The sequence below is a fragment of the Oryctolagus cuniculus genome, chromosome 7 (genome assembly GCF_051225735.1).
Source record: "Oryctolagus cuniculus isolate XC-2025 breed Fujian yellow rabbit chromosome 7, ASM5122573v1, whole genome shotgun sequence".
In the NCBI taxonomy this organism is placed as follows: domain Eukaryota; kingdom Metazoa; phylum Chordata; class Mammalia; order Lagomorpha; family Leporidae; genus Oryctolagus; species Oryctolagus cuniculus.
The window spans coordinates 15654453-15726541 of NC_142873.1; the positions used below are offsets into that span (position 1 = coordinate 15654453).

The following is a 72089-nucleotide window of genomic DNA, read 5'->3' on the forward strand; positions in this document are numbered from 1 at the left end:
CCACACTTTCCATCCCTCTTTCTGCTCCTGAATCTGGGAAGATGCATATAATAGTCCATGTACTAGATTTCTGCCTACCATGTGGGAAGCCCAGATGGAGTTTCTGGCTTCTGACTTCAGTCTGGTCTAGCAGCGGCTATTGTAGGCATTTGCAGAGTGAACCTGCAGATGAAAGATCTCCCTCTCCTTCTCCCTCTCCTTCCATCACTTCCTCTCTGCCACTCTACCTTCAAAATAAATAAATCCTAGGGGAAAAATAACTAATGGTAAAATTTTCCAAATTTAATGAAAACTATAAATCCACAAAGCCTAAACTGAGCAAACCACTAACACTGAAAACATGAAGAATACTGTGCAAGGCTACACCAAACAAACACTTGTATATAGCCAATAAATTGGAGGATGGCTCAGTTTTCAGCAATGCAAAACTGCAGTGACATCCTAGTATTTTTTTTAATGATCAGTTCCTAAAAGTATTTTAAAAAGTGAAGATGTGTGTGAATGTTCAGGTTATTCTTAATTAGTTAGTCCGAATTGTCCATTAAGAATTCTGTGACAATTTACCTTCCTTCTAATTGTGGAAAAATATGTTAATTTTGTTACTCTGTTATCTACTTTATTTCTCCTTGAGAGCCATTATTATTCGTGATTAAGAGTGCAGCTGTGTGTTAGATTGATCAGATTCAACTTCAAACTTGTATGTCCTTGCGAGAATTAAACAACTTCTCTGTACCCATTTCTCATTCATTCAGTGTGTTTATTACTCTAAATATCTCATTGAGTGATTTTTTGAGGCATGAAATTTCAAATATAAAATACCTGGCACATAGAAAGCACTAAATAATGTGAGTTATGATCAAATGCACAATTTGTAATCTACTATGGACTCCCTTTCTGTTATTTTTGTAATTGTTATTTCATTCTTTATTTATTTCACTACTATTATTTTAACAGAATCATGGAAACAGAGGTAATACATATTCTAAAACCAGTAAGGCTTTATTTTCAGGGTCGGATTTACAGACCTCAGGGCAAGGCAATACAGGGCTCCTCTTTCAGAAGGTCTTATACTTGGAGTTAAATGCTCTGAATTCATTACCTAGCAATTCATAACAATGCACACTTAAAGTTTATAAGTCTTGCATATGTGAAGTCCAGCTGGACAATGAGACAAGTCCTGGGAACCTAGAGCCTCAACCCACACCTGATCTACATCCCACCATATCCCAACATCCTGGTGAAGTATTAATTGCCTCCTCACTCCCTTGCTTCCTGGTACCCATTCTGCCCAACCTCTCCATCAATGCCCTCACTTACTGTTTTTACCCCCCACCACTGATGGTGGCTGGCTCAGGCACTGAAAGTATCAGAGGGGCCAGCACCGTGGCTCACTCGGTTAATCCTCCACCTGTGGCACTGGCATCTCATATGGGTGCCCGTTCTTGTCCCAGTAGCTCCTCTTCCAGTCCAGCTCTCTGCTGTGGCCTGGGAAGGCAGTGGAGGATGGCCCAGGTGCTTGGGCCCCTGAACCCACATGGGAGACCAGGAGGAAGCACTTGGCTCCTGGCTTTGGAATGGTACAGCATGGGCCCTGGTGGCCATTTGGGGAGTGAACCAATGGAAGGAAGACTTTTCTCTCTGTCTCTCTCTCTCTCAATGTCTATAACTCTACTTGTCAGATATATAAATAAAATAAAATAAAAAAAGAAAGTGTCAGAGTCTGAAGTGCATATCTCACATCACTTTATGGCAAGACATGTGATGGCAATTCTTACCCAGGACTAGGCTTCCCTGTGACATATTCAGCAGGCAACTCAGTGGGAGAAAATCAGCAAATTGTCTACTACCCATAAGTCAAGTACAGAAGTTGCAATACACTTGAAGTTTGCCTGGTCATCATGGATTGATAGTGGCATTGGGCTGTGAGTTTATGGAAGGGAAAATACTTTGCTCTTATCAAAACATCACCCATTTGACTGGTAGGTTAATAGGGGTGTTAGAGTGGGCAGACATGAGGTCTTCCTTGTGTACCCATGTGCTTAAGAAAACGTTGTATGCCTCAACATTCATTGTTTTCCCCTCCCATTGTTTCTGAGTCTGGTTTATGTTTGTCTCTCCTGGCCAGTTTCGGGTACTCTCTATGGTTGAGCCAAAAAAATAAAGTAAAATATAAACTGTTAAACACTGGTTATTTCACATTCCAGTTACATGCTTTGATAATTTTACTTTAGACTATAGTTTTAGGATATAAAGATGAATTGTAGATAACTTGATAATTAAAATTTAATTTCCTTTTTACCTTGAACAGCAATAAATAGTAAATAAATATCATGACAGAAAGATCATGGAAGAGAAATCTTTATATGTTAATATTTTAGTGGTACTTTTCCCACAGATAATCCTGGATAATCTCCCTATCCCAAGATCTGTAACATGAATTCCATTTTCAAAGTACATTTTCCTCTGTTTATTAATCTATCTATAAACATGACATGAAGAGATAAATTTCATTTAGGCCAGAAATCTAACATAAATATCATACCCTAACTCAGAGCACCTATGCTTATAGTAAAACAACTGAACACCTACAGGAAATTAAGTCAAATCCTGTGATCAAATTTATGCTAAGATTGGGCACAATATGGAAGAGGAAATAAATAACACCTTTTTTTTCAGGTTGTTTTCTTTAGGCATTGAGCACAGAGGTAGCAAAATGTTAAAGCTAAACTTACCTGCAAAAAATGTAGCTCTCAGTTATTCTTAAAGTGATCCATATATTTTGTATATCTAGTGTACAAGTGGAAAGGTCAGTATCCTATGGTGAATTAGGATATATTGATCTATGTTCACACAGGGATCATCCAGGCCATACAGTGAAGTGGGAAAACAATTAAATGCCCCCAGGTTTCAAATTCTGTCAAATACAGAATATTCAAACATTTTAGCAATATTTTCACATTTAATGAGCTAAGCAAAAAAAAATTCAATAACATTCCTGCATATATCATTGCTTCTTTGAGGTAATTTTGAACTTTGGAAATTGTCATGAATGTATATTCAGCTTTGATGAATTTGTCTCTTAACTAAATTTTAATAAGAAGAACAATTTAAAAAATGTTCCAGATTTCTGAGTGTTGTCTCTTTCTCCTAAATACTGTTTTATAATTTAACCTTAATCATGTCTTCTTATTTTTATTATCCATTTCAAGTTTTAAAAGTGTTGCATGTTCAATTTCAGAAAAGGCTTAAAATTATAAAATGATTTATTAAAAGTTGTATACATCTGCATGTGTGTGGGGGAAACATTCTCATCTCTCCACTCAAAGGATGGACTCAGACTCAGGAAGTGTAGCAAAAATGAGACTTTGTTGCAAGATCGGGAGTCTGGTAGGCAGGTGCACCCGGTTACAGCAAGCTCTTTATTCCCTAGCATGCAGATCTCTCCCCTGGTTCCTCACCGGCTGAGTACTACTGGGCCACAACCTTCCTGGACACCATCTAAGTTTTATTATCTCCATTTATTTTAGTTTTGCTAAGTTAACCACCTCTGACATTCTATGTGAAAACACTGTTTGCTCTGGGACTTTTCAGGTGTTATGTACCTTGCCATTTGTAACCTACATGTTATGCTAGCCAGCTACATGCAATTTTCCACATATCTGCAACCTATTATGCTAACTGGCTGTTCATAATTTTCTATTCACAGATGAACACCTTACTTTGAAAATGGACCAAATGTCTTTACTTCCCACAATATATATATCTGTTTTCCTTGTCTTTGACCCCCAGAGGGATAAGTATTCTTAATATTTCATTCTTTATTTTTGATGTATGTTTTGCAGAGGCAATTTCAAATTTCCCATGAAATTTTATATTTTGCTTATTTTTAACATTACAAAATAAATAAATGTCCTTCATTTAATATTTTAAAAGAAAATATCAGAGCAATGTCTGCTTATTCCTAACTAGTATTATTTCCATTCTATGACAATATTCATAATCTATGCACAAAAAAGAAAAGAAAGCTGTTTTCTTTTCACTCTCATGTCCAACCCATTGATCAATCATATTATAAGCAGGATTGCACTGTATGTTCTTCAAAGCTGAATCCATGCAACCATGCCCTAAAAACACCTTCTTCCCCAAAAGTGTAGTTCCAGTTACCAAGAATTTCTGACTCCCCACTGCTCTGATTTGCTGCTCTTATGGATGTTCTTTTCTTCAGTTTCCTTGTCTGACTCCAATCAATAGCCTGGCATCAGGAATCATCACCTTCTATCCTCAGGAGCTCTTTTTTCAACAGCCATTCTAGTTCAGTCTGACAGGTATCTTACCATCTTTCGCACATGTGTCCCTATTAAAACTAAGCCACAGAACAGCATCTATGAAAAACTTTTGCACTAACAAGTGATTAACTACCTGTTATCTTAAGGCAACAACCTATGTATAACCTACTGTTTTCTATTACTTTGCTCACATTTGCTGGACTCTAAGCTATTTTGCTGCTTATTATATTGTCCAGACTGGAATTCCTGTTCAGGTGCTCATTTTACCTTGACGCTTTATATTCTTATTTCTTCTGTACCTGTTTTAACATATATTATTTATCTCATTCTACCTACAATTGTTTTTCTCCTTAGTGGTTAACTTCTGCTCATACTTCAGATCTGTCATTTCCTCACATGATCTCTATTGATCTTACAATGCTGTCCCAATTGTAGCTTTGTCTTTATTTGGGTGATTATTTGATCCATAGCCCTTTCTCCTCACTTATTATTTTCATGAGAGTGTAATCTCCTTATGTTTTTGCTTACTTGTTTTTGTGCTGAATGTTCTTTGATCAGGGTTCAGGATTGTTGATTGAATTTAGAATTAAATGAGTATGGACTGCAGAGCTAACACAGCTGAGAGTTGTTTTTGTAAGAGTAATATCTATATTGTTCTAAATAGCATCCTATCCTCTTGCACAATTTTAAGAGAAATATTATTAATCACTGTGTACACAACTAGGTGTTGCTTTACCACTTCTCATATCAGAAAAACAAACACATAAATCTGATGTAAGAACTCTTCCAAGATCAAAAATTTCATTAATAATAGATGTGAACCTAACTGTATCTGGAACCAGAATTGATACTTTGTACATGCTCTATACCATTCCTTAACTAGCAAGCAAAAATACATTTACTAAAAGTGTATATCAAAGTAACCTGAGCTAACTCAAAAGTAACTCCTTTAGACTTCAGATTATCCAGTTAAAATGTAAACTCCTTTTAGAATTCCCTCACATGTGAAAAAAGTCGTCTTTCACTTTCCACAGGTCTGTGCTTTACAGAATGCTGAAGCCCAGTGGTAAGGTGACTTAAGTTCCACAGTCTGGAGAGAGAGGACTCCTGGAGTTGCCCTCCATTACTTTAAATGGAAAATTAGGTTGTTTGATAATTAAAGATTTTAAGTAGGAAATTTATTGGTGGTGGGGCGATGGGGGAATCATATTTTACTACCAAATAAGCAAACACCACACAGCTTTATGTGGGGAGCAACCCGGACTTAGACTAAGTTACTGGAATTAAGACTTATTCTATGCATCTGCTCTCCCACAATATGGCGCTGGGAGAGAAGAAAACAGCTTCTGCATAGCTGCCTCCAGTTCAACCAATAAACTGTAGGACTTGCTCCTGATTGGAGGAGAGCAGCGTACTCGGCGTGTGGGCAGCCGAGTTGGGATTGGCAGAGGAGGACTATAAAGGAGGAGAGAGACGGCATGCACGAGGAACATCTAAGGGGAACATCTGAGGGAACACCTGTGCAGCCCCCGAGAAAGCCGGCCGGCGGTGTGCCGCTCCCCTGCGGAAGTGGGGAATGTGGCCAGGGGGAACTGCCCTTCCACGGAGGTGGAAGGGATAGTAGCCAACCCGGGAAGAACCAGCAGCAAACCCGGGGAGGGCCGAGCAGACGAAAGAACAGCGCAGGGTCCTGTGTCGTTCCTCCATGAAGAGGGGGGGCGACATAATGGTGCCGTGACTCGGATGTGAAGCCTAGGCAGGGTCCTGTGTCGTTCCTCCGCGAAGAGGGGGAGTGACATAATGGTGCCGTGACTCGGATATGAAGCCTAGGCAGAGCTTAGTGTCGTTCCTCCATGAAGAGGGAGAGCGACACTTTAAAAGTTTGAAAGCCAATAAATTACACCAATAAAACTGAGAATAGATTTCCAGTTCAGTGAGCATTCCTCTTAATAGAACTCATCCACAGCTGAAATCAGGGAGAAACAGCATCCTCTTCAACCGTGTGGGGTCCCCTTCTCTAAAGAAAGGCACTCACTGAACAGAAGGCTCCTCAGGCTGCAGGAAGACTCCCAGAAAAGACTCACCAAAAGGAGCCCTTATTCCATGGGGAACTCCACATTTAAGATTCCGTTGTCTCAAGGAGCAGCTGCGGAGTGAAGCTGAAAGGCTCTGTTCCTTTCTATTAGAAGCCTTGCAATCTAGGACAATTAGGTTCCCTCACTGTCTAATTTTTGATAAATATAAAAGTGAAAAACTAGCTCACATGATCTACTAAAGATAAAATTGTTTAATGGGGGCCGGCGTTGTGGCGTAGTGGGTAAGGCCATCGCTTGCAGTGCCGGCATCCCATATGGGTGCCAGTTCAAGTCCCGGCTGCTCCACTTCTGATCCTGCTCTCTGCTATGGCCTGGGGAAGCAGTAGAAGAAGTCCTTGGGCTCCTGCACCCATGTGGGAGACCCGGAAGGAGCTCCTGGCTTCTGGCTTTGGATTGGCGCAGCTCTGGCCATTGCAGCCAATTGGGGATGAACCAGCTGATGGAAGACCTCTCTCTGCCTCTCCTTCTCTCTGTATAACTCTGCCTCTCAAATAAATAAAATCTTAAAAATAAATAAATAAATAAAATGTTTACTGTACATACAAAGTGATATATATTTTGTTGATTTTCACTTACTGCAAGGTAGGCAATCCATTACCCATATTAACAAAAAATGATATTTTAAGCATTTAATCTCAAATAAGCTATTTTGATAGATTCAATGGGGATTAGAAGCCGCCTGAGGCATATCCCAGCTGTGCAGGTGCATACGATCTACTTGCCCAAAGAAACCAGTATCAGACTGGAGACCTCCAGAAGCAAACAGAAAATGTTCTCACACTGAAATATTTAATAATGACCATAGCAGCATCCATCAAGGAAGGAGAAAAAAAAAAGCAGTCCTGCTGATAAATGAGAGGAAAACAACTCAACTAAAATCAAAAAATGTGACAGAGTACTGGGTCTGCCCACAAAGTTGATTTAATTTATTTTTAGGCTAGAGAAGAAAATAATAGTGCTATTTTTTCTCTGTATTAACTCTGTGTATAATGATTACTGTTATTTTCCCTGTCATAATACACAATATTGTATTTTAACTTTTTTAGATTTTGAGATTTTTTAAAGACGTTCTTATAGTAGTCTCACAAATATCCTGGGAAACAACAGCAAGTCTGAAGTACAGAAAATGATGTCCTTGAGAAGGATCACACAATGTAAGGTAGAACAATTCAGATGTTCCAAATTGAATCTCTTGCTCATTAGGTGAATATGTGGTGTTCCTTCCCATGAGTTCTTGGTTATTGCAGCAGGTTTGTGATCCTAAACGCTTCAGCTTTTTCTGAAATACCCAGTTAACTTCCAAATGCTCACACTTGCAACAAAATGACACCTTTCCTCAAAATAGCATTTTCTTGATTCAACATTGGTAATATGTAACTCAGAAACATGTATGACAATGTCTAGCACATTGTTTGATACCCTGTAGTAGTTCAACTGCCTACACACAAAGTCTAATATAATGAAGGTTCCGAGTTTAATTGACACAGAAACACAAATGAATGGCATAGCTGAAACTTACTTTAAGGTCCCAGATACTCAGTCTAAGCTTTTTCTGTTCCTTTCCACTCTGCCCTGTTCTGGATAGTCGAGTTCTTAGATGAATTCTTATGGCTGGTTGATTTCAAACAGGATGGAGGGAACACACTTGAAGCATCTTTGAATGTTTTAGATTGTGCCAAGGGTATGCTACAGAGTAGCATGGGAGCCAGACCTGATGAGAATGTAAATTTGAATGGAAATTCTGGAAGTAGCAGGAGGAGATACACTTGGATATTCAGGTTGCTGTAGCTGGATAATACAGAGGGGACAAAGTTCATTGGTCAGTGCATTACTCCCTCATTGATTTTCCCTGCCAGTTCCTTTCAGCCCATTGATTTCCATTGCTGATTGAGCCATGTTCATCGGCTGCTAAGAGGTCACTTCATTTACTTTTTGCTTATTTTGTCTGCCTACTGGGCACTCCTCCACATATGCATGTCACTTCCACTAATCTCAATTGTCTCCTGTCAACAGACTGATATGCTTGATGCACAATGTGCCGTGAGATTCAGGGTGGGTGGTTCAGGCCATCACTGCATAAAACTCCAACAGAATACACAGATTTCACTGTACTCTGCAGTCATTTCAGATCTAAAGCTATACAATCTGGGTAAGACAATAGCCTCTAAGGTTGGCAAGAAGGATTAATGCCCTGATCTCTCTGAATACAGATGATACCACAGTGCAGAGAATCACAAAACAGCCACCACCTTAAAGACCCAAAGCTCTTTTTCCTGTCACACTCTCTAGAGGCCCTTTCATTTAGCAGGCATGTGAAGTCGTTTATGAAGACAGTACAGCATGTGGAGGAAATAGCTGTTTTTTTCTAGGATGAGAACCTTTTGAATAATTTGTTTCAACAACCATTCCCTCTACTAGTGGATGCATTTCAAAATATACTTAAATACATCTTTTTAAAGAAGATTTTTGTGGGGAGCAAACCGGACTAGACTGTTACTGGAATTAAGACTTATTCTATGCATCTGCTCTCCCACAATATGGCGCTGGGAGAGAAGTAAACAGCTTCCGCACAGCTGCCTCCAGTTCAACCAATTAACTGTAGGACTTGCTCCTGATTGGAGAGCAGCGTACTCAGCCGAGTTGGGATTGGCGGAGGAGGACTATAAAGGAGGAGAGAGACGGCATGCACCAGGAACATCTATGGGGAACATCTAAGGGAACCCGTGCAGCCCCCCAGAGAGCCGGCCGGCGGTGTGCCGCTCCCCTGCGGAAGTGGGGAATGCGGCCAGGGGGAACTGCCCTTCCACGGAGGTGGAAGGGATAGTAGCCAACCCGGGAAGAACCAGCAGCAAACCCGGGGAGGGCCGAGCAGACGAAAGAACAGCGCAGGGTCCTGTGTTGCTCCTCCACGAAGAGGGGGAGCGACATAATGGTGCCGTGACTCGGATAGGAAACCTAGTTCGGATAGGAAACCTGACTCGGATAGAAAACCTAGGACGGATAGGAAACCTAGGACGGATAGCAAACTTAGGAGGGAAGAAACGGGAAGAAACGGGAAGAATTGGGAAATTACCGGAGAGAGAGACTAGCAAACAGCCTAGGGAAAAGCCGGACGAAAAGGGTGCCGGAAGAAGCTATTGAAAGCCTAGGCATAGACTCGGATACGGACTACGGGGGGAAGCTGGGAGAAATCTCTAAGGTCGAAAGCGAAAGTGAAAGCTAGAACAAACAGACTCGGACGCGGACTGTGGGGAGAGGCCAGGAGAAATGAGGGAGGAATATTGTTGGAAGAAAGCTTGGGGAAACATACCGGGTAGAGAAAAACGTTAGGGAAATTGAAGCCGCGGGGGGCAGGCCGAGGCGGAAACGAAAGCCACTTTGGGATTCTCAAGTTAGCCCGGGAATAGGGGGCGAAAAGTTGAAACCAGAAGCTGAGACGTAAGCCAGATTGGGATCCGTCTGATTAGCCCGGGGAGCAAAGGACGGGAAGCCAAATCGTGGGGCGGAGACGTACGCGGGGTTGAATTCGCCAGGCTAGCCCGGGGAACTTAGATTGAATCCTAGTGGCGGAGACGCAAGCTACGCTGTGTTACTCGCGGAAGCCGCCGCGTGCAGAGAGAGCACGGGGCGTGAATAGATAGGGAACGCTGGCGTAGGCCGTGGTTCAGACGCGAAAGGGTTAAGCGTGGAGACCGCGGACCGCGCAAAGCCGGGAAGCCGCGCAGAGAGGCGCGCGGGCTGAAGCGGCGCAGAGCCGGGAACCCGCCGGCGGGGCGAGGTGCCGGAAAGCCGCAGGGATAAGAGAAACAGAAGTTTGGAAGTGAAGTAAAAGAGAAATGGGAATGCTGGAAGATAGAAGTGAAATGGGAGAGGTAGGAATGCCCGGAGATAGAGAAATAGAGAAAAATAAGGCCTCCCCTCAACATGCCAATTAGGAGGCTTGGATTCGGTCTGCCTGATTTAAGGCGGTAAGCGCCAGCAAAGCTCGACCAGAGTATGAGCTGCAGGTCACCGAAGATAGGCACAAACCAACACTAATAAGTCTCCCCCACAATACGGCAATGAGAAGGCTTGGATTCGGTTTGCCTGATAGGTTTTGTATACCTGCAGGCAGTTCTAGCAGAGCAGAGCATGCGCTGCAGGGCACCGAACACAGGCACGCATCAGCGCCTAAAAACCTCCTCACAATGGCGAAGAGAGGACCCGGATTCGGTTTTCCTGATTGATAGGACTTGTAAGAGCCTGTGGCAACTCTAGCAAGTACAGCAGAGTGTGTGCTGCGGGACACCGAAGACAGGCGCGTATCAACGCCAAAAAATAAAAAGAAAGGGGGATCTGTGGGGAGCAAACCGGACTAGACTGTTACTGGAATTAAGACTTATTCTATGCATCTGCTCTCCCACAATATGGCGCTGGGAGAGAAGTAAACAGCTTCCGCACAGCTGCCTCCAGTTCAACCAATTAACTGTAGGACTTGCTCCTGATTGGAGAGCAGCGTACTCAGCCGAGTTGGGATTGGCGGAGGAGGACTATAAAGGAGGAGAGAGACGGCATGCACCAGGAACATCTATGGGGAACATCTAAGGGAACCCGTGCAGCCCCCCAGAGAGCCGGCCGGCGGTGTGCCGCTCCCCTGCGGAAGTGGGGAATGCGGCCAGGGGGAACTGCCCTTCCACGGAGGTGGAAGGGATAGTAGCCAACCCGGGAAGAACCAGCAGCAAACCCGGGGAGGGCCGAGCAGACGAAAGAACAGCGCAGGGTCCTGTGTTGCTCCTCCACGAAGAGGGGGAGCGACAGATTTTATTTATTTATTTGAAAGAACAACAGAGAATGAGGGGGCAGAGAGAGAGAGAGAGAGAGAGAGATGGTCTTCCAACTACTGGTTCACTTCTCAAATGCCTATAAGAGCTGGAAGTAGGCCAGGCTGAAGCCAGGCACCAGGAACTCCATCCAACTCTCCCATGTGAGTGGCAGGAATCCAAGTACTTAGTCCACCATGTGCTGCCTCCCAAGTGCATTAGCAAGAAACTAGAGGTGAAGCAGAGTAACCAGAATTCCCAACTAGGCACTCTGGTATGGGAGGAGGGTGTCATGAGGACCTTAACCCACAGTGCCACAATGCCTGTCCCAATATTTCTGTCAAGTCATCACATGGGTATAGGCATGAAGACTAGATCTGTTCATAAGAAGCATGCACACATTAATTGAAGGTGTTCTTTAATCACAGTCTCAATCATTAGGAACATGAAACTAGTTGGTTAATTGTACAGGAAGACTTATTTGAAAGGCAGAGAGACAGACCAAAGGAGATCTCTTATCTGCTAAGTCATTCCCCCAAATGACTGTGATAGCCAAGACTGGGAATTCAATCTGGGTTTCCTATGTGGGTGGCAGGGACCCCAGCTGCTTGAGCCACCACCAGCTGCCTGCCAGTGGCTACATGAAGTTGGAATCAGGAACAGGCAATGGGAATTCAAAGCCAGTCTCTCCTGTAAGTGATATGGGCATCCCAAACAGCACCTTAACCCACAGAGCCCAATGGCTACCACTCAAACTGGCATGCAGATTCTAAATGCATTAGTGACAGGCGGACTATTTTTATTCTCTATTCAAAATCATAAACATGTCTACAAAGAAGACAATAAAACATTTTTAAGACCACAGATATAAGTCTTTAATGGGATTTTTTCAGGTTTGTTTTAACATTGAAGATTATCCCTTTGAATTTTTTATATCACTTGGAAATATGATTTACTTTGTATTTATATTTAGTAATTGGCCACACAGGTTTTGGCTTTAAATTTTATTATGCAACATTCAACAAGATTAACAGTATCAAATACTAATCAACTTTTAATAAGAATTACAAATGCTACCTCCTTGCTCAAGACAAGAAAAGCATTCACTGCAATCAATCAGGCAGTATAATCAATTTTCAAAATGAAATTAACCGTGCATCTTGTCAGAAAAAAAGAAACCCTTGAAGAATAGTACACTAGGACTTTGCTACAGAAGGAGATAAACTCAGTTTTATGAAATATTTTAATAGAGTATCTAGTTTCTGTGTAATTTAGTCACTCTGATGGGTTTTAAAAAGGCAACTGGTATTTATTCTTATCAGTGTTTTAATGACTTGATGGAGATTACAAAGTGTGTGCAATTTTTCTCTACTTTATTCCATACACAAATGATATCAAGAAGTGAATTTCAGTTACCCTAGCATTTATCCAGGTCCTAAAACAATATAAACCTTGCAGAAATTTCAAAAACAAATATATTTTGTGAAAACAAAGATTATTTCAAATAAGAAAATTGTTTAAATTTCTGTCCTAAGAAGTACTTTATTCACAGTGTTTTAAAATAAGTCTTCTAAGATAGTAGCATGCTATGTAAAAATGAGTCATTCAATTTACTCAACCAATATAGAATGCAGCAATATGCTGGGCACTAGACACATCAGTAAGAATCAGATTCCCTGGAAGTCAAGAACCATAAAGGAGACAGTCATGTGAACACAATAACAACCAATTTTTTGAATGTGATGACTGCTGGGGAGTTACATACAACTGACTGTTTGAAGAGTTGGTTACGTATGTTACAAGGAGAGGTAATCTGAGTTATTAATAACAGTAATACAGTTTTTGCCACTTTGCTTTATTTTAGAAGTTCTAATAGATATCTAATGATGTCCCAACTTGATCTTAAGCTACATTTTTCAATGTTAGGTCAATTGAATATCTTTGCACATGCTTTTTTGCCACTCATATGATAGAACTTTAACATTAACTTCTATTAAATATTTATTAAGTGCTAACTCATCTACATCCTTTATGTATACCAAATCCTTTTATCTTCACACAAAATGGGTGGACTTTTTTTAAGGATGAGGAAATCAGAGATACAGTGGGTTTGAATAGTCCATTCAAAGTCGTGCAGTCACTAACTAGTAACTTGGTTTGGTAAGCCAAGCATTTGGCCCTAAAGTCACTCAGATGCCTAACTGCTTTGCTGAGATATACTTCAACTGAAAGCTCAAAAAACCCCATTTAATTGGACCTTTAATATGAATTGCAAGCCCCAAGAAATACCCCAAGGTACTGTTTACGATCATTTGCTAAGTATTAAACCAGTACTAATATTTTAAATGAGCTACTTTATTACCAGAAAGAAAAAATAGACATTTGAATTTGCCATTGGCATTAATGCTGCAACTCTACCTGCATAACAAATATGCCTTGCAGAAGCTATGTGCTTTATATAGAACTCTATGAAAAAGGGAGATTTAAATGAGAGAGCAAGCATACCTGACAGCAAATGCAGTATTATCTATGAAGTATACACACTTGACATGACAACACTTGAACAAGAACACAAAATGATCGTGATTGCATGACATGGAGCTACCTTTTCAAAATAGTATCTAGTCTTGTTATTGAAAAGACTACTCAAAATCATTTGGACACACATACATAAAGCCCTCAAAATCCTTTAAAACCACTTTCAAATGTTTTCTGATGCCACCATGTTACACACACAAAATTATTTTGCAGTAATAATATCATTCAGAATATGAAACCATATCTATTAAAAGAAATCTGAGGTAAAACACTATTAAGGAATAGAGAGAATTGACATTTGCATGTATCATCTCAGTCAAACTCAGAATCAACCTTTACATCATTGTCGCCACATATTCAGCTGTGGAGCATTGACAGGTAGAGGTAAATGGCTCAAGTACTGTAGCTACAAGAACTGTAGATCAGTGTTACAAGGGAAAATAATGGACAGTCTGCTGGGGATTTGTTTCTGAAATGATACCTTGTTACTGTACTGATTTTATTTATTACCTTTCAGCTATTTTTAATAATTTCTCTAACTCACTGGGAAAGGATTGGTTTGCTTTCCCATTTGCTTCTACTAATAAGGATATTGTGTCTGCTTTCATAGGGAAAATCAGACATTTTAGTAACAATATAGATTTTGCAATATTACTCTACACTGTCTAGCACTTAAAAGATATTTTTAAATCACTTTTTCATTTTTCTAATGTTCACTCCTGAAACTATCATATAAAACTTAGATATAGATCTAGTTGTCTTTCTCACTGGGATGCAATTAGTAGGAACTACCACCCTAAACACTGCAAGAATTAGGCAGCAGATGCAGTTACTGGTTTCTTTAAATACTCTTCAACCCTCCCACAGTAGCTCTAACAATTTCTTTCCTGACTCTTTCTCAGTAATTCTTATAAATACTTTGTACTGGTTGGCGCTGCGGCTCAGTAGGCTAATTCTCTGCCTTGCGGCGCTGGTACACCGGGTTCTAGTCCCGGTCGGGGTGCCGGATTCTGTCCCGGTTGCCCCTCTTGCAGGCCAGCTCTCTGCTGTGGCCAGGGAGTGCAGTGGAGGATGGCCCAAGTGCTTGGGCCCTGCACCCCATGGGAGACCAGGATAAGCACTTGGCTCCTGCCATCAGATCAGCATGGTGTGCAGGCTGCAGCACGCTGGCCGCGTTGGCCATTGGAGGGTGAACCAACGGCAAAGGAAGACCTTTCTCTGTCTCTCTCTCAGTGTCCACTCTGCCTGTCAAAAAAAAAAAAAAGAAAGAAAGAAAGAAAGAAAGAAATACTTTGTACTCCAGGGCTCAGAGTCATGGAGCAATGGGTTAAATCACCATATCCCATATCAGAATGCTGATTCAAGTCACAGCGTCTCTGCCTCCAGTCCAGCTCCCTGCTAACATGTCATGAAATGCAGCAGACAATGGCCCAGGAACTTGTGACCTGACACCATGTAGGAGACTAGGATGGAGTTCCTGGATCCTGGCTTTGGTTGACCCAGCTCTGGATGTTGGAGCCATTTCGGGAATAATACAGTGGATGGAAAATCAATTTCTCTCTTTCTCTCTCTCTGCCCCCCTCTCTCTCTTACTTTCACTCTGTCTTTCAAATACATAAACACACACACGTACATACATACATTTTTTTAGAGGAGGAAATAGTCTGTATTCCTTGCATCCTGTTCTTGTTAATCAAAACATGGAGGAATATCTTTGCATTTTACATGTGGCTCTCAAGAGAGGGCTCCTTTTGGAGGCTGGCACTGTGGCATAATGGCATCCTAGTTCGCATCCAATATAGACGCCACTTCAAGTCCAGGCTACTACACTTCTGATCCAGCCACCTGCTAATGTGCCTGGGAAAGCATCAGAGGATGGCCCAAGTGCTTGGGCCCCTGCCACCCATGTGGGAGACCCAGAAGAAACTACTGGTTCCTGACTTCAGTCTGGCCCTGGTGGCCATTGTGGCAATTTGGGGAGTGAATCAGCAGATCGAAGATTCTCTTTCTCTGTGTTTTTGTGTGTGTTGTCTTTCCCTCTCTCTGTAACTCTGCATTTCAAATAAAATAAATAATTATTTAAAAATATTCTTATCAGGGCCATTGCCATTGTAGAATATAGTTTGGTAAAGGATGACAAGTATTGTAAGTATTGTAAATGTAAATGTGTAGGACATAGAATATTATTTTTGGTGCTTGTATTAGAAAACCTGGTAAACCAAACTGCCCAAGGTAGAAAGTGTGGAAAATAAAAGAGGAAGACAAATCCAAGATATCGCAAAGTATAATTGACTTAAGACAAAAGCATAGTTTCAGGTAGCTGGGAGACAATGGATTTCCATGACATGAAACAGCAGAAAAAATGGTTTTATAGACAAAGGTGGCATGTCTAACCTGAGCATACTCTAATCTTAAAAGAAATACTAACATTCAAGGCATTTGATAAATGACACTCCAGGGCTGGTTTGGGAGGAAGAGCTTGGACTCAGCGGCTATTCGGATTTTGTGTCAAGGCTTTGTATAATGGATGAATACATTGTGGAATTGTACACTAGTCAATTCTTCCTTGCTTCAGAACTGACTTTTTGCTTGGTGCATTGTTTTAGTGAACTTGTCCCCACCCTGTGTCAGAGTTAGCCCTTGGCAGGGATGAAGTGGTGGCAGTGGGGAGCTAAAGGAAGCAGCAGCACTGTGAGCTTGAGCTTCTTTTCATCATTTGGTTCTTTGTGCGACATAGTGTTGTATCTACAAGAAGGCAAATGTAGAATTTATTGACTATTTTTCACCCTCATAACTGCTAAGTATAGAAGTCTGCACAGAGGAGTTGGTTTTTTTGGATTGACCATCACTGACAGTTACAGGATTTCTTTAGGAAAAGAAGTATTACTCACAATCATAGCTTGTATGCTTACCAAAGAGAAGAATAAATTATTTTCTATTAGAAATTATTTTCTTCAATGCATTCTTTATGCTTAGTCCTTCAGGATGGCTTCACTCATTTTTTTAAAAGTTGTTTTGAGTAACCACAATGTTCAAGCACTAGTTTTACCACCTTATATGCTACAAATGAGTAAGAGTTAAATTTTATGTTCAAGAAGCTTCATATTAATAAGGAAAGAAGAACAGAATAAGAACGAAAGTACCTAATTCCTTGAAAAGAGTACAACTGATGCACTCACACCATTCAGATAGAAGAAATTTTCTTCATTTGTAGTGTTCAAAGAAGTTTTGTGGGGGAAGAAGGTATTGATTTGTCATTGAAGGAGCCTAAATATGTATGAGTGGGATATTAATTTCATATTCATATAGTGGGATGCAGACTGATGTGAGCATAGGCAAAGATACAGGAAAGGCCAACGTGAAACAACATATGAGTAGACAATGACTTCAGGAGAGGAGTCATCCTGGGGAAGAGTGGAAAATAAGGATGTTAGCTCATGGTATTAATAAAGTGAGAAGGATATCAATGGACTGTCAAAGACCTTGCATGATTTATGCTCAAATAAACAGGGAAAGGTATATAATGCATTTTTATCTTATTGTCTTGAGTGTTTAATGTGAGAGTTATCTTTTTAACATTTTTAAGTACACAGTACATTAACTATCTGTACATCTTGTGCAGCGGATCTCTAGAGCCTGTTCATCTTACATAGCTTACACTTTATATTCCTCAGTTGGAAAGTCCACTTCTCCCATCCCTAGCCCTCGACAACCACCACTCTCCTCTGTTTCCACGAGTCTGCCTATTTTAGATGTCTCACAGAAACACAATCATGTAGTATCTTTTTTGTGACTGGCTTGTTTCACTTGGCACAATGCCCTTTAGGATCATCCATGTTGTTTCAAAAGACAGAATTTCTTTCTTTTTTAAGGGCTGGATAATATCCCATGGTATGTATTCACCATACCTTTTAAAATCCATTTATCTATCTGTGGACATTTAAGATGTTTCTACTTCTTGACAATTGGGACTAGTCCTGAGTGAACATGGAAGTGCTGATATATTTGAGATTTCATTTATTGATAAACACTCAGAAGTGAAATTTCTGGGTCTTATGGTCATTTTGTTTTTAATATTTTGAGGAACCACTATACTGTTATCCATTGGTGGCTATACCAATGCTGTAGAAGTGCGCCAGTGTCTCCTAATCCTTGCCAATTCCCATTGTCTTTCTTTTTTTATAGCCATCTTGATGGGTAGGAAATGTACCTCATTTTGGTTTTGATTTACATTTCACCCATTAGTGGTGATGAGCATCTTTTCATCTATCTGTTGGCCGTATGTATATCTGCTTTTGAGAAATGTAGATTGAAGTCCTAAACCCATTTTAAACTGGATAGGTTGTTTTTACTAATGAATTGTAAGGATTCCTTACATATTTTAGAAATTAATCCCTTATCAGGCATATGGCTTGAAAATATTTTTCCCATTTCATAGGTTGTATTTCACACTATTGATTATTTCCTTTGCTGTAAAAATATTTAATAATATCATACGAGAAAATTTTCCCAATTTAGAGAAAGATATGGACATCCAAATACAGTAAGCACAGAGAAACCCAAATAAAGATGATCAGAAAATATCTTTACCAGAAAACATTACAGTCCAATTTTTGAAAGCAAAACATAAAGAAAATATATCAAAATTTTCAAGAAAGAAATTCCAGGTTGCCTTTAAAGGATCTCCAAATAGAATGACAGCAGAGTTTTCATCAGAAATCCTACAGACTAGCAGAGAAGGGAAAACCAGTCCAAATTGTAAACAAACAAACAAACAAAACCACCAAAACAACAACAAAAATCCTCTTTCAACCTAGAATATTTTACCCAGTGGACTCCCATCTATAAATGAAGATGAAATAAATAACTTTCAAGAGTAGTAAAAATTGAATGAATTTGTTACCTGGCCAGCCTTCAAAATGATACTTAAGGATGTACTACACTTAGAAACAAAGAATCATGAAAGAATGTGAAGGCAGGAAAACATCCTAGCAAAAGAACAAAGGAAATTGAAGACAAACAATAGGAATATTTATGGAAAAATGGCAGGACCAAGTCATTATTTATCCATAATATCCTTGAATGTAAATGGATTAAATTTTCCAATTAAAAGATATGGACAGGCTAAATGGATTAGAAAATAAAATCCATCTATACACTTTCGACATGAAATACACTTCAACTTTAAAGATACACAAAGACAGAAAGTGAAAGGATGGAAAAAGATATTCCAAGCAAACAAATAAAAAATGAGCAGGAGTATGAATATTCATATCAGACAAAATAGATGTTAAGGCCAAAACTATAAAAAAGACAAGGTAATTATGTAATGATTAAGGGATTAACTCAATAGGAAGATGTGACTATAGTAAATCTATATGCACCAAATGCTAGGGAACCCAGATATTTAAAACACATGTTAATTGATCTAATGGGAGACATAAGACAATAATGAAGGACTTCAACACTCCATTTTTATCAGTGGACAGATCAACAGAACAAAAATCAACAGATCTAATCTACATTATCTACCAAATAGATCTAATTGATATCTACAGAACATTTTATCCCAGTTTCAGCATACACATTCTTTTCATCAGAGTATGGAACATTCTCTAGGATAGACCATATACTAAGCCATAAAAAAATTCTCAACAAATTCAAAACAAAAAAATAAAATCATACCATGTATCTTTTCTGATCACAATGGAATGAAGCTGGAAATTAACAACATAAGGAACCCTAAACATTTTGAGATTTGATTATTGTTTATGGCCTATGTCTATACTCCTGAAGGATAGTGGTTTTTCTACCGACTACTTGTTGAATTCTGTGTTTAGTGGAGGGGTAAGCATTTGATTATGAAGAAAATTGGAAGTATGTCATTGGAACACTTAAAAATAAGAAAAGGAGGGAAAGAAAAAATAAAAAAAGAAAGAAAAGGAGGGAGATAGGATTGAGGGAGGAAAAATGGGGTGGGGTGGGAAATGTTATGCTTTTAAACCATATATATGAAATACATGAAATTTGTCCCTTTTTAAAAACAAAGAAGTAAAACAAAAGAAACCATATAAAATACACAAACACACACAGGCAGAACAATGAGCTCCTAAATGAAAAGTGGCTCATAGGAGAAATCAAAATATAAATAAAAAATTCCTTGGAATTAATGAAAATGACAACACAACATATCAAAACTTACATGATATAGCAAAAACAATGTGAAGAGAAAAATTTATGACAATTAGTGCCTGCATCAAAAAAATTGTAAAGATATCAAATAAGTGATCTAATGGTGCAGCTCAGGGACCTAGAAAAACAAGTATAAACCAAACCCAAAACTAGTAGGAGGAAAGAAATAATAAAAATTAGAGAAGAAAAAAGAAAGAGAACTAGAAAACTATACAACAGATAAGTGAAATGAAGAGCTTTTTAAAAAAAAATCAATAAACCACTGGCCCAACTAAACCAAGGAGAAGATCAAAATTAACAAAATCAGAGTTGAAAAAGGAGATGTTATACTGATAACACAGAAATAATGAGAATCATCAGGTATCATTAAAACAATTATATGCCAACAAATTGGAAAATCTAGAAGAAATGTGCATATTTCTGGACATACACAGATGACCAAAATTGGAGGAAGAATAGATAGAAAATTTGAATAGACCAATAACCAAGGCTGAGATTGGATCAGTAATAAAGTGCCTCCCAATAAAGTAAAGCCCAGGACTGGATGGCTTCACTGCTGAATTCTACAAACTTTTAAAGAAGAAGTAATAACAATTCTTCTTAAACTATTGAAAACAATGAAATGGGAGGGAATCCTCCCAAACTCTTTGATCACAGCATTACCTTAATTCCAAACCAAAAAGTGGAAACTATACACCAATATCCCTAATGAATATAGATGCAAAAATCCTCAACACAATACTAACTAATCAAACCTGGTAACACATCAAAAGATTACCCATCCAGATTAAGTGGGATTTATCCAAGAGAATTAAGGACGGGTTAACATATGCAAGTCAATAAACATGATGCATATTAACAAAAAGCAGAAATAAAAAAATCTCAGTAGATGCAGAGAAAGCTTTGATAAAATACACCATTCTTTCATATATATAAAAAACTTGTTAAAATTGGGTATAGAAGGAACATACCTCAACATAATCAAGGCAATGTATCACAAACCCATAGTCAACATCATATTGAAAGGGGAAAAGCTGAAAGTATTTCCACTAAGACCTAGAATTACATAAGGATGCCCACTCTCACCATTACTTTCAATATAGTTCTGGAAGTTTTAACCAGAGCCATTAGACAAGAAAAAGAAATCAAAGGTGGAAGTCAAACTATCCCTGTTTGCAGAGGACATGATCTTAATATAGGGGAACTCAAAGACTCCACTAATAGACTATTGGAACTCATAAAAGAATCTGACAGAGTTCCAAGTTACAAAATCAACACACAAAAATCAATGACATTCATATATGCTAACATTGCTATGGCTAAGCAAGAGCTTGGAAGATTAGTCCAATTCACAATAGATAAAAAATGTAAATATTTTGGGATAAATTTAACCAAGGATGTGAAAGTCCTCTGCAATGAAAATTACAAATAACTAAGGAAAGAACTAGAAGATACCACACACACACACACACACGGAAAATTCTTCCATGCTTGTGGATTGGAATGCTTAATATAATCAGAATATTCATTATACCCAAAGCAATTTATAGATTCAATGTACTCCCAATCAAAATACCAAGGACATTTTTTTCAGCTCTGAAAGAAATCCTAAAATTCATATGGAAACACAAGAAACTCTAAATAGCCAAAGCAATCTTAAATAAGAAAACTCAAGTCAGAGGCATCACAATATCACTCCATCCCACTAGCCAGCCCTGTCTGTAAGGAAGCTATGGTGTTCCCAGGGCTGCTGTCAGTGTGTTCCTCCCAGCCAAATTCAATGTTGGTGGGGAAGGTGGGTTTTTCTCTCTGGTTAGGTCTGTGGGAGATGGGACAGCAGCTACCTGCCTGTGTCCAAAAATGGCCTGAGTCTTTCCCCCCACTTGACTGCAGGTTTCTGCTATAGCAGGGAAGGGGGGAGGAAGAGAGATGCACTGCCTTTTTTTTTCCTGCCTCTGGGTGCTTGGTTGCCTGTTGTCTTAAGAGTGTCCCTGTGGCACTCTAAAAGCAGTTCACCAAGCTCTCCCTCCTACTGCATCAGCAGTGCCATGGGCCCATGGATTCCTCTCTCACCTGGCTCGTCAGGGTCCACATCTTCCTCCCTGGATCCACGCTTTTGTTATTTTCTATTGTGTATTTGCTCTTTTGATGCAGGTCTGGAACATTCCTATTTCTTTCACAGGGTCTTCTTCTGTGGTTCTCCCACAGCCTTATCCTAACGTGCACCTTCTCCCTCTTTTTAAATATTAACTTCAAGCCGGCGCCGCGGCTCACTAGGCTAATCCTCTGCCTAGCGGTGCCGGCACACCGGGTTCTAGTCCCGGTTGGGGCGCCGGATTCTGTCCCAGTTGCCCCTCTTCCAGGCCAGCCCTCTGCTGTGGCCAGGGAGTGCAGTGGAGGATGGCCCAGGTGCTTGGGCCCTGCACCCCATGGGAGACCAGGAAAAGCACCTGGCTCCTGGCTCCTGCCATCGGATCAGCGCGGTGCGCCGGCCACGGCGGCCACTGGAGGGTGAACCAACGGCAAAAGGAAGACCTTTCTCTCTGTCTCTCTCTCTCTCACTGTCCACTCTGCCTGTAAAAAAAAAAAAAATATTAACTTCATTCCACATAAATCAGACCTTTCTGTTGCTATTCCACCATCTTGAAACTCCTCAATTTCCTTTATAATCACAGGTTTAACGCACCACTAACCATAGTGTTCAACGAGTGAAAAGTAGAAAGACTTCTGGGTTGAACTCTATTTAGAGGAGCATTAAGTTTTTGACTATAGAGTAAATTAAAAGTATGTTATCTCCAAAATTAAAAAAAAAAACAAAACTTTTAATCTATGAATATGGGATATCTTTCCAACTTTCAGCTTTAATTTCTTCTAGCTACATTTTTAAGTTTCTAGTGTAGAAGCTTTTCATCCCCTCAGTTGAATTCAATCCTTAAATATTTTATTAGTTTTTATGCTATTGTAAAGGAAATTACTTTCTTAAGTGCCTTTTTAAATAGTGATGTTTGAATGTTGACTGGAAGTCCTCTAACTTTATTGAATTTATTTATTAGGTATTTTTTCAGGCTTTAATCAAGTATAATTGAGAAATAAAATTGTATATATTTATATTGTATTATATATAGCTTGCATTATATGTGCATGTATAAATGCACATATTATAAATCAATATAAATGTAATTAGCATATTAATCACTTTAAATACCTTTTTGTGTGTTGTAAGAAGTTAAAAAACCTTTCCTATGCTGAATATTTTCTCCCATTTTATAAAAAAGTTTATTTATTTGAAAAGCAATGTGACACATTCCCTCAGACTTACCCTAAGGGTAAAGCTAAAAACTTGCTATGGGACACCAAAATTGCATTAAGTTGGCAGGTACCAATGCTATCTTACTATTTAAAGTGATCAGTTTAAGTTCATAACTGATCATAAAGATAGGATTAAGTATCAAAGGATTATATAAATAAGACCAAGTGTCTGTTAATAACAATTGATAGAATTAAAAGGGGGAGAATGACACAACATGGGAAGCAGGACACACAGCAGACTCATAGTTAGACAAATGTCCTAAACACCACTCTGGCCTCAGAATCAGCCATTAAGGCATTCAGATCTGGCTAAAAAGCCCATGAGAGGCCAGCGCCATGGCTCACTAGGCTAATCCTCCGCCTAGCGGCGCCGGCACACCGGGTTCTTGTCTCGGTTGGGGCGCCGGATTCTGTCCCGGTTGCCCCTCTTCCAGGCCAGCTCTCTGCTGTGGCCTGGGAGTGCAGTGGAGGATGGCCCAGGTGCTTGGGCCCTGCACCCCATGGGAGACCAGGAAAAGCACCTGGCCCCTGGCTCCTGCCATCGGATCAACGCGGTGCACCGGCCGCAGCGCGCCAGCCGTGGCAGCCATTGGAGGGTGAACCAACGGCAAAGGAAGACCTTTCTCTCTGTCTCTCTCTCACTGTCCACTCTGCCTGTCAAAAAAAAAAAAAAAAAGCCCATGAGAGCATTTCAGGCATGGAAGCCAAGACACTGTGCCAAAAGTTGACCTAAATGAAAGATCTCCATGAGTGAGATCCTGGTGGAAACAAGGGGCCATCAGAGGAGGAGGTACCGAGGAGGTACCTTTCTCTGAAGGGAGGAGAGAACTTCTATTTTGACTATGGTCTTGTCTAAATATGGTCGGACTTTGTGAACTCAAGAGGCTTCCATAGCCTTGGCATCTCATGACAAGAGCTTCAAGTGATCACTGACATCATAAATAAGAGTGTCAATTGTTAAATCAACAACAGGAGTCACTGTGCACTTACTCCCCATGTGGGACCCCTGTTCTTAATGTGTTGTACCATGAGAATTAACAATCAAACTTGTCTTCAATCAGTCTTTTATAGTTTGTGTGTCTGTGTGGGTGCAAATTGTTGAAATCTTTACTTAGTATAGAGTTGATGTTCTGTATATTAAGATAATTAAAAATGAATCTTAATGAATATTGGGATGGGAGAGGGATTAGGAGGTGGGATGATCTGGGGGTAGGAGGGCGTTTATGGGGGAAGAACTGCTATAATCCTGAAGTTGTACTTATGAAATTAATATTTATTAAATAAGAGGTTTCTAAGAAAACGAAAAGCACTGTGACACACAAACACAGAGAAACACACACACACACACACACACACACACACACACAGATTTGAGAGTGAGAGCAAGAGAAAGTGCAAGTGCAAGAACAAGAGAAAGAAACAGAGATGTATGTCTCCCATTCAGTGGTTTATCCTTAAATGCCTGTAGCAGCTGGACTAGCCAGGCTGGTTTTGGTATGGTGATTCTGGTTTTGTTTGAGAGAATTCCTTCCACTTCAATTTTCTGAAATATTTTCGAAAGAATTTGTGCTTATATTTCCCTGAGTACAGAGAAGTCATGAGAGTCCTGGGACTTTCTTTGGACAATCATTTTATGTTGGCACTTTGAATAAATTGGTACACTGCCTTCTGCCCTCCAGTGCTGCTGATGTTAAATTTGCTTATAATCTCCCAGAGAATTATTTGTGTGTAATGAAGTGCTGCAGTCTCCCTGCTTCAAGATTCTTTGGTCATTGCCCTTAAACTGACTGTGGCCCACACCACGGGTCACTAGGCTAATCCTCTGCCTGTGCTGCCAGAACCCCCGGTTCTAGTCCCGGTCAGGGCGCTGGATCCTGTTCCGGTTGCTCTTCTTCCAGTCCAGCTCTCTGCCGTGTCCCAGGAGTGCAGTGGAGGATGGCCCAGGTCCTTGGGCCCTGCACCTGCATGGGAGACCAGGAGGAAGCACCTGGCTCCTGGCTTTGGATCGGTGCAGCATGCCGGCCACAACACATCGGCCATAGTGGCCACTTGGGGGGTGAAACAACGGAAAAAGGAAGACCTTTCTGTCTCTCTCTCACTGTCTCACTGTCTAACTCTGCCTGTCAAAAAAAAATTGATTGTAATATGTCTCAGTGAGGATCTCCTTGAATTCACCTCATTGAAGTTTTTGGTGAGCTTGATGTTTGTTATAGTCATGTATTTCATCAAATAGGGAGATTTTTAGCCATTACCTCCCATGTCTTTTTTGATCCTTCCTCTTTCCCCTCTCCTTTTGTTGACTCGCACAATGATCCCACCTGACGGTGTCACACATGATTTTTAGGCTCTGTTCTCTTGAATCTTTTCTGTTTCTTAGGTTTGCTTATTTTCTTCATTCTATCTTCAATTTTGCTGATTCTTTCTTTCATCTGTTCAGATCTGCTTCTGGATCCCTCTAGAGAACTTTTCATTCCTGTTTTTGTTGTTTTCAGCTCTTAAAATTTTTTCCTTCTTCTGTTTCCTTTCTCTTTAATGATATTCTTATTTTGGTCATAGTTTTCCTTACTTTCTCCACGTTTTTTAATTCTTTGCACATTTTATTCACTAGTAAAGTCTTCATCTACTATGTCTGCCATCAAGCCCTATTCAGGTACAGTGTCAGTTGATTTTTTTCTTTTCGATGGACCACACATTCCTATTTCTTTATATACCTTTGAATTTTTATTGACAAGTGGAGATTTGAATCTAATAATATAGTAACTCTGGAAATCAGATTTTCCCTATTCCCCAAGATTAGCTATTTTTGTTCATTTTTCTTGATTATTTATAATAAGCTTTCACTGTGCTTTTAGCAGCTTGAGATGTTAACTTAAGACCAGACTGGGTCTTTTCTGAGCTCTTCTTTGAGCATGCAGTCACTTTCACATTTTCCCCATGTAAGCAGTTGTTTTTCAATATTCTAATCTCCTTTAAAGCATGGCTCACAGAAAGGAAAATGAGAACAATGGAGAAAAAATATGTTGTCCTTTTGACTTTACTAGATATTTCTGCTGTAGAGGGGGGGGACTTAGCACAATAGGGGTAGGTACAAGAAAAATGCCTTCCAATTTTTGAAGATACTTCTCTGGCTAGATGTAGCACTCAGTGATCACACCACAGATCCTGATATTTGAAGGACAAGGCATGGTTTTGTCCAGGCATTTCCTGCATGCTTCCTGCAAGCTGCTCCAAGAGCATGAGCACAGCTGCTACCAAGGAGCTCACAGGGGGGATGGGGAATTTGTGGCTGTTCCTGCACTGAAAGCTGAAATTTGCTAAAATTAAGCACAATGTACCATCCAACCATTTCACCATATTTGCAAACACTTAACAGAGTAGAGAATTTTAAGTATTTGAAGTATTTACAACTGACAATATAATTACAATATAATTATTTTATAGGTTGAGAGAGTCCTAGAGCTTTCTACTCATCATCTTCTTATAATGTTCTCCCTCAGCTTTTAAAGAAAACTTTAATGAATGCAAATTTAATAGGTACGACTTTAGGAATGTGGAGATTCCTCCCCCTGCACTTGCCCTCCTACCCCCACTCTTCTCACACCTCCTTCTCCCTCTCCCATCCCATTCTTCATTAAGATTCATTTTTAATTAACTTTATATACAAAAGGCATACAAGTAAAGATTTCAACAATTTGCACACACACCCACACACAAAATACTGTTTGAGAACAAATTTTGCAGGTAATTCTCATAGTATAGCTCATTAAGAACAGAGGTCCTACATGGGGAGTCAGTACACAGTGATTCCTGTTGTTGATTTAACAATTAACACTCTTATTTATGACATCAGTGATTACCAAAGGCTTTTGACATGAGTTGTCAAGGCTATGGAAACCTTCTGAGTCCACAAACTCCATCTGTATTTAATAAGGGCCATAAGCAAAGTGGAAGTTCTCTCCTGTTTTCAGAGAATATTACATCCTTCTTTGATGGCCCCTTATTTGCACTGGTGTCTCACAGAGATTCTTCATATAGGCTCTCTCTTTTCTTTTTCCACTTGGCTTTCCATGCCTGAAATGCTGGACGAATTGTCAAGTTTCCCAATATACACACTCACACTTTTACATCCAGTATTCCAACTACAGATTTACTAACTTTACTTTATGTAAAATAGTTTGTACCATTTACTTCCATCCTCAGATACCAAGGTGAAGACTCTGTTGATGGAAATTCAAGAGAAACTTTCAGGACGACTTCTCTCACTCCTTAGCTCTATCTATTGATTCCATGCAATATCCTACTTTGTTACATAACACTAAAATCACCAAGCACACACTTAGTCACACAAACCCAGAGCAGGAACTCTGATTTATACATCTACCCAATGTCATGTAGGGAGATTTCCAATTCATTATAAACCAACGCTCTTTGACATGCAACAAGTTACAACTATGTACTTGTTTTGACTGGAAGCAAAAGGGCCAAACCATACTACCTACAGTAAAGCTTCCCCCTCACCCCCAAAGAAACATAAAAGTACATTATTCTTCTTCCAGGCCATGCATTTTACACGTCCAAACATCCTCTTGATGCTGTTAGGAACTCTACCCTTGAAGTCTGACATGTATTTCTAGTTAAAAGGTATAACCACCCCATTGCTACCCTAGCAATGCACCCCAATTCCAGGCATCCCTGCAAACCTAATCCTCTTGATGTTAGCTTCCCACCAAAACCCATTCAGTTTGGGGTAAAGGCAAACATCCTTCCCCAATTACATATCAAACATGTGAAAACTGGACAGGATGTGGCTTAAAAGGTTTTGTTTTGGATTCTGTAACAGAATAGCATATGCTGCAGTACAACACTGCTGAGCTTCTGTGTTCCCTCTTAAGAGAGCTCCCAGCAGAGTGCTTGCCATGTTCCCCAGTGACACCTGTCAGCCAGTCTCAGGGAGTCCCAGCGTCACTCAGCTGCTTCAGCCCCGCTCTCTGAACAGCTTCTGCCACAGAGTGGTGCAGTCTTAACAGGTCTCTGGCACACCAAGCCCATTGCTAAAATAAGGGAACCATGAGTGAACAATGCTCTTTCCTCTCATGAAAGCCAAATCATTAGGTATTAATTAATGGCAGGACAAAAGCCCCACAAATGTCGACCCGAAACTTCACTAATTGGCCATCACCGGACACAAATTGAGAAGATCTGACACACTCTGTATTATAGGCAGACAGAGCATGGCCTGGTGCTGAGTTTTGTGAAAATTCAATTAACCCAACCATCTATTAGAGGCAGAAAGACAGAGGGAGAATGCTATTAGGTGTATTACAATTGGTGATGTGTAATCATGTGAATTTGTGGTTTGGGAAGAATACCATGTAATCACTAACACACAGCAGGTTATCAGTAAGTTATACAGATGTTTTAGGTCACAGACATTATTTTACGAATGGCATAAACGAAATGCTACCTTAGAAGGGTAGTGAAATTTTTCAGCTGATTTCCCCAACCTGATCCTACCAGGCACCCGTGGGGCAAGCACACTTCAATGGCCTAACGGGAAAAGGTGTGGGAAACCGGCTGCGAGGCTTATCTTCCCAAGGCCTTCTCCAGGGCCTTCCCCACGCTACTCCGTAATTCTGTTCAAAGAAACTTTCGCGTTCTCACACCCAGAGAGACTCACAAGGTGCACACTGCACCCATCTGCGGGACATGGAGTCCCCCACAAACTCCCGCCAGCTCTGTGGGCGACCGTCCTCCGCCTGCCCGCTCTCCACACGCACCAAGCCGCGACCATCTCCACACTCTGGGCGCCGAGGCCCAGTCCTGTCCGACCCGTCCTCCTTCCAGGAAAAAGCCCCCACGGGGCGGCCCAGCACCAGCGCCTCCTCGCCACAGCCAACTTCAAGCAACCACACGCGGAGAAAGCCACCAACGCGTTTCGGGACCACGCAGTGAAGCAACCCCCAAAAAGCTAAATTAAAAAAAGTTTCAGGCCGCCCCAACCAAGGCGCACACTTGGGCTTTTCACCGGCAGCAGAGCCCAAGACGCGGCCAGGACGCCTGGGAGCCGCGAAGCCTCCCTTGCAAGGGGGCCGCCTCCGTCCCGCCGCCGTGGAAGCCCCGCGCGCCCCTCGCCCGCGGAGCACGCGCCCGGGCGCCAGCAACTTACCGCACCGCTTGCACAGCACTCGGCCGACCCCTTTCTTGAGGTTCCGGAAGAGGCTCGGAGGGCGGCCGGCGCGCGGCGGCTGCTGCTGTCGGTCTCCGGTTCCATGAAGAAGATGTAGCTGCTGTCCTCCTTGAGCCTCCCGCAGGACGGGGAAGCCGGGCGGCCCCAGGTCCGCAGGCGCACCGTGAGCAGAGTCCTTCTTCAATCCCCGGCTGTCACCGCCCACACCTGGTGCACCTTCACCAGACAGGGCGCCTCCTCCTCCGCAGGCTCGCCGGGGCTGGGCGCCGGGGTCGTGGGCCGGGAGGGCAGGGTCCCGTGGGCGGCGGACAGCGGGTCCTCAGCGGGCAGCTCCAGCGCCCCCGGGCCGGCTGCTGGCGGCTGGCGCTTGCCGCCCCACGCCCCCGCCTCGCCAGCCGCCGCCGCCGCCGCCGCCGCGTTCCTGTCGAGCGCCCCCTGCTGCCGCCGCGGCGGGCGCACCTTTCCCTGGATCACCGCGGCGGCGCGCTGAGCCGGCTCCTGCACGGAGCCCGCGCTGAGCGGGGAAGAGTAGCACACCGAGCCCCCGCGGGAGCCGAGTCGTCGCCGGCCGCCGCCCCCGGCGCCAGGGGCGCGGTCCCCAGCAGCAGCACCAGCAGCGGCGGCGGCGGCTGTGACGTGGGGGCGGCGGGGCCCGGCCTCCAGGATCGGCGCGGGGCGCGTCGCCATCTCATGGCGTGAGGCGCGCGCAGGCTGCCGGCTGTCGGGTGGGACTCTGCCTCTCTCTCTGGCGCTGCCTCCCTTTTCCTTCTCCTCCTCCCCCCTCCCCCACCCTTCTCCTCTTATTTATTTATTGGCGGGGGGGTAGGAAAGTTGTTTATGGGAGGAGGTGGGGAAGAAGTGGGTGGAACCACAGAAAAGTGAAGAGGTATAAGGGAAGACAAAAAAAAAAAAAAAGCAAAATTAAGAAAAAAAGCCGCTGCCGCCGCCTCGGCTGCAGGGAGCGATAGGTTCCGCGCCGCCGCGCCCGAGCCGCGCTGTTGGGGCTGCTGTCGCCAGAGGACGACGCGGAGGTGGCGGAGCTGCTCGGCGGGTTAAGGTCCTTTGTGTGAAGTGATGCTGCGGCGGCTGCTGCTGGGGCTGCGAGCGAGCGGCGCGGGAGCGCGGGAGGGAGAGCGCCCTGGAGGCGGGGCTGCCTGCCTGGAAGTCGCTGGGTGCCTGCGCGCTGCCCTGCGCCTCGCCGCCCCGTTTACCTGTGGTGCGGGCTCCCGTCGCGCCTCCCTGCCCCTTGCTGCTTCGGAAGCCAGGCCTGCCAGTCGCTCCCGCTGGGTCTGCCCTTTCCCTCGCGGTCTGCGCGGCCGCTGCTGCTGCTGCTGCAATGGGAGGACGAGGTGGCGAACAGGCTGCAGTCCGAGTGGGCTGCGGAGATTCACTGGGGCTGGGAGGTGACGCTTCAGGAGCAGGGACCTGTTAGCGAGCGCAGGACAGCACCGACGTGGGTGCGAGGCAGGCCGGGCTCCGGGGGCTCAGCCAGGCATGCGGGACGCGCTGACAAGTTTCAGGTGAACCGGTGTCTTGACAGAAGGAAGCAACATGCTGTGGTAGACCAGCAATTAAACTAACTTATCACACCTTTTTCTCGTGTGTGACGCCTCTGACTCGGTGCCTCAGTCACTCCAGGCTTCGTGACACCTGCTATTTCTTTCCTCCAAACTCCTGTTCCCCGAGATTTCATAACAAATGTGCTACTGCCGAGAGGAGCTTAGCTTGAACAAAAGATTTGCTAGGTCAGGCCACGTTGTATGAAGTTTACGACACTTTAACACTTAAATGTAAATCTCTAAGTTTTGATATGAGGTAAGGTCATCTTCACTCATTCCCAGAATTTTTTGATTTCTCTTACAACACGCTGTTTATTGAGAAGCATGTTGTTCGGTCTCCAGGTGTTTGCATACATTCTTCAGATTCTTGAGTTGTTGGCTTTGAGCTTTAATCCATTGTGATCCGAGAAGGTGGATGGTATGGTTTTGATTTTTTTGAATTTGCTGAGACTTGCTTTATGGCCTAGTGTATGGTCTATACTAGAGAGAGCCCATGCACCACTGAGAAGACTGTGTATTCTGCAACTGGGGGGTGAAAAGTTCTATTGATATCAGTTAGGTCCATTTGGTCTGTAGTTTCAATTAGCTCTGTTGTTTCCTTGATGATTTTCTATCTGTTTTCTATCTATCCATTGATGAAAGTGGGATGTTGAAGTCCCCCATTACTATGCATCAAAGTCTATGTCTCCCTTTAGATCTGTTAACAGTTCTTTTAAATAGCTACTCTCTCTAATGGGGTGCATATACATTTATTATAGTCACATCTTCCTGTTGTATTGATCCTTTAATCATTCCATAGGGTCTTTCTTTGTCTCTTTTAACAATTTTGTGTTAAATCCTATTTTGTCTGATATTAGGATGGCTACACAGCCCCTTTTTCCCATTATCATGGAATATCTTTTTCCACCCTTTCATTTTCAGTGTACATGTATCTTTGTTGGTTAGGTGTTTCTTGTAATAAGCAAATAGATGGTCTGGTTTTTTAATCCATTCGGGCAGTCTGTATCTCTTAACTGGAGAGTTGAGGCCATTTACATTCAGGTAACTATTGATAAGTAACTACTTGATCCTAATATTCCTATTGTTTACTTTGGATTTCTTTTGTAATTTTACTGGTTTTCACTGTGTTTGTATTCTTTCTTGATGATGACTTTCTTGATGTGTTTCTGTGTGTAGCATATCCTTATGAATCTTTTGTAAGGTTGAATGCATGGTGACAAATTATTTCAATTTCTGTTTCTTATAGAAGGTCTTTATTTCACCTTCATTCATAGATGAGAGCTTTGCAGGGTACAGTATTCTAGGTTGACAGTTTCTTTCTCTTACTATTTGGACTCTATTTTGACATCATCTTCTAGCCTGTGTGGTTTCTGATGAGAAGTCAGTTGTGAGTCTAATTGGAGATCCTCTGATAGTAATCTGGCACACTTTAGAATCTTTTCTTTATGCTTAACTGTGAAAAGTCTAAGTACAATGTGTCATGGTGAAGTGAAGATCTCTTCTCATTATCTGTTAGGAGTTCTGTGTGCTTCCTGTACTTGGACATTTGTTTCTTTCTCCAATTTATGGAATTTTTCTGTAATTATTTTACTGAGTAGGTCTACTAGTCCTTTCTCTTTTCCACACCTTTAGAAACTCCTAAGACCCATATGCTGGACATTCTTCCAAGATTTCTCTTCTAACTCAGATATTCTTTCTTCTGTCTCATCAATTCTGTTGTTATAGGTTGCCAGTGCATTTTTTATTTGATCAATTAAATTCATCATTCTAGTATATCATTTTGATTTCTCTTTGAAAATTTCAATTTCATGGACGAATTTTCATTCATATCATATATGGTTTTCTTTAGTTCATGGATTTGCTTCTAATTCTTTTGAGGAAAACTAAGATTAATTTTTTGAATTCCATTTCTGGTATTTCCTCAACATCTTCATCTTCACATTCTAATATTAAAATGTTATGTACCTTGGGGGGGGTCATAGTGTCTCCTTTTCTCTTGTTTCTTGAAGTTCTACATATAGTTTTAGGCATTTGTAGAATTTTTGTCCCCTCAGATGGCTTTTATCTTTGAGCTATGCCTCTGTGGCTTAGCGGGTTGTCTATACATTAAGTGAATACCAAGAGGTGTGTGAAGAATGTGGCCAAGGAGCTCTGGTCAGTGCTCCAGGATGGGGTGAGTATCCAGGGTAACACCCAGGTTGGGCATGGTAGCTCTCTTCTGGTTAACTGGATAGAGAGGAGTGGTCACCTTTGTTGATGTGACCAGTCCTTGGTCACCTTTTGTTGTAACCACACCTTCTCCTCTAAGTTGAGGAATGCCCAAGTGCTAGCCCTCATTGTGTTCAACACTCATCTGTACCACCTTATGCACTACACATGATCTGCACAGTCCTTTTTGTGAGCATAGTTCTCTCTGCTATGAGCTGCTCTGGACAGCCAAGGAGCATTGAGAGTGTGTAGCAGTCTGTGTGATTGGCCATAACCCAGCTACATTCTGCCTCCTCTCACTTAGTCACATTGTTTTCTAAGACACGTGTGCCACACTGCCAAGGCATCATCATTGGGAGCACAGGTTTAGTGTAGATACCAGGGCTATGATAGCACCTTGGGCCAGAATCAGTAACTAAGTATTAAAGATCCACTAGCCTGGAGAGCAGGTGGGTTGCGAAGTTCTCTGCCTTAGATAGGCACTGAATGGATGGGGAAGTTAGAATTTCATAGTGGCTCTTGATGGGTGAGCCAATGGTTGCCTAATGAGCATCAGTATGCATGATTTTAAGCTGCGAGGTGATAATTAACAACAGTGTTTGGAGGAGAATAACTAAGGGTAATGTGGAAGAGTGATAACCTAGAAGTAGGCTATTGGAAAAATCTTGGTGTGAGCAATGAAGTATTATAGTGAAAAGCAGGCAACAGAAATAGAAAAGGGCTACTGTTGGCATCCCATGTTGGACTGCTGGTTCATGTCCTGCTACTCTTCTTCCAATTCTGCATCTTGCTAATGTATCTGGGATGACAGCAAAAGATGGCCAAGTACGTGGACCCCTGCTCCCCACGTGGGATGTTGGGAGGGAGTTCCTGGCTCCTGGTTCCACTTGTTGCAGATCTGGCTATTGTAGAAATTTAAGGAGTGAAGCAATAAATAGAAGATCTATCTATATATCCCTGTATTTCTGTTCCTTCAAATAAATAAACTATACACTGTAGCTTTGCAATATAACTTTGTCAAGAAATGTGATCCTTCTAACTATGTTCTTCCCAACCTTATTTTGACTCTGCTGGGGTCTTTTGTAGTTCTATATGAATTTTAAGAAATACTTTTTCAATTTCTATGGAAAATGCCATTGGAATTTTGAGAGAGATTGCATTAATCTATAGTTTGCTTTATGTATTTATGAACTCTTTAATTATCCAAATCCATAAATATGTGATGACTTTCTGTTTATTTGTTCTTTGATTGGCATTTTGTAGTTTTTAATATAGACATCTTTCACTTCCTCTGTTAAATTTATTCCTGAGTATTTCATTATTTTGATGCTATTATAAGTGGTGTGATTTAATTTCATTTTAAAGATGGTTTGTTATTAGTGTACAAAAGGTTACTTCTATTTACATGTTGATTTTTGTGTTCTTCAACTTTACTTAATTTGCTTATAAGTTCTAATAGTTTTTGGGTGTTTAGGTTTCTGTATGTAAGACTTTATATCTGCAAACTGGGACTATTTTATTTCTTGCTTCATGATTTGATGGCTTTAATTCTTTTTATGGTCTAACTGCTCTGGAGGTCTTCCAGTAATATATTGCATAGAAGCAAGGAGAATAGGTGACCTTTAATTTTACCAAATCATTTAGAAAAAAAATTTCCAATTTTCCCTGTTGATTTTTAGGTTTGTTGTTTATTTGTCATAGATGGCCTCTATTGTACTGGCTTAAGATACTTCTATGCTTAGTTTATTGAGAGGTTTTATTATGAATGGATTCTAAACTTTGTTAAATAGTTTTCTGCATCTGTTGAGAATATCAAGTAGATGTTATCTTTCAATCTGTTGATCTGGTGTATCACATGATTGATTTGTATATGTTGAAACAACCTTTTATTGCAGAAATAAATCCCAATTGGTAGTGGTGTATAAATTTTGCTATGCTGTTAGATTCAGTTTGCCAGAATTTTGTCAAGAATTTTTGCACTAAGGGATATATAAATGATTAAGAAGAACAAATTAGAAATTTTGGAGGTGATAACTTTAATCATTGAAACAAAAAATATGATTGAGTGCTTCATGGGACAATAGACCAAGTGAAGGAATGAATTTCTTTTCTGGAGGACAAGTCTTTTGAAGTGACTCAACCATATGCAAATAAGGAGAAAGGAATGAAAAAATCCTACATGAAATATGGGATACCATTACATGATCATTTATTTCTATTATAGGGATTCCTGAAGGAGAAGAGAAGGAAAAAACATTGAGGATTTGCTAAATGAAACAGTATTTGAAAATCACATAGGTCTTGAAAAGACATGGACATCATGATACAGGTAGCTCAAAGGACCTCAAGCAGATTCAACTAAAAAAATCTCCAAGATGTTCAAACTGTCAAAATTAAGGACAAGAAGAGAACCTTCAAGACAGAAAAAAATATCAAATTGAATATAAAGGAAAACCAATTAGACTAACAGCAGATGTCTCTGCAGAAATACAACAATCACAAGAGAGTGGGATGATATATAAATTTTCTTAAAAGAAAAAAATTCTCTGGGTCTGGTGTTGTGGAATAGCAGGTAAAGCCACTGCCTTCAATACCAGCATCCCATGTGGGTTCCGGTTTGTTTACCAGAAGCTCCACTTCTGATTCAGCTCTTTGCTAATAGCCTGGGAAAAGCAGCAGAAAATGACCCAAGTATTTGGGCTCCTGCTGCTAACCTTGGAGATTTGGAGGAGGCTTTTGGCTCCTGGCTTCAGCTTGGCTCATCCCTGTCCATTGCAGCCTTCTGGGGAGTGAAGCAGTGAATGGGAGCTCTCTCTGTCTATCCTTCTTTTTATCTACCTCTGACATTCAAATAAATAAATAAATCAAAAAATATTTCCAACCAGGAAGATTATCTCCAGAGAAGTTATCCTTTGGAAGAGAAGGAGAAACTAGGTATTTTCTTCCAGACCACTTGACAAGAAATTGTATTTCACCATCTCCAGACCAGCCTTACAGGAAATTCTGAAATGAGTCCTTCATGAGAAGTGGACAAGGAAACATATGACACTACCAAATTCACTAACAGACCAGAATAAATCAGTGACCAGTCAACAAAATGACAAATGTTAGTCCTTATCTATCAATACTAACCTTGAATGTAAATGGATTAAATTCTCCTACCAAAAAATTTAGGTTGGCCAAATGGATTAAAAAAAAATCAGACCTGAATATTTACTGCTTACAATAAACTCACTTCACTAATAAAGATATAGATAGATTTGAAGTGAACAGCTGGGAAAAAATACAGGCAAATGGAAACCAAAATTGAGTAGGAATAGCTATACTCATATCACATAAAACAGACCTTAAATCCGAAAGTAAAAAGATACAAAAGGAAGTTATATTGATAAAAGCTCAATTCTCCAAGAAGATGTAACAGTAATAAACATAAACAATATCAACACAAGAACGCTCAGACACATACAGCAAATACTGCTAGACTTAAGGAGAGAGATTGACACCAATACAAAAACAGTGGTTGACTTCAGCACCCCTCTGCTAGTAAAGAATAGGTGTTCCAGACAGAAGATGAACAAAGATACATCAGACTGGAACCATATTATTGAGCAAATGGACCTGACAGAAATTTGCAGGACATTTCACCCAACAGGTACAGAATAACATTTCTCTCATTAGCACATGGAACGTTTTCTATGACAGACCTATAAATTAAGCCACAACTCAAGTGTCAGTAAACTAAAAAAAATTGAAATCATGTCTTGTATCTTCTCATATCACAAAGAAATGAAATTAGAAGTCAACAAAAAAGAACAATAGAACATTTAGGAATATAATGAAATTAGTTGCATGCTACTAAGTGATCCATAGATCATAATAGAAATTAAATAGGAAATCTAAAACTTTCCTGAAATAAATGAAAATGAAAACACAAAACACATCAAAACCTGTGTGACACCGCAAAAGCAGAAATTAAGAGGGATGTTTAGAGCATTAAGAGCTTATATTAAAAAGAGAAATGTCTCAAATAAGTTATCCAACAATGAGTCTTGAAGACAGTAAAACAAGAATAAATCTAATTAGCAGGATATGAGAAATAATAAGGTCAGAAAATAAATAAAATTGGAAGGATCAAGAAGAAAAGCTGGTTTTGGGGTAGATGAAACAATATATCAGATCAACAAAAAATTAAAGAGAAAAAATTAAATTAGAGTTGAAAAAGAGACATTACAAGCAACACCACTTAAATGCAGTCTGTGTTAGCCTAATTAGTATTCCTTTATATGTAACTCAATGCTTTTATATTTTTTGCACTTAAGATTCTCTCCTTGTCCTTAACTTTTGACAATTAGACTACAAAATGCCTTGGAGAAAGTAATTTTTGGTTGAGTCTGCATGGTGTCCTTTGTGTTCCTTGTATCTGGATATCCACATGCCTTTCATACACAGGGAAATTTCAACTTTTTTATGTAGCAGTTTCTCAATGCCTTTTTCCTTCTCTTTTCCCTCAGAAATTCCTATAATGCACATATTTTGTGATTTAATGGTACCCCATATTTCAAGTAAGTTTTCTTATTATTTTTTCATTTTATTTATATGTGACTGGGTTATTTGAAAATTTGTCCTTCTTTTCTTTGTTTATGTATTCTGCTGTCAAGATCATTATATTTTTATTTCATTAATTGAAGTTTTCAGCTTCAAAATTTCTATTCAGACTTTTTAATGATTTCTATCTTCATAGTAAATTTTTTTATTCATGTCACCCATCCCCCCCATTTCTTTAAACTATCTGTATTTCCTACTATCATGTTGAATTTTCTTAGGATCATTACTTTGAATTCTATTTCTGGAATTTTATAGAATTTTTTGTAAAAGCAGATATTATGTGATTGTAAGTCACTATGGAATAGGTATACACAAACAGAGGTTATGCAGTGTTAGTATGCTGTTTCATACGTACCTGTATGTAGGTATGAAAACATACTATGTATGTTTTACTTCCTCTATATTTTCCTTTAACTGTTGATTATATCACCTAAGATTTTTTAACATGGGAAATATTTATTTTTAACTAAATTGTACATATTTATGGACTATGGATTAACATTTCATTGTATATATACAAGCCATACTGATCAAATCAAATTAATCATTTTTAAAGATTATTTGAAATTTGGAAAATCACATAACTCTACTGAGCCTAAAATGGATCCATCAGATGAAAAATTGGGTCTAAATTTATCCCAGCAATCAGAGTATGAGATGTGGATTCTGTGGCCCAAAAGTCATTGAGTGAGTCATCAAATTAAAAATAATGAGATTGGTTGCATTATTTTACCTTAATTTTAAAAAGTATATTAATATTTAAAGATAATTTAAGGGGCTTTGGGACTATTCAAAATGCATTCCTTAAACAATTGTTAAAAGTATTTGAAATTCTCCTCCTTCCTTTTAGAGAAGGGATTATCAACTGCTAAAAGCTGATGTCCTTTGGAAGAAAGAATCATCTCAAACCTACAAGCCCATATCTGCCTCTTAGTAGGTCAACCCATGTCCGTGTTTGCTACATTCTGCTGTTTTTCCACAAATATTATTTATTGTAATGTGAATATGTTGTGCTACCATTCACTCTAATTCAAACACTCTACCATCTCCCCATTTCTCTGAATGTAATGGTCACACACATACCATGAGGGAAAAGGGAAAGGTGAGGAAATGGAGCAGTAAAAGCCAAGTAACCCATTTCAAGGTTTTATTGGATGCGGGCACTTCAGTCCAGTCATTTTCTATGCATTTGCCATCTGAATGACATCACCACAGCAAGAGACTAAAAATGCAGGATTCAAATATGAATGCTATGTGGAAAATGTCTTTAAGGTATTCTATGGTGGCTCTAACATTCTGACAGAAAAATTAGATGGCAGAAAGACAGATGTGAGATCCTGGGGTACAAGGTCTAATTTCCAATGTATTAAGTGGTATACCAAAAATTTTCTTTGTAATAACAAAGTCTAATCATTTGCTTTGCCTGTGTGCTATTTTTCTATTGCATCATTTGTGTGGGAACATAGTGGGCCACAGGACATGTTTCCAACATATCCTGACTTCACCCAGGTGATGAAGTTAAATGTAGTAAGAAAAATAAATAGCAAGAGTGTTAAAAAACATTTTTAATGATTTCTTGATTTCTAAAGCTGAAATGTGCATTTAAAAATTGTCCAGAATGAAAATGTACTATATATTTTTCTAAAAATAAACTGGAAGGAAAGATTTAAATGTTTTCACCACAGAGAATTATCACTATTTCAGAAAATATATATGCTTACCCTAATTGGATATCACACAATGTATAAATGTACCTAAATGTCACAGAGTATCATATAGATATGCATATTTTGATTTCAGTTAAAAATAAAAAATATTACTCAGATAATTAATATTCTACTCCTACCCCAACCATGTCTTAAGAATATAATTTTCTTTTGATACATATTTGTTTTAAACATTTCTAAATTTAGTTAGGGAATAGTTTTTATTTTTAAGAGGAATTTTAGATTTGAAGAATTGAGGAGCATATGTTAAGCGTTGCCATATGTTCTCTCTTGCTCTTGTTGTTCCCACTATGTGTATTATTAATAGTTGTGTGGTAACTTGTTTCAATTGATAAACCAATGTTAGTACACTACTACTGAATAAAGTCCATAGTTTACATTAGGGTACACTCGTGATGTTGCAAAGTTCTGTATCTTTTGACAACCACATCCCTGCAAGTATCTGCCTTTATGGTTTCCTCTGTACTCCACCTATCTTTCCCACGCCTGAATAGAGCTGGCAATTGCTGATCTTTTCATTGTATCTCCAGTTTTGCCTTTTTTCATTTTAAAGCTTTATTTATTTGAAAGGCAGAGTTAGACACACACACACACACACACACACACACAGAGAGAGAGAGAGAGAGAGAATCCGTTGGTTCATTCCCCAAATGACTGGGACTGGGCCAAGCTGAAGACAGAAGCCAGGAGCCAGGAACACCATCTAGTTTTCACCCAGTTCTGCCATATGGGTGGCAGGGACCCAAGCATGCGAGCCATCTTCTGATTCTTTCCCAGGTGCATTAGTGGGGTGCTGGATGGGAAGTGGATCAGCCAGGACTGGAACCAGGGCCCATATAGTATACCAGTGATGCCAGAGGCAACTTAGCCCACCACACCACAATGCAATTTGAAACATGTGATTTGATCTAGGTATTTAGAAGAGAATATGGATGGTTTCTTTAAGGAAAATATGACCCCTTTATTTTTTTTTCAATTTAAGGCTAATGCTGAAAATGTGAAAAAAAAAACAGTATGGAAAAAGCAGCAAAATTACTTACCAAATAAGTGTTATTGAAAGTGTGCACATTTTGTCCTAAATGCATTCAGGAGGAACAATGATATTTAAGTTTATTCATTTACATGCTTGTTCATCCACATGTGAAGCTGCATAGATATATGTGTCTCAGAGACCAATTCCTAACATCTGTCTCTTTCAACAATATCTGACCATTAGGGAGCTACAACTCCCTTGTAGTTGCTGGGGAAACAATGACAGAGCTCAAGCCAGGAAACAATTAAACTAAGGAGACTTTCATATCTTTGTTTTCTGGGAAGAGAACAGCTGTTTAATTTACATAAATTATGCAAAATCTAAAGCATTTACAGTAACTAAACACTTAGCAACAGACATGAATGAGAGGTGAATTGGCTGATGATGTTTGGTGTTGCAGCGGCGCCTGCTAGCACTGCTATTGTTACAGTTTGTCAGCATTTCCATCATAAACAGTTCTTCAGGGAGTTATATTTTAGTCATAAAATCTGCCTCAGATTTTATTATTTTCATTTTTTTGAACTTTGAAATTTTTAAAAATATTTTTCATATTTACTTATTCAAGTAAATTTTATCTAGGTTGTAAAATTTATTTCAGCTTTTCTATCTTCTTCAACAACATTCTATTGATATTCTAATTGAATGTCGTTGAATTCATAGATTTATTTGGAGCGGAAGTGACACCTTTAGAATATTGAAAATCCTCATCCAGGAACATGGAAAATGAAATCAAAAGATAAATTTAGGCCAGTGCTGCGACTCACTAGGCTAATCCTCCACCTGCGGCGCCAGCACCCCAGGTTCTAGTCCTGGTTGGGGTGCCAGATTGTGTCCCAGCTGCTCCTCTTCCAGTCCAGCTCTCTGCTGTGGCCTGCGAAGGCAGTGGAGGATGGCCCAGGTCCTTGGGCCCTGCACCCGCATGGGAGACCAGGAGGAAGCACCTGGCTCCTGGCTTCAGATTGGCACAGCGCACCGGCTGCAACACGCTGGCCATAGCGGCCACTTGGGGGTGAACCAACGGACAAAGGACGACCTTTCTCTCTGTCTTTCTTTCTCACTGTCCACTCTGCCTGTCAAAAAAAAAAAAAGATAAATTTATTTTGATGCCAAAATTGAAACTACAGTTTTTTCATAATATGAGTTTCATGAACTTTTTGAAGACCTCCTATTTGCATGCACTCAGTCCTTCTTTAAGTGTGTCAGCTAGGTTTCATATTTTTTTGAAAAATCCCATAGTGATTGTGATTTATTTTGGGGGGTATCAGAGTAATGCTGGCCTCAGAAAAAGAATTTGGTGAAGTTTCAGCCTTTTCATTATTTTAAAGTTTGAGCAGTATTGGAGGCAGTACCTCTTTAAATATTTCATACATTTTTGAGTTACAGGGGACAGCATTGTGGTGTAGTGCATAGAGCCTCTGCCTATAATGCCAACATCCCATAGGGGCACCGGGAGTTAGGTCCCTGTGTCTGACCATTGTCTTGGCAGTTACACAGCCTCACCTTCCAGTGGCTGTCTCTGCCCACACACCATGAGCACCGAGGAGCTGGCAGACACGTCTGCCCCATCCCCCTGAGGCCAGGGCTCCGCAGGGTCTGGCTCATCGAAAGGAAGGGAACTGGGGCCAGCGCTGTGGTGCAGTGGGTGCAGCCACTGTCTGTGATGCTGGCACCATATGGGCACTGGTTCAAGTCCCTCCTGCTCCATGTCAGCAGATCGAAGATCTGTTGACTCTGTCTCTCTCTCTCTGTCTCTGTAACTTTGGATTTCAAATAAATAAATAAATAAATAAATAAATAAATAAATAAATCTTAAAAAAAAAAAAAAGAGGAAGGAAGGACCAGCACTGTGGCGTAGCAGGCAAAGCCGCAGCCTGAAGTGCCGGCATCCCATATGGGCGCCTGTTTGAGTCCTGGCTGCTCCACTTCCGCTCCAGCTCTCTGCTGTGGCCTGGGGAAGCAGTGGAAGATGGTCTAAGTCCTTGGAACACCGCACCCATGCGGGACGCTCACAAGAAGCTCCTGGCTCCTGTCTTTGGATCAGCGCAGCTCCACCCCTTGCAGCCAATTGGGGAGTGAACCAGTGGATGGAAGACCTCTCTCTCTCTCTCTGCCTCTCCTCTGTGTAACTCTGACTTTCAAATAAATACATAAATCTTAAAAAAAAATAGAAGAAGGAGGGGGGCAGAGGGGAACTGTCTCTGTTGCTCCCTCTCACTCCAGCTCTCCTGGCCCAGCCCTGCTAGTAAATAACCTTGACCCCAGGGTTTCTCCATTGCCCTACCACAGTTCACAGTCCCACAGTTGGCTCACTGTCAGGTTTGCCACCCTGGGCAGGGCCAGGCTGCCTTGCTCACCACTATGTCCTCACACTGCCCAGGTACAGCAGGGGCGCTCAGTGACTACTTATTGAGGGTTGATGTCAGTGAAGACTCGCATCACTGGAAGATGGCGCCATGGCCCAGTGGCTTCAGCCATGGCCTGCGCACAGCACCCTATATCCTGGTACTGGTGGAGTCCCAGCCACTCCACTCTGATCCAGCTCCCTGTGAAGACACCTGGGAAGGCAGCGGAAGACAGCCCAAGCACCCACATGGGAGACCAGGATGGAGCTCCTGGCTCTGGGCTTTGTCCTGGCCCAGCCCTGGCTGTTGCAGCCCTTTGGGAAGTGGATGGAAGACCTCTCACTCTCTCCCTCTCCCTCTCTCTGTCCCTCTCTCTCTCTCTCTCTCCATCTCCCTCTCTCTCTCTCTTTCTCCCTCTCTCTCTCTCTCCTTCTCTCTCCCTCTGTCTCTCTTCCTCTACCTCTCTCTCTCTTTCTCTCTCTCTCTCTCTCTGTCTCTCCCTCTCTCTCCCTCCCTCTCTCCCTCACTCTCTCTTTCCCTCTCTCCCTCTCTCTTTCCCTCTCCCCCTATTGCTCTGCCTTTCAAATAAACAAGACCTCAGCTCACTGAGTCAGCACCCTGAGTCCAGCTGGGACCCAGTCACATGGGGCCACTGGGCACTCATGACTACGGGACCCACGCTGCCTTCCGAGGCCCAGCGAATTTATGAGACAGTATGTTGTGATCCGGCCCAGGGTCTGCATTTCCCTGAGCAGCCCTGGACGGCACTGGCTGAGGGAACTCACAGACTAGCAGCTCTCAGCACCTCTTGAAATCTTGCTAAAACTGTAAACTTGTGGGGCCAGTGCTGTGGCGCAGCAGATGAAGCCGCCGCCTGTAGTGCAGGTTCGAGTCCCGGCTGCTCCACTTCTGATGCAGCTCTCTGCTGTGGCCTGGGAAAGCAGTGGTGGATGGCCCGAGTCCCCAAGTCTCTGCCACCCACGTGGCAGCTCCAAGCAGGAGCTCCAAACTCCTGGCTTTGGCCTGGCCCAGCCCTGGCTGTCGTGGACATTTGGGGACTGAATGAGAGGATGGAAGAGCTCTGTCTCTTGGCCTTTCAAATAAGAAAAAAAAAATTAACTCTTAAGAAAAAGAGCTGTTTTAGACTAGCGATCACTTACTATGCCAGTGACACTTCACGGTTGCTGAGGTTTTCTGTGTGCAGGACACTGATTTGAACGGTTACTCCTATGGATATTTGACCTTTACGTCATTATAATATCATCATAACAAAATGATGGTGACCAAAACATAAAATTGCCAAACACTCCTCCCTCTTCCACTTTTCAATCAAGCCCTACCCCAGGCACCCCCTATGTCTGCTAAATGTATAAACAAATGGCCTGGAGGCCAGCATTGCTGCAGAGGGGGTTAAACCTCCACCTGCAACGCCAGCATCTCCTATGGGCACAAGTTCAAGTACTGGCTGCTCTACTTCCAATGCAGCTCCTTGCTAGTACACCTGGAAAGGTAGCAGAAGATGTCCCAAGCTCTTGGGCACCTGCACCCATATGCAGGACCCAAAGGAAGCTCCTGGCTCCTGGCTTTGGCCTGACCCAGCCCCAGATATTGCTACCATTTGGAGAGTGAACCAGTGGCTGGAATATCTTTCTCTCTTTCTGCCTTTTCTTCTCTCTAACTCTACCTTTCAAATAAATAAATAAATCTTTAGAAAAAAAAAGAGATTTTAAATTAAAAACAAATCCTAACCTTGTTTTTCTCTGTTATTCTCTTTCTTGTTCTCTCACTTTCGCTCTCTCTCTAGCTTGCCTCTACTTAATTTCTGAGTGTGCACCTTTCCTTTAAATAAAGCCTGCTTTGCTGTACCCTTTTATGCCTCCCCCTTCAGCTCTTCCATGCATGGAGGGAAGAGCCTGGGACACTCCCAGCTGGGACCCCTCTGCCCACAACTGTTGGCACTGAGATCTGAGCAGGGGCAGTGGGGAAAGCTGTGACTTTGGAGGCAAGATCTGACCTCACCTGCTGGTTCAAATCCTGGCTGCTCCACTTCCAATCCAGCTCTCTGCTATGGCCTGGGAAAGCAGTGGAAGATGGCCCAAGTCCCTGGGCCCCGGCACCCATGTGAGAGACCCAGAAGAAGCTCCTGGCTGCTGGCTTCAGATCAGCACAGCTTAGGCTGTTGCAGCCAATTGGGGAGTGAACCAGCAAATGGAAGATCTCTCTCTCTCTCTCTCTCTCTCTCTCTCTCTTTCTCTCTCTCTCTCTGTGTGTGTGTGTGTGTGTGTGTGTAACTCTGACTTTCAAATACAAATAAATAAATCTTTTTTTAAAAAAAGAAACTGAACTTTAAAAAAATGCAGGTATCAGAACACAGTCTCCAGAGCTGTAAAACTAAGGAAAGAAAAACAACCCAATGATTTTTTTTTTAACCTAACATCTTGTCTATGGCTTCAGATAATGTGTTGTCCTCGTTTCTTGAGTCTTAGATGTCCAGAAGTAAGCATCCCTCAGGTCTTCAGATGTGGACGTGGGCCAGCATCAGACATCTTCTACCACCACTTAGAGCCACCACCTCCCCGTCCACCCCTGCCTGCAGTAATGTCATGTCAGTCCAGTGAGGGCAGTACTTCATCTCATGTGGAAACCATGAGTGGTTTAATGGACAGATGTTTACAATAGGTGATTTGGTGGTATTCAGAAAAATTGGCTGGCTTTCGAGGAGGGATGTGAATGCAGCGTTAATTATTCTATCTAAAATAATGGAATATGAGCCCCAACTGGCCACGTTTTCTCCAATTGCCTGGGGAGTCACCATGATCAAGGGGCTTTTAATTGTTCCACAGAATGATCTGGGAGCTTTCAGAGTGAGGAGAACCAAACACGTCCTGGAATTGTTTGCAAAATGACCTAAGGGACCTAGTACCAGAGTCCCAGGGTGTCACGGGCAGGGGCAGGGGGACCTGTGGGGAGCAGGTGGGCTGCTGTGGCCTTATCTGTTTCCTCTCAGAGAGGAAACAGGCCCAACCAGGTGAGGCAGCACACTCACAGCAGCACAGTTCCAAGCCTGACTGTCTCCCACTGCACCAGGCTGCTCTCCCTGTCTAGGCCCGAGAGTGCCACAGGTGTCAGCCACGACATTGCCCCAGCAGCTCTGAAGTCCCAACTTCTACCACTGTGAGCATCCACACCGTCTCCCTGCTAACCACGCGTCCCCTCCTTTCCAGGCTGGGGAGCCTCCTTCTACACCTCCACCACGACAGTGCAGGGCGAGGGCACATGGGTGGAGTGGACATAGAGGCTTGCACCCGGTGCACATTGGTGGAATCCTAGTTGTGCCTACAAGTCGGGTTACCTGAAACAGGACACTCAACTTTTTCTAGTGAGGCCTCTGTTGGCTCATAGCTCTTTCCAGGCCAGCCTGTGAATGTTCCAAATCTTTCCATCCTGCTTTTCCTTTAATCACACATTCCACCTTGAGGTCATTTCTCTCTGCATCTTAGCATATGCAGTTAAAAGTAGGCACACAGGGGGCCGGCGTTGTGGCATAGCAGGTTAGGCCACCACCTGTACCGCCTGCGTCCCATTTGGGTACCAGCTCATATCCCAGCTGCTCCACTTCCATTCCAGCTCCCGGCTCATGTGCCTGGGAAAATGGTGGAAGATGGCCCAAGTGCTTGGGCCTCAATCCTGGCTTCACCCTGCACAGCGCTGGCTGGTGCAACCATTTGGAGAGTGAACCAGCAGGTGGAAGCTCAGTCTCTCCCTTTCTCTTTGTAACTCTGCCTTTCAAATAAATAAAATAAATCTTAAAAAAAATAGGCACACAGCACTTTGCTTAAGACTGTCTTGTGGGGTTAACCACTGCCTGCGATGCCAGCATTCCACACGGCACCTCCCCTTCCTGGCTGCTCCACTTCCACAGATGGCATTATCTCAGTAACAGAATAAGTAGAAAAGCCTACATTATTATTGTTACAGATGTAGACAAGACATTTGATAAAATGTAATAGCAATTCATGATTTAAAAATAATTTAGAAAACTAGACTGGAAGAAAACTTACTTAATATTGTAAAAAGTACCCAGTTTAAAAATAAAAGTACATGGGGCTGGTGCTGTGGCACAGCAGGTAAAGCCACCGCCTGCAGTGCCAGCATCCCATATGGACACCTGTTCAAGTCCCAGATGCTCCAGTTCCTATCCAGCTTCCTGCTATGACCTGGGAAAGCAGCAGAAGATGGCCCAAGTCCTTGGGCCCCTGCACCTCTGTGGGAGACCCGGAATAAGCTCCTGGCTCCTGGCTTTGGATGGGGGCAGCTCTGGCCATTGCGGCCAACTGGGGGGTGAACCAGCAGATGGAAGACCTCTCTCTCTCTCTCTCTTTGCCTCTCCTTCTCTCTCTGTGTAACTCTAACTTTCAAATAAATACATAAATCTTTAAAAAGAAATAAATAAATAAAAGTAAAGATTGCATTTAATCATGAAATACTGTAAGTTTCTCCCTGAGATCAAATATAACAGAATGTCTGCTATTATTGATTATATTTTTCAAAGATTTATTTATTTACTTGAAAGGCAGAGTTACAGAGAGAGAAAGAATGAGACAGAGAGAAAGAGATATCTCTCATCCACTGGTTCACTTCCCAGATGGCTGCAACAGGCCAGGGCTAGGTCAGACTGAAGCCAGGAGCAAGGAGCCTCATCCTGGTCTCCCACACGGGTGCAAGGGCCCAAGGACTTGGGCCATTTTCTGCTGCTCTCCCAGCCCATAGCAGGGAGCTGAATCAGAAATGGAGCAACCAGGACTCGAACCGGCGCCCATATGTGATTCCAGCACTGCAGGCAGGGGCTTCCCCTGTTTATCCAGAGAATTCCTATGCACTCTTCAAGACCCAACTCAGATGCGCCCTTTTGTGCAGACCCTCTCCCCATTTCCCTGGTGGAGTCAGGCATCCTCCGAGCTCCCCCAGGATGAGCCCCTCCTCTCAGGCAAAGTGGAGTCAGGTGTCCTGCACAGGGGTGACTTGGGTGAAGCAGACGTAGTCTCTACCCAGACCCCACCCTCACCTCAGCAAGCCTCCACACTCCCTCTTGTGCCTGCCTGGCTTCTTGGAGGCAGAGGGTGGGGCAGGGGTCTGAGCTGCTGGAGGGAGGCGTGGTCACATAGCAAGGAAAGACCCTGGGTCCTTGAGTGGCTGTGAACAGGAGGTGTCCAGTGTGGTAGTGTTGAGAGCTGGGGCCTTTGTTGGAGCACTGTCACTGTGGCTGTCCCGACTCCCAGACCACACAGGTTAGGGTGGAAAGTGGGCTGAGACAGCTGAGGGTCTTGGTGGCTGGGACAAGCAGACAGGGAGGTCAGAAGAGAAGCCCCAGCTGGGTCACTGCTCACTTCCCCGCGATGACTTCGGACTCCTGGTCAGTCAGATGGGGATTGGAGGCCCTGCCCTGAGTGTCTACACAGAGGTTCAACTGCTCACAGATAGCACCTCAGGGATCCAGCATCAGAGACAGCACTGTGGCATGGTAGGTTAAGCCTCTACCTGCAGCGCCGGCATCCCATATGGGCTCCAGTTGTGTCCTGGCTGCTCCACTTCTGATCCAGCTCTCTGCTATGGCCTGGGAAAGCAGTGGAAGATGGCCTAAGTGCTTGGGCCCCTACACCTGCTTGGGAGACCTGGAAGAAGCTCCTGGCTCTGGATTTGCTCAGTCTGGCCATTGCGGCCATTTGGAGAGTGAACCAGCAGATGGAAGACCTTTCTATCTCTCTGTCTCTCCCTCTTCTGTCTGTAACTCTACCCTTCAAATAAATAAATACATCTTTTTTTTTTAAAAAAAAAAAAAGGTATCCAGTAGCTATGTAAGTGGCTGTGGCCCTTACAAAGCAAGTCTCCCTGACCAAGGACAAAGCTGGGCAGTTGGAGACAGATCCCATGACGGGCACTGCTGCAAGCACCTTACAAAATGAACTCATTTCATTCTTACAGCAACCCATTTCACAGATGTGGAGACCAAGTGACAGTAAAGACAAGACACTTGACCAGGTATCCACAGCCAGCAAGTGCAGAGCTAGGATTTGAACCCAGACACCCTGCCTCCCGGGCCCATGCTTATAACCACAGGTTGTGCTTCTGAGTGGGTTCAGCCTATTGATACAGAGAGGGCTGTGGACAGCTGGCATCTGAGAAGAGCCGCCCAGCCAAGGACGACTGCTGACCTCTGACTGAGCAGCGATCCAGGAGAAGCCAGGCCCAGTCGATGTCTCTATCCTGAGATGAGAAAGCCAGCCAGACCTCGCATGCTGAGGGAACAATCCCTGGGAACCTGATCCAAGGGGGAGGGCATCTGTGGCCCTCCGTGCAGGAGGCCCTGATTCACTGCGTGGACAATGACTCCCATCATGGTCTTGCGAGGTCCAGCCCTGCAGGAAACCACGTCACTTCCAGAAGCCATCTGACTCTGCTTCCTGTGGGAGCACAGACAGGAGCCTCCACCAGCGGGAGCAGCCGCCCTACTGCCAAGGTGCTCACGGGGACTGGGCAGGTGTTGGAGGGAGTCAAGTTCTACCTGCAAAAGCTAAGTCACTGCCGGAGGCTGCTGGTCAGGATGCTCAGGGTCCAGCCCTGCGTGGGTCGCAGGTTGGCTGGGAGACCTAAAGGACCAGTGCTTGAGGGAGACCCCTGTGGGCACAGAGGGCAACCCTGCCTCAGCAGCCATCGCAGGGCCAGGTGGGGAGTGGGCTAAGGCTGCTGGAATCCAGCTGAGAGGTGAGCACAGCGCAGGGGAGGGGAGGCCCCCACAGAAGAGGAAAGCACAACACTGCTTCTCCTGGGAGTCACTTCCCTCGAGAACCCTATGCAAGAGGAGTGGTTACTCTCCCCATTTTCCACGGAGGAAAACTGAGGTTCCAGTGGTTAACTGACTTGCCCGAGGTCACAGAGCCCGTCAGAGAGCCACATTGCTGCCCTGCTGGCAGCCACCTGCCAGGCAGGGCTGAGGAAGGCGGGCCTTGCCTCACTTCCCTGGCTGGGGACAGCCACAACACAGGCAGAAGAGGAAGCACCACAGACCTCCACCTGGATCAGGCATTGCTTGTTTGTTGAGCCACACACCAAGAATCTCTAATTATATCAGAGGGGTGGACAGGACAACTACAGGGGACCTGCAAGTGAGCGCCACCTGGTGGTGAGCTCCGCCATCACATGTCTCCTGGTGGTGTCAGCAGCTAACAGGTTCCCAGGCCACATGAACCACAGGACTGTGTGAGGCTCCAGTGACTCTGCACAGGTTGCATTCCCAGGGCCGCTGCTCTCAGTCCCTCTCTCTGCAGTGACCCAGGGCTGGGGCGCCAAGCACTGCCCCGCGCCCTCAGGTATGGTGGCCGGGTTGCCCACTTGCCGGCTCCTGCTGTGCTGTATAATCTCAAACTGAGCTGAATTCAGTGAAGAAATGCACCTGGGCCTTACATGCCTCTCGTGGGGGCTCTGGGGGGAGGCTTCCCCCGGAAGTGACTTTTGAGCTGGGTTCTGCAGAGTGATGAGCAAAGTTCATGAGAACAGTATGTGCAAAGGCCCGGGGACGGGAAGGAGTCGGATCCATTAGGTACACTGGAGAACATCAGTGGGGCTAGAGCCTGGAGGAAGAGGAGAAAGGCACCAGCAGAGCTGGAAAAGGGTTTGGGTGGGAGGGTGACCCCTTAGAGCTTTCAGGCCAGGTCTGTGTGGGAGCGAGGCCTTTAGCCGGAGGGGTGGCCTCAGAGATGTTATTTTAAGAGTAGTCAGATGGGGCCAGTGTTGTGACGTAGCAGGTTAAGCCACCGCCTGCAATGCTGACATCTCTTATGGGTGCTGATTCGAGTCCTGGCTGTTCTGCTTCCAATCCAGCTCCATGCACCTGGGGAAGCTTTGGAAGATGGCCTAAGTGCGTAGGCCCCTGCACCCACGTCGGAGACCTAGAAGAAGCTCCTGGCTCCTGGCTTTGGCCTGACCCAGTCCTGGCTGTTGTAGCCACTGGGGAGTGAACCAGAGGATGAAAGATCTCTCTTTCTGTCTGTCTCCGTCTCTCTAACTCTCCCTTTCAATTAAATAAAAATATTTTAAAAAATTAAAAGCAAATAAATAACAACAAAAGAGCACTCAGTGCCACCTGGAGAGTGAGTGAGGATGGGCACAGGTGGCTCCAGGGAGCTTGAGGAGGTACAAGAAGGCCTCCGCAGGATGCCATGAGAGATGGGGTTTGTGCTCAGGGAGGTGGCAGAAGAGGTCAACCAATCTCCCATGTCCGCAGGGGGCAAAGCTGGCAGTGGTTGGTACAGGGAGGGAAGGAGAGGGGGTGATAATGATATAGCCTAGACTGCTGGCTCCCCCAACCCAACAGACGACAGGGCTGCTTTCTGGGCAGGGGCCACTGGAGCAGGTCTGATGGGGCTGGAGGCAGCCTGCACGTGTGGCTGTAGGCAGGCTGAGTTTGAAGGACTGGAGGGAGATCCACACAGAGATGAGGGGAGTGAGGTGCTAGGCGGTTTTGCTACTCACTAGCTTGTGTGAGTTTATGTAAATTATAGGACCTCTTGGCGGTCTTTTTTTAAATCTATTTTTTTTTTATATTTTGAAAGGTAAAGAAAAATAGAAGCAGAGAGAGAAAGAGAGAGAGAGAGAAGAGAGAGAGAGAGAGAGAGAGAGAGAGAGAGAGTTCAATCTTCCAAATCTTCCATCTGCTGGTTTACTCTCCAAATGCCCATAAGCCCTGAGGGTTGCAGCAGGCTGAAGCCAGGAGCCAGGAAAACAACGCAGGTCTCCTGTGTGGGTGGCAGGGACCCAGCTACTTGGACCAGCACCTGCTGCCTCCCAGTGCGCATTAGCAAGAAACTGGAACCAGAAGCAGAGCTGGGACTTGAACCAGGCACTCTGAAATGGGAGGCTGGCATCCCAGGCAGTGTCCTGAATGCTAAGTGGAAGAACCAGCCTGATGGAAGGAACCTCCTGGAATCCCTGTTTCCTAAGCTGTCAAACAGGGAGAACAAAGACTAATACTGAGCCATCCTGAGAAAGGTGTGACAAGGCGTGACAATGGAAGTTCTGAATATGACAGAAGCCAAGACACAGTACCAAATGCCCAAGCTGGAGGGCAAACCCCGGGATGCAGCTCTCGGAGCTGGTTTCTTAACTCACGTGGAGGTCAAGGCCTCACTCAGAACACTTAAAACAGCAAGGCCCCAACCTAACAGAAGGCAGAGGCCTGGCCAGGGCCCTGGAGCTCCCCGGTGAGCCCCGTGTTAACTCTGTATTTGCTGGGTCATGGGGAGATCCAGGATATTGGGGACTCTGAGAGGAGGGGCTGGGGTAAGCAGCAGTGAACTAGCAGGTGCAGGAATAGTTCAGTGTTGAACAAGTATCAAGGCCACCCATAGCACGGTGCCATATCTGCATCCTTGGAACCCAGGAAGAGGCCAAGGTCTCATCCCCAGGACTGCATAAGCAAACATAGTACGTCCCAGGGGTGAGGACCCTTTGTTCTACCAAGGGCCGTTTATAACACCACTCACGGGCCAAACAAAATGACCAGCCTGAAAGTCAGCTGGCTATAGATCTGAGGCCCACGTGTAGTCACCTTGACCAGGAAAGACCAGATGATGTCATGGCCTCAGCCAGCGCATGGCCTCGCCTGGGCAGAGACAGGAGGAAGGGAAAGAGACTCAGAGCTCAGGGGACCTGCGGGAGTGGACCAAGGGCCTGGCCCACAGGCAGCAAGGAAGGAGCCAGATTTCAGCGCTCCCCACGGCAGGACCTGAATTCGGCCCACAGTCACGACCCACCCAGGCTGGGTGGAATCTTTAACTGCTGCTTGCAGATGAGGAAACTGAGGCCCAGAGCTGGGAGGGGCTTTGCCCAAGATCCCACAGACCTGAGAGTCCAGCCCTCCTCCACCTAAACCCAAACCCAGGGCTTCCCTCCCTGCTGCTGGGAGGTCTCACCTTATCCCTGTTGCCTAAACACTGCCCGTCTCCCACCTGGTGTCCCTGAGAGGTGACACAGGACAGGCCGCAGGGTCAGGCTGCCTGGGTTTGAATCCCAGCTCTGCTGGTGACTGAGCAACTGCGTCATTCAGGGCTCTGGGCCTCAGTCTCCTCACCTGTAATGTGGGTGCAGCCGTCACAGCCAGCACCTAGTGAGAACTCACTGTGTGCTCGGCCCACGAAGCTCACGACTTCCAGTGCACACAAGGGCTTTGGTGAGGACTGAGTGAGAGAATTCACACAAAGCATGTGGAGCAGTGCCTGGGACATAATAAACATGCAACTAACATGAGACTTAGTGTTGGGTGGGCATCTGGCCAAACATCCTCGTGTGAGCTTTCAGGCCTGACCACAGGCCACTCTGAAGGCTTCACTGCACAGGCCCTGGGGGCAGTGCCGTGTGCAGCTGGTGCCATGTGTCTGGGGTTGGGGTTGGAGGGGAGATGTGGCCAAGGCCTCTCCCCAGCCCATTCTCTTCTGCTGCCTGCATTCCAGTTCCAAGATCCCAGCCCAGAGGCTCCTGATCAGGGGACAGGGGCCAGAGGGACATGGTTCTCCACGCCACCCCCACCCCATGGAGGGGCTCGGGCCGGGGTTCCTGTCCATCCCCCACCTGGGCTCACCTGTCTGACTCAGCACCGGGGCTGCTGGGGCGGGGAGGTGTAGCCCTCTTGCTGCTCTCTCATCACAGCAAGGGATCAAAGCCTTGACCTTGACTGCCTTCTGACTTTATCTCAACCCAGTGACTCAGCCCAGCCCTGGATGGTCATCGGTGACTCCCTGCCTTCATCAGCCTCCCCGCAAGCATCAGTGTGACCTTGGTCTGTCCGGTGCTTCACGCCAGCCCTCAGCTCATGTTTGCACTTCTCCCTCGGAGGCATGGCACAGCTTGCGGCCTCCCTGCCTCCCTCTGCTCCCCCAGGGAACCCCCATCCCCAGGTACCAGGACTGCAGGAACCCAGCCCCTGGCCACCCCTGCAGCTCTAGCTCTCCCATGTGTTTCAGCCCAGCTCCAGTTACGACCCCTTCCCAGGAACCACCAGGGCCCCGGCATTGGCATCTGCATCTCCAGGCCCTTGCTCCTCCCACACAGCGCTGCTGGTGGGACAGGGTCTTCCTTGCAACCCTGCACCTAGCACAGCTGCTGGCACACAGGAGGTGCTCAGCAGCCATCTGGGAAAAGGAGGGGAAGGGTGGGGAGGGGAGGGGAGGGGAGAAGGGAGAGAGGAGAAGAAAAAGAAGGTGGAGAAAAAATGAGACTCCTGGACTCATCATTCAAGGCTCTTTGAGCCCGTTTCTTCCCAGGCGCCTTTCTTGTCACCCTCCAGCCCTGCCGCACTCCTTGCAGTGCCTGGGGCCCAGTGCACTCCTGTGTGTCTCAGATGCTCAGATCCTGTTCGTCTCTGGCTCCTGCCTGCAACCCAGAAGCCCCTCGACCTCCTGTTCCCCTTCTATGTGATGCACTTCTGCTCACCTCTGCTCACTGACCTCCCCATTCCAAATAGTTGCGCCTCCTCCCTTGCCCTCCGCAGGCTCCTCCCCAGCTTCAGTTCCCACCAGGGCCCCTGGCCCCACCCATCCTGTCACCCAGCCTTCTGTCTCCCTGCAGTTTGATTCCACCACATGCATACAAGTTCCTTGAAGGGAGGATTTACACCTGTTCTCTTCACTGCTGTCTCCCCAGCTCCCAGAACAGCCTTGCAATGAGGAGTTCAATAGTAATCCTTGGCTACATCAATTCTCCCTGCAAAGCCTGTGTGACCCTCCCCTTGTTGGTGAAGCTCACCCTGCTTTACGAATTTGCTCACTAGGGCCCCAAGGAAGTCATTTCCCGGCCTGTGTCACCCTGCACCTGGTTTCCCAGCTGTATCAGCACTGGATGACAAGGGTGTCTGAGCCTGAGTTCCTCCCATAAAGAACTTAAGGGCATAGAAAGTAAGATGCCAGTGTCGTACATCAGAGTGTCTGGTTCTGACGCCTATGCCCATCGGAGTGTCACAGGGTGTCTGGGTCTGACACCTGTGCCCATTGGAGTGTCACAGGGTGTCTGGGTCTGATACCTGCACCCATCGGAGTGTCACAGGGTGTCTGGGTCTGATGCCTGTGCCCATCAGAGTGTCTGGGTCTGATGCCTGCACCCATCGGAGTGTCACAGGGTGTCTGGGTCTGACACCTGCGCCCATCAGAGTGTCTGGGTCTGACGCCTGTGCCCATCGGAGTGTCACGGGGTGTCTGGGTCTGATGCCTGCAGCCATCAGAGTCTCACGGGGTGTCTGGGTCTGATGCCTGGCTCCAGCTCCAGCTCCAGCTCCAGCTGCCTGCTGACGCACACCCTGGGAGGCTGCACTGGTGGCTCATGTACTTGGGAGACCAGAATTGCGTTCCCAGCTCCCGGCTTTGGGCTGGCTGGGCTGATGTGGGCATTTGGGGGCATGAACTGGTGAATGGGAGCTGTCTTGCAAATAATTTTTTAATTAAAAAAAAACTTGAGGCAAAAAATAAGGGGCACAATTCCAGGCAAGCAGGAGGGTGGAGACAGAAACAGGGCAGGGAAGAGGGAGCAAATACAAAAGTACTGTAACAAATTCGAGGGGAAATGGGCATTAAGAGCAAAGTTTATTTTGTTGCAAACAGGTTGAAATCCACACCCAGGTTTTCTTTTCTTTTTTAAAGATTTACGTATTTATTTATTTGAGAGGTAGAGTTACAGACAGAGAGAGAGGTCTTCCATCTGCTGATTCACTCCCCAAATGGCCGCAACTGCCGGAGCTGAGCCTATCTGAAGCCAGGAGCCAAGAGCTTCCTCTGGGTCTCCCACATGGGTACAGGGGCCCAAGGACTTGGGCCATCTTCTACTGCTTTCCCAGGCCATAGCAGAGAGCTGGATTGGAAGAGGAGCAGCCAGGACTAAAACCGGTGCCCATATGGGATGCTGGCACCTCAGGCAGAGGATTAACCTCTGTGCCACAGGTTTTCATGAGAAGTGTTTTCCCTAAGTGCTTTATAGATGTCCTCTGGACTTGGCTGGGGGCCTGGCTTGTGCCCAGCCCCCAGACTCATGGAGTAAAACCCTCAGCCTCAATGCCATGGCAGTCAGAAACAGGGCCTTTGCAGGATCAGTGCCCTTATAAGAAGGAACACCACAAGTGCACGAGCTCCAGCTCTGTCTCGTCCCCCAGTTGTGTGACTTGGCCTCCCTGGGCAGCTGCTGGGGATGCCAGAGCCTTGGCAGGAGGGCTGGAGCAGCCCTCAACCCTGCCAGCTGGCCCTGACACAGGGACTCCTCAATCTGTGACCACCACACCACCAGCAGGCAGCTTTGGGGGCAGGGGGTCACTGAGGCCACTCAGGCCAGGAGGCCAGGCAGGGGGCTGAGCCTAATGGCTCTGAGTGGGTGGAGAACAAGGCCTGTCCGCCCTTCCCAGCATGTGCTCTGGGGTGCAGGGGTCCCTGCTCACTCCCTCCCTGTCCCTGGTGCTCAAACAGGGCCCGCCCCAGGGGGGAGCCTGAGTGCCAAGGGACTGGGTGGACACCTGTCCCTTTGGGTGCTGTGGCACTGTGTTTCTGTGCAGTTCAGGCTTTCAGAACAAATGTTTCTGAGCACTGGGAACCACTGAAGAGCACACTGGTCACTTCCAAATGCCTGCAACAACCAGGGCTGGGCCAAGCCAAAGTCCAGAGCCAGGAGCTCCTTCCAGGCCTCCCACTTGAGAAGCAGGAGCCCCGGCACTTGGGCCATCCTCCGCTGCTTCCCCAAGTGCACTAGCAGGGAGCTGGCCCTAAAGCGAGCAGCGAGGACTCAAACCAGTGCTTTGATGTGGAATGCAGGCATCCCAGGCAGCAGCTCAGCCCACTGTGTCACCACCAGCCCCCTTATTTGTTCTTTAAGTGAAAAATGAGCATGCTTCTGATCTGGTTTGCCTTGTGTGTGTATGCAGTATAAAGCTGATAAAACGGATTTTAGAACTCCCACAGGTGCCTAGCATCTGAACAGCCTGCCTGAGCTGCAGGAATCCCCAATGGGGGAAACAGAAGGGAAGCTTTGGAGGAAAGGGACGGCCCTCCTGCCCCGCCCAGCCCAGTGGGCTCACAGGCTGAGCAGAGCTGGTGAGCGCCTCCTCGATGGCGTCATCCAAGATGCCCAGTCGCTGGGGAGTGGTGAGGACAGGGGTCAGGCCTCCCATGGCCAAGTAGCCGGTATCTGTGGGGCAATGTAGAGAAGAGTCTCCTTCCCAGGAAGGACCATGGCTGGGCCTGGCCCCCTTCACTCTGTCCAAATCTTGCTCCAGAGCCGGCTCAAGTCCAGGAACTTCCTGATGTCCTTCTGACAGATTCCTTCTTGGGTTCGTGAGAACTGGTTTCTGAGCCAGACCTGCCCAGCTGAAGTTAATTCTGCTGTTGAATGGCTGTGATGAAAAGCTCAAAGCAGCTCAAACCAGTTGAAGGCAGGTTCCCTCTGCAGGGGGGACAAACAGCAGCCCCAGGCTAGAGCAGGCCCAGCCTCTGGAGCCTGCTCCAGGTGTGGTGGGTGCTGGTGGGTGACCTTCTTTCAGGGTCAGGTGCAAACTGTGTGTCTGCCTGCAGGAGATCAGATTCTCACCCTCAGGGATTGCCAACGGGGCCTGCCTTACTCCCTCCACCTCTCTGCACCCACCCTGAGGGTCTGTCCCCCTCCTCTCCCTGCACCTTCACAGCTCTGCCTCTGCTCAGGTGGGCTCCCTGGGAGCCATCCCCCCTCTTTGCCTAATGGGAACGCAGGTGGGAAAGGCATGAGCCACCTCCATGGAACACTGCCCACCTCCACCTCCAGAACTGACTTCCCTCTCCCCCCACCCCGTGTTCTGTTTCATTGCTTTTTGTGCTGATGGTGCACAGCATCGCTTCTGTGCCCTGAGAGATTGTTTCAAAGATATATTTATTTATGTATTTGAAAGACAGAGTGACAGACAAAGAGGGAGAGACAGAGACATTCTACCTGCTGGTTCACTCCCTCAGATGGCTCTGGGCCAGGCGGAAGCCAGGAGTTTCATCTAGGTCTCCCATGCAGGTGCAGGGACTCAAGCACTTTCCCAGAGGAGCTCCTGGTGTTTTGGGTCCCCAGGATCATGTGAAGTTGATGTTCCTTGAAAGTAACAGAAATTGGGCAGCATTAGAACCTTAGGTCTATGGGTGGGAATTGTAAAGCCCTGTCAGTTGGCAGAACCAGGAAGAATAGTCAGAGAAAGAGGAAAGGAAGCAGAGAAAGTATGAGGGTAGAAAAGTGGGGAGGGAGAGCTGAGAGGGAGAGAGAGAGAGAAGAAAACAGCATTAGCAACAACAATAGTAGAATGAATAGAGTTAGTCTGGAGCAAAATACAAGTTGGGCTTAAAGTAAAAAATAGGCTTAAACTTCAGTCCCCCCTTTTTTTGAAAATAGAGTAGTGTATTTTGATCAGCCTGTAATAGGAGTTCCTGTGGTACAGTTCTAGGCAGAAATCATGTGTATAGCTGTGGGGAGCAACTCGGACTAGACTGTTACTGGAATTAAGACTTATTCTATGCATCTGCTCTCCCACAATATGGCGCTGGGAGAGGAGGAAACAGCTTCTACACAGCTGCCTCCAGTTCAACCAATAAACAGCAGGACCTGCTCCTGATTGGAGGAGAGCAGCGTACTCGGCGTGTGGGTAGCAGAGCACGGATTGGTGGAGAGGACTATAAAGGAGGAGAGAGACAACATGCACCAGGAACATCTAAGGGGAACATCTATCTGAAGGAACACCTGTGCAGCCCCCGAGAGAGCTGGCCGGCGGTGTGCCGCTCCCCCGCAGAAGTGGGGAAAGTGGCAGGTGGAACCGCCCTTCCACGGAGGTGGGAGGGACGGTAGCCAACCCGGGAAGAACCAGCAGCAAACCCGGGGAGGGCCGAGCAGACCAATGAACAGCGCAGGGTCCTGTGTCGTTCCTCCACGAAAAGGGGGAGCGACATATAGCTCCAACCCTAGATGGAAAATCTTGGTTTTTATTATTTATATGAGAAACTGTAATTAAAATAGTAGAAATTAAACATTGCTCTCACTTGTCTGTGAGATTTAAAACTAAAGTCCTTAGGATTTCATATCTGAGACTTCTATGTGGATATTCTGATGGCATATTTCTTTTAGATAAAGGTGTATCATAATATCCCATGAGTTACTGTGAAAATCAAATGGAACAAACTGCTTCCCAAAGTCTCCTAATGATGATAGTCATGTGAACAGTTATATTTTGGGAAAAAATTGGGGAAGTCACCTGGAACACTTACTAACCACACAGTAAGAATGCCCATGACTGGAGTCAGTAGTTGTTTGATAACAGTCCTAGGTGATTCTTATCATGGAGCAAATTTGGGAGAACAGTGAGTTGTTGTGAAAGTACCTTAGAATGCAGTGAACATACCCTGATGGAAGAGAGATGAGCTGAGTGAGGAGATCATGTGCTGACCATTAGATCGGGGAGGGGGTAACTTTTTGCTGCTCAGGGCCATTTGGATGTTTATAATATCAATTTGCAGATCATACAAAATTATCAACTTGAAAACTAGCCTGCTATAGATTTTTTTTTTAATTTCTAATCCCACCTGCCAGTTTCTTGGCAGGGCCAGACCATGTGATTTCCTGGGATGTTTATGGCCTGTGGGCCAGACACTCCCTACCCCTGCTTTAGATGCATGATTTTAGCAAACCATCCCAAGTCCCTTGGCTCCATCTTCTTAACGTGTTAAGAGGAACAGCACTAGTGTCAGTTACCGTGAAGACATCAGGGGAAGATTGGAGTCTGTCACTGGAAATTGTTCTGAGCTCTCTAGAAAGTAAGCACTGTATAAACACCAGCTGTTAGGTTTTATTGGTTCTTTTGAAAAGTTGAGAAATACCTGTTTCAGAGAGAACTTCTCAGGATTGTGTGCAGAGGTTGTAGGGAACATGCACAGTAGGGAAGAGAAGAGACCACATTAGGGCCCAGCAGCCATGCTGGAGAGCAATAGGTCATGTCCCAGTGACAAATGTTTGCAGGAAGAAAGGACGCTTGAATTTTCCAGGTGAAATAATGTAGTCCCCAGGAAGAGGATCATTTTTTATGGCCCCGGACACTTCGCTGACAGTCCTCTCCAGGGAGTCATGAAGAGGCTCAAAGACAGGCGTTCCTGAGCCTGCACCCTGCACCATCAGCAGCACAGGGTGGAGTCAGCAGAGTTGAACCTTGCCTGGGCTGGGTGAGGACAGCCTACCCCAGGTTCTGCAAGGGTATCTCTATGCTTCAAATATGTTCTGAAAACATCTACCAGTGGGGAGCAAGTCTTTTCTGAGCAAGGGTTAATCACCACTGCCTGGACAGACATCTCTCTTCTCTCTGCCAATATTTTCCTTTCTCACCTGCCTACAAAATCCAATTAAGCACCTGTCTTAGTCAATTCATGTCTCTCTAACAAAATGTCATAAACTAGGTAACTTATACATATCAGAAATTTATTTTTCTCAGATTTGGAGTCTGAGAAGTGCAGATTAAGGAAGAAGCAGATTTGGTGATCAGTGAACGACAGCTTTCTGATTCATGGGGTCACTTTTATGTTGGGTCCCACCATGGTGATGGAGCAAGGCAGCTCTATAGGAATCCTTCTATAAGGCATTGATCCCAATCTTGAGGGCATCATCCCATGACCTAATAATTCCCAAAGTCTCCACTTACTGATACCACTGCCTGGAGGTTATAATATTAGAGGGAGACAAGCATTCATCCCATAAAAGAACCACTGTCTCTGAATGCCTTCTCTGATGCTTCCTACCTCAGTGTTGTTCTTTTCCCTGGATTCTACTCAGTTCTTGTCACATGGTTAAATTCATAAGCCATAGAACAGTTTAAAAACCAAGGTCTAATTCCAACTTTGAGTTTTCAGCCCCAAGCACATTATTACCTCTTTTTCATACAACATTGTGTGTGTGCGTGTGCGTGCATGTGTGTTTCAGTTGTGGTTTGTTAGAAACCATTGTATACACAGGAATCATTTTCATCACTTTCCTGTGGCCTCCTTCCAAAGTGGTGGATTAATATGGTTTCCTCTTTATTATCCAGCTGGAGGCATGATATGAGTCATCCCTACATATCAAATGAGTCAAAATGAGGTGCTTAAAATTCTCGTGGTTTAGTTCAGTCTGATACAACACTGGAGATTTCCATAAGCTTTCATGCCGGTGAGGAAGTGGAGAATGGCTACTAGAAACATGCTGCAGAATAGAGGGACCCAGTCAATACAATGGGATTAGATGTGTCTGTTGGCAATGGGAAAGGCGAAAAAGAGAAATTCATCTGTTTATCAAGAGTTCAAAGAAAGAGAATACTGTTTCCTCTCCTCCGGGAATCTCCTAATCATGAATAATTTTCAAATATAGCAAGTAATATGGAAGAGATGCTAAACATATTGCTTGGATCTTCCCAAAGAGCAGAGAAATAGTACAATAAAATCTTAACTATTCAGAATTTATGATTATTTGCCTAGAAAATGATCTAGCACTTACCTTTGTCCTCACTTATCATTAAAGGGCAATCTGAATACAAATGTTGTGTAGTGGGAAAATCACCTGGTACTAGTAGAATTGCTTGAGAAAATATTTTGAAGGCCTGTTTGATTATATGTAAAAGTATACTGTGAATCATCTTTACCTATGCAAAGATCCTTAGGAAAGCAGGTAATTGGAATAATTTTACAAGCCTTCTTAGAAGGATTCCTATTCTGTTCTTTTAAATGCTTCCACAATTTAGCTTTCTTCAGACTTCCCCAAATTAGTTTGTCTTTAATATATTTTACAATTCTTCCCACACTTATATCAATGTAATAGCAAATTTGTAGTTGACAGAAATAAGAAAAAACCATGCTAATGGTGATAATGCAAGTGATACAAATAATTGCTCTATCTAAACTAACTGTTCTTGAAATTTACATTAAACTTATTATTCTCTGATAATCTAATTTCTTTAGGGCCTCTATGACATGTTAGGGTGCCTGGTTTATAGGATTAATGTAATAACCCTGAGACGTTGTCTGACCTGGAGCCCCTGTTCCTATTAAGGGATTAGTATGTTGTGTGAGTCCCAGTGGAGAGAGCTGGTCTGAATCATGTCAAACGTGATGGGAGGCTTGTGATAGAGAGGGTGCAGAAGGAAGGCATGTAGATTTCATCATTGCCCAGAATCAGCTTGAGGAGGGGGATAACTTACAGCATGCAGTGAACCAGAGGCACCAAGATCAAAGGCTGACTGCCATGCATCCAGGAAGCACAGGACTGTGCAGGGAAGAAAGAGGAGAGCAGATGTGAAAATCAAATAAATCTGAAAAAGGTTTGGTAAATGGCTCCCAATGGGCCACATGGGACATCTTCATAGGACAAGTTGAGAGGGGCCATGACAGGTTCAGGAGATTAGTTGATTTCTTTTTCTCATCTCTTCCTTTGCTCCTTACTCTTCTTCCACTCACCTTTCCCCAACAGGGCCAAGACTTAATTGACTGAACCACAAGAGGTCCCTAGGTGGATGTCGACTTTCATCACTTCATCTTCCTCCCCATCAGCTGGGCCAAAGAGGGTGGCTGCAATGAAAACCAGGTCATGCCCTAGAGAGGGAAGGAAAACTGTTTCTCCAAGGAAGAGAGAAAATTGTGGAGCTGGCATTTATAATCTAGCAACAGATCCAGGAGCATTTCTTAACAGTCTACAGATTTCATGTCAGCTTGGAGGATCTCTGCTCCAGTGCTCTCAGAGGTTTACCAGGAGTCCCAGAGTGAAGAGGGTTCCTTTCTCCTTTTGTCTCATCATTACCTTGCACCCCTTCTCTTCCTGCCCCAATAATGAAGGCAACATAGGGTAGTGAAACCTAGTTTTTCCACCAAACCCATCTCAGTGTTAAGCCTGGCTCCCATGCCTGCTGCTTCTGTGACTTTGAACCAGTTATTCAATATTGGGTTCTCAGTTTCTGCCTTGTAGCATTGCTGTGAGGATTAAGAACAATGTACAAAATACTGGTGCAGTGTTGGGAAAATATCGGTAGGCAAACACTAGTAGGTAGAACAGTGCCTGGTATATAATAATGCTGTATAAATGGCTTTTAAGTTGAGAGAGAAATAGAGAGCCAGAGATAGAATATTTTAAAAAAATTCAATAAGTACCTCATATATAATCAGACTTTTAATATTAGTGATTATTAAATTGTGAGTTAAACATTAAGCGGCTTGGTTCACATGATTTTTGAAAACCTCTGCAATAGGCCAGCACTGTGGCTCACTAGGCTAATCCTCCCAGGTTCTAGTCCTGGTTGGGGCGCTGGATTCTGTCCCGGTTGCTTCTCTTTCAGTCCAGCTCTCTGCTGTGGCCCGGGAGTGCAATGGAGGATGTCCCAGGTCCTTGGGCCCTGCACCTGCATGGGAGACCAGGAGGAAGCACCTGGCTCCTGGCTTCAGATCGGTGCAGTGTGCCGGCCATAGTGGACACTTGGGGGGTGAACCAACAGAAAAAGGAAGACCTTTCTCTCTCTCTCTCTCTCTCTCACTAACTGCCTTCCAAAAAAAAAAAAAAAAAAGAAAGAAAAAGAAAACCTCTGCAATAAAATAAATCACAGTATTATAAATTCCCTGTTGGTGTAACAGACCTAAAACAATGTCTTGTATGGTGGTTTTTTCAAAAATGAACTTGGGGCCAGCAGAGCAGTGTAGTGGATAAAGCTGCCGCCTGTAATTCCAGCATCCCATATGGGCATCGGTTTAAGTCCTGGCTGCTCCACATCCAATTCAGAAGGCAGTGGCAGATGGCTCAAGTGCTTGGGCCCCTGCACTCACATGGAAGACCTAGAAGGAATTGCCTGCTCCTGGCTTAGGCTGGCCCAGCTCCAGCTGTTGCAGCCATCTGGGGAGTGAACCAGCTAATGGAAGATCTCACTCTGCCTCTCCCTCTCTGTAACTCTGCCTTTTTTTTTTTTTTTTTTTTTTTGACAGGCAGAGTGGACAGTGAGAGAGAGAGACAGAGAGAGAAAGGTCTTCCTTTGCCGCTGGTTCACCCTCCAATGGCCGCCGCTGCAGCCGGCGCACCGCGCTGATCCTGGCAGGAGCCAGGAGCCAGGTGCTTTTCCTGGTCTCCCATGGGGTGCAGGGCCCAAGCACCTGGGCCATCCTCCACTGCACTCCCTGGCCATAGCAGAGAGCTGGCCTGGAAGAGGGGCAACCGGGACAGAATCCGGCGCCCCAACCGGGACTAGAACCCGGTGTGCCGGCGCCGCAAGGTGGAGGATTAGCCTATTGAGCCACGGCGCCGGCTCTGTAACTCTGCCTTTTAAATAAATTATTTAATTAACATTTTTTTGAAAAATGATGTTAAATTTCTTTTGCTCTGATCCCAAGAAAAGGTGGTATTTACTCTCCTCACATTGGATCTTGGCTCTGTAACTACTCACAGGATATGGTGGTGTGGAAATAATGCTTCGACCTCCTGCATCTTGGGGAGCTTGCCCTTGGATCCCAGATACTGTGCTCTAAGGAAGGCAGTCATGGAGAGGACTCTGTGAAGAAGAGCAGACACCAAGGAAAGCTGAGCTCTGAGGTGACACATGAATGACCCATCCTGAAAGTGCATTCTTCCCCCAGTTGAGCCACCTGCTCTGAACCTGCACGCAAGCTCAGAGATCGGTTGATCCTTTTGAGCTCTACCCAAGTAGATCTGTGAGCAAATATTTTGTTTTCAGCCAGTAATTTTGGGGAGGTTTGTTATGCAACAATAGAGAGCTTGTTTTCCCATCTGATGCTTGTATCTCCTCTACCTTATTACTTCAGTCATCTAACTTCCACTTAACTATTCTGTTATTCGTCAAACATTTGCTGAATATTTCGTACAGGTATTTTTCTAAGCACCAAGGTGTACATCAATGAATAACACAGATGTCTTGGCTGCATAGTTCCTCGTCTGGGGAAGAAGAAAGGCAGAAATGCAAAAAAATAGAATAAATATATCTGGAATTGATGTGGGTTATGAAAGGAAGAAGAGATAATGATAATGGTGTGTGTGTGTGTGTGTGTGTGTGTGTGTTGGGGATAGGTATTACTATTTCCGACAGGAAGTCAGGGAGTCAGGGAACACTGTCTACTGAGGGGACATGGCAGCAGGGGTCAGAAGTGAGGGAGCTGGTTCCATAGAGAAGCTGGATCCACAGAGAAGGAGGAGCCCTTGCATAAGAGAGCAGTATAAGACTTTTTTTTTAAGTTTTTTTTTTAAGATTATTTATTTGAAAGGCAGTGTTACAGAGAGGCAGAGGCAGGGAGAGAGAAAGACTCAACCTTCCGTATTCTGGTTCACTCCCCAAATGGCTGCAACAGCCACAGCTGGGCCCGGCTGATGCCAGTTGCTTGGAACTCCACAGGTTTCCCATGTGGTGGTGGAGGCCCAAGCACTTGGGCCATACTCCACTGCTGTAACAGGTGTGTTAGGAGGGAGCTGGGTCAGAAATGGAGCAGCTGGGACTCAAACCACTGCCCATGTTGGTTATCAGCCTCATGGGTGGCAGCTTAACCCACTGTGCCACGTCAGCCACGACTTGGGATTGGCTGCAGTCAAATTCTCTACCTCTGATTTATGAGCCCTCTTTTTAAAAGTATGAATAACATTTCATTTCAAAATGTTAGTATTGAAATCAGCTATCATACATATCAACTAATTCTTTTATTCAAAATAAAGTTAATTTGATGGAGCACTCTCCAGAAATGTAAGTCAAGGTACTTCATCTCCAAATTTAAGTCAAGTCCTTTGATAAATGACTTATTACTTACTATGTTGTAGTACTTGCATCTGTGAAATGAATTCATGGGAGACATCGCTGAGTGTCATTTACAAGAAAAATATTCTGTAGACTTGGATTTGTCATCTCAATTCTTTGGCATTCTGTAGTGTAAGTGTCATTAGAGTCATCTTCATCTTCTGATTTCTGGACAGTGAATTGAGTCTTTGCTCGCTGTGCAGACAAGGGCAGTCTCCACATTGCATTCCTTTGTGTTTCATACACACCTTCCTTACAGAGCTCGAAGGTGATTTTATACACTATTTTTACAGTACATGTGCTTTCACTGCATCTTGTCACGTGAGGTTAGATAAGGAATCTGCCATTTGTGGCATCATGGTGATGCTCAGAAATCTTCTGATGTGGGAGTATTTCAGGTTTCCATTTTTTGATTTAGAGACATTCAGCCTGTGTCACAGGTGGTTTCTCTGCTCACCTCTGTGTGTTTGCATGTTGCCAGTTTTTATTCATGATGAATTAAGCATCTGTTGACTCACAGGCAAGTCTTTTTGTTGACACGTGATTCTGTTTCCTGTGGGCAGACACCAAAGAATAGAACTCCTGAGTCATGGGATTTACATAGTTCAACTTTGTAATCATCCCAACAGTCTCCTAAACTGCTGGTGCCATTTTATGCTTTCACTGGCAATGCATGAGTGTCCCAGTTGCTAACATTCTGGCCAACATTGGGAGTTGTCAGTTCTTAACCTCTGTCCTGGATCGAACATTCATAGCAGCCAAACAACTTGTGGTTGCCACGCTTTACCATAGGAACAAAATAGGAAAAAAGGTCTTGAGAAAGGACAGGAAGTTCCTAGAGAGAGTTCCAACATCTTCCTAGTTGTCCACATGGTTAAGATATCTAATGAACTGAAACGAGATCTGAATCCCCACTTTTTAAATGCAGTTCCATATTTGACCAAGCTCCCTTGGCAGGATGAAGTTCTGTTATCTAATGCCACATGCACCATCCTTATTCCATTGTCAGAAAATACAGCCTATCATCTTCTACAGTCTAACCGCTTGTATATTTCAAATCTGAGTTATCCCTCCATTTGCTCTTTTCCATGTTTTATAATCCCGATTTCTTTCTCATGTACACTTAATAGTCTCATAGCTGTAATCACGTTTGTGACATCCTCAACAGTGCTTCCAAACGCACTGCATCCCCTTGGTGAATCGATCGTTCCAGATTTCAAAGCAGCATTTTCAGCTGTGCATTCACTTTACATGTCTCTCTGCATCTTTGTTTATAAAACCAGCGTGAACTGGTTTTCATGGCATATACAATCTTATCCTTACACTCTTTCCAAGAATGAAGCTATGAATGATTTCCAGCCACTTGCATGCTCAATGTGTATGTGGAATGTTACATAGTTGAATACACACAGCTGCACTTATTAAATCATATGCCCACACAATCACACATACACACATGAACACACACACAGTTTCATACACATGATGCATTCAGAAGAATCCAGTGAAAGGTGTTTATTTTAATGGATCATGGTGTGGTCACCCATAATGGTGTGTCCTTTTTCTTGGTTTATTAGGCTCTTGTGTTGTGTGGTGACATAAACATCCTGCCCTAGATTTGTGAGAGTCCTTGATACAGTATTTTTCCCCATTTTAATTCTTTATTTTATCTTCCATTTCAAGAAATTAAAATGGGCTCATAACCTCATACAGATATTTTAAGAATGGGTTGGTACAATAGCCAATAATTGCAAAGCAAGAAACCATTTTGCAAATTTTAGATTATTACATGTTAAATCATTTAATGGTTTTGGTTCCTTTTTTAAAGTATCTTACAAAATCTAGGGAGAAAAGAACACATTTTGATGTGTTTCCTAAGTCTCTGACAGTTTTCAGCTGGGTTAAACACTCACAAAAGATGATTGAACACCTATCAGGTATGTTTCATTCCAACAACAACAAAAAATCAATTTTCTGTATTAGGTTATGATTTTACCATTTTGCTTGTCTATGTTTCTGAATGAGTGATGAATTACATGCTCAGTGCCTCATTAATCTATTTTATCTGTAGTGAGACTCATGGTCCCTGGTACAGAGTAACTTCCAGGATTTTAAAAATGCTATGCTGGATGAATGAATTTCTTAAGAATCTCAATGCAAAATCCTGAAAGAAGGAGTGGGTAGTGAGTTGCACAAAAGATCTGTCTCCACCTATCTTAAAAAAAAAAAAAAACTTTTTCTGTCAAAATCACCAATAATTGCCATTATCAGCATTTATTATTCCAGCTTCTCCTACTCTTACAATATTTCCACTCTTGCTTCCACTACCCAATTCCCATGCTATAGTCTTTGCACAATAGTCAGGAGTTTTCTTCTAAAACACAAATCAGTTTATGTCCATCTTCTCCTCAAAACCTTCCAAAGTTCTTATATTGCATGCAGGATTCAATCCATAGTTCTTACAATGACTTTTCAGTCTCTATATTTTGTACCTCTCAACATATTTCCAAATTCATCTGCCAATTTCCCCTTGCTCACTCTACTCCAGATATACTGGTCTCCTTGCTGTTCTGCATGCAGAGATACAATTTTTCCAACGCCATTTGTTGACAAGACTGTCTTTTCCAGGGAAAGATTTTTAGCTCATTTTTCAAAGATTAGTTGATTGAAGGTGTGTGAATAAATTGCTGGGGTCTCTATTCTGTTCCATTGGTCAGCATAACTATTTTTATGCTAGTACCAGGATGCTTTGTTTAAACAGCACTGTACCATGTCTTGAAATACACTATTGTGACACCTCTGGCTTTGTTTTCCTAGTTATTTGGCATCTCTCATGTTTCTACATAAATTTTAGGATCTCTGTTCTGGATCTGAGAAGAATGTCCTGGATATTTTGATTGGAATTACATTGAATCTGTAAATTGCTTTGGGTAGTATCCACATTTTGATGACATTAATTATTTCAATCCAGAAGCATCAAAGATTTTTCCATTGCTTTATGTCTTCTTCTATTTCTTTCCTTACTCTTTTGTAATTTTTAATCATAGGTACTTTTCACATCTTTGCTTAAATTCATCCCAAAGTATTTAACATTTTAGTAGCTATTGTGAATGGGACTGATCTTACAAGTTCTTTCTCAAACATAGCATTATTGTTAGTGTATAAAAATGCTGTTGATGTTTGTGTGTTGGCTTTATATCCTGCAACTTTACCAAATTCTCTTATAAGTTCCAATAGTTTCTTAATGGAGTCTTTTGGGTTCCCTATATTTAGAATCATGTTATCTGCAAGTAGGGATAATTTGACTTCCTTCTTCCCAATTTGTATCCATTTAATTTCTTTTTCTTGACTAATGGCTCTGGCTGAAACTGCCAGGACTGTACTTATAATAATGGTGAGAGTGGACATCCTTGTATGGTTCTGGATCTTAAATGGAAATGCTTCTAGTTTTCTCCATTCAGTATGATGCTGGCTGTTGTTTTGTCATGTATCACCTTGATTGTATTGAGGTATGTTCCTTCTATTTCCAATTTGTTTAAGGTTTTTATCATGAAAGCATGTGGTGTTTCATAAAATGCTTTCTCTTCATCTATTGAGATAATCATGTAGTTTTTATTGTTCAGTTTGTTAATATTATACATCATTTTTATTGATTTATAAACGTTGAGCTATCCTTGCCTCCCTAGGTTAAATCCCATTTGGTCTAGATGAGTGATCTTTTGGATGTGTTGTTGTATTCAATTAATTAGTATTTTGTTGAGGACTTTTGCATCTATGTTCATCAGGGATATTGGTCTACAGTTTTCCTTTTTGTTGTATCTTTTTTGGCTTTGGAATTAAGATAATGCTGGCCTCATAGAAAGAGTTTAGGAGGATTCCATCCCTCTCAATTGTTTTGAGTGGTTTAGAAAAAAATAGAGATTAGTTTTTTTTTTTTTTTTTTTTGACAGGCAGAGTGGACAGTGAGAGAGAGAGACAGAGAGAAAGCTCTTCCTTTTGCCGTTGGTTCACCCTCCAATGGCCGCCGCTGCAGCCGGCGCACCGCGCTGATCCGATGGCAGGAGCCAGGATCCAGGTGCTTTTCCTGGTCTCCCATGGGGTGCAGGGCCCAAGCACCTGGGCCATCCTCCACTGCACTCCCTGGCCATAGCAGAGAGCTGGCCTGGAAGAGGGGCAACCGGGACAGAATCCGGCGCCCCAACCGGGACTAGAACCCGGTGTGCCGGCGCCGCAAGGTGGAGGATTAGCCTATTGAGCCACGGCGCCGGCTAGATTAGTTTGTTAAAAGTTTGATAGAATTCAGCAGTGGAGCCATCCAGCCCTGGGCTTTATTTTTTAGGAGGACCTTTGTTATTCATTCAATCTCTGTCTTGGTTATTGATCTATATAGATTTTCCATGTCTTCATGCCTCAATTTTGGTAAGTTGTATGTGTCCAGAAATCTGTTCATTTCTTCTATATTTTCCAATTTGTTTCCATACAGCTGTTTAACTATTTCTGATGAACCCTCTCCTTTTTCATCACTTTTTCATCATCACTGATAATATTAATTTTGAGCTCCCCTTCCTTTTTTTGATTAGTTAGGCCAATGGTTTATCAATTTTATTTTTTTTCAAAAAACAGCTATTCATTTCTTTGATATTTTGTATTTTTGTTTCAATTTTGCTGTTTTCTTCTCTAGTTGTTATTATTTATTTCATCCTACTAATTTTGCATTGTGTTTGTTCTTTCAAAATTTATTTAAAGTGTGGGCATTGTGGTGCAGTAGGTTAAGCCACTGCTTATGAAGTCCACAATGCACTATAGAGTGCTGGTTCAAGTCTCAGTTACTCTGCTTCTGAACCAGCCTCTTGCTAATGCATCCTGAGAGGCAGCAGATGATGTCTCCAGGACTTGGACACTTGGGACCTACTTGGCAGACCCAGCTGGAGTTCTGAGATCCTGGCTTCAGCTTGGCCCATCCCTGACTATTGTGGGCATTCGGGCAGTAAACCAGCAGATGGAAGATTCTCTCTCTCTCTCTCTTTTTCTCTGACTTTAAAGTCAAAGAAAATAAACATTTTTAAATGTAGCCTTGCTTTAAATAGAAGTACAAAATTTATTTTAGTATCTATTTTCTTTTTTATGGTCCCCATTCTTCCAGCATTTTAATCTATTGGTAAATTATATCCTTTTGGAAATTAGCAGTATACAAGAACAAGTTTCTGATAATTTAGCTGGTCTTCCCCCCTTATGATTTTATGATTTTTATTTAAGCCAAACAAGAAGTCAATGGAAGATATAAAAATCAGATTTGGGGGTTCATAGAAGATTTAAGAAGTAATAAAAAGTGTGCATTTTATGTCATTTCTCAATCTTTCACATGGAATTTCAATCCTTAATTATACTCAACCACTTCTATTGACTGCAAAACAGTCTATTATGCCATTAACAAAAGGCTATTTAGATGTGTATGGTATCTCTTTTAATGCAACCTTACACCTATGGTAATAGAAGCTTTGTATATTGTTAGCAATAAATCTTGCAACCTTGATTTCCTAATTTCATGGGTGTGAAGAAAAATGTGTTTTTATGTAGTTCTTAATGTGGGGACCATTTCAAAATGGCCCATTAAGACTGGGAATCTCAGCTGGCTAGGGTCTCACTATTCTGAATAAAAGACCCCCATAGAAACAGCATGACCACATCTGTATATTGCAGCAAAATCATCCATTGAATATTTGATACAAACCTCAGATCTTCTTGCTAATTGTTTTAAGAGTCAGCTGGTGGTACATAGCAATACATGTGACCCTCCAGACCTCCACAATGACCAGGTTGTCTAAAACGGTAGTCTTTCACTAGGAGGTTGCCTGCCTGACTCTGCCTGTGCCCCGGGTGTATGTGGGGGGACACTATGAGGCCGCCCGCCTGTCTCTGCCCGTGCCCGAGTGTGTGTTGGGGGGGACACTAGGAGACCGCCCGCTTGTCTGCTTAGTCAGGCCAGACAGCTTACTCCTGCATTTCACTCAACCCGTTCCGGTCTCAGCTCCGCCGAAAACCAGCCCTTGTACCCTGCGCTCCATAGCAGTCTCTGCTCCACTCAGCGCTGGGGTTGGCTCCCCCGTTCTTCCTGACCCTGTACCTGGAGCCTGAGCCCTCCATGGGTTCCACTCCCCCTGACTCACCGTCCCTGACTGTCTTGTGGAGACTCTCGCCAGGACCCTCTCCCAGTCCCCCAGCCTTGCGTCCCCTCCACCCCTCCACCCTCCTCAGTTTCGAGGGTCCCGGGACAGCATGGGCACAAAAGGATCCAATACCTCCTTACTGCGGCAGACGCCTCCCCAGGCTGGTGAAACCAGTGATCCCGCGTCCACGCAGCCTCAGTGGTACCGTGCCCAGATCGCGTCTCCCAC

General features: G+C 43.8%; 1 long non-coding RNA gene and 1 pseudogene across 1 annotated transcript; one reads left to right on the forward strand and one right to left on the reverse strand.

Annotated features, from left to right (window-relative positions):
* Positions 1-16352: 16352 nt before the first annotated feature.
* On the reverse strand, positions 16353-30322 carry LOC149125312 (uncharacterized; annotated as a pseudogene).
* Positions 30323-30606: 284 nt separating this feature from the next.
* Positions 30607-39303, forward strand: LOC149125313 (uncharacterized). Its single transcript, XR_016211370.1, has 4 exons — positions 30607-31222; positions 35399-35503; positions 37686-37736; positions 38630-39303. It is a non-coding gene; the product is annotated as an uncharacterized LOC149125313 (long non-coding RNA).
* The last annotated feature ends 32786 nt before the right edge of the window (positions 39304-72089 follow it).